Source organism: Primulina tabacum, chromosome 9 (assembly GCF_025594145.1).
Source record: "Primulina tabacum isolate GXHZ01 chromosome 9, ASM2559414v2, whole genome shotgun sequence".
Taxonomy (NCBI): Eukaryota; Viridiplantae; Streptophyta; class Magnoliopsida; order Lamiales; family Gesneriaceae; genus Primulina; species Primulina tabacum.
This window is the reverse complement of record NC_134558.1, coordinates 15,855,510-15,927,598: the sequence shown is the minus strand read 5'-3', so window position 1 is coordinate 15,927,598 and position 72,089 is coordinate 15,855,510. Positions and strand designations below refer to the sequence as shown.

General features: G+C 36.6%; 1 long non-coding RNA gene and 1 pseudogene across 1 annotated transcript; both read right to left on the bottom strand.

Annotated features, from left to right (window-relative positions):
• Positions 1-7,497: 7,497 nt before the first annotated feature.
• Positions 7,498-9,007, bottom strand: LOC142554925 (uncharacterized). The gene is made up of 3 exons (XR_012822278.1): positions 8,952-9,007; positions 8,617-8,870; positions 7,498-7,688 (listed from the first exon to the last, which is right to left on the bottom strand). It is a non-coding gene; the product is annotated as an uncharacterized LOC142554925 (long non-coding RNA).
• Positions 9,008-21,347: 12,340 nt separating this feature from the next.
• Positions 21,348-45,962, bottom strand: LOC142556944 (uncharacterized; annotated as a pseudogene).
• Between the last annotated feature and the right edge of the window lie 26,127 nt (positions 45,963-72,089).

Here is a 72,089-nt window from a genome sequence, read left to right as displayed (position 1 = left end):
AATGACGCCAAATCTTTAAGGCTAATACGATAGCCGCCAATTCAAGATTATGAATGGGGTATCGAATCTCGTGTAGCTTCAGCTGTGTAGAGGCATATGCGATCACATGACCCCGCTGCATAAGAACACATCCCAGCCCTCTGTGAGATGCATCACAATATACAACGAAATCGCCAGTACCGGAAGGAATCATCAAGACAGGTGCACTGGTCAGCCTCTTCTTCAACTCTAGGAAGCTAGACTCGCAATCCTCTGACCACACAAAGGGTGTATTCTTTTGCGTCAATTGGGTAATCGGCTTCGCAATACTGGAGAAATCTTTGATTAATCGTCTATAGTACCCTGCTAGACCCATGAAACTGCGTATCTCAGGCACCGAAGTCGGTCTCAGCCAACTGATCACAGCTTCCACTTTACTCGGATCCACGGAAAAACCATCTCCAGATATGATATGACCCAAGAAGACAACCTGTCTCAGCCAAAACTCACACTTTGACAGTTTCGCATATAATCTTTCATTTCTTAGTGTTTGCAACACAATTCTTAAATGATTGGCATGCTCATTCAGATTCTTAGAGTACACCAAAATATCATCAATAAAAACAATCACAAATTCATCTAAATACCTCTGAAAGACATGGTTCATTAGTCCCTTGAACACCGCTGGAGTATTCGTTAAACCAAAAGGCATGACAACAAATTCGTAATGTCCATACCTGGTTCGGAATGCTGTCTTTGGTATATCAATATCTCGTACTCGCATCTGGTGATATCCAGATCTCAGATCGATCTTGAAATAGATAGATGATCCCTGCAACTGATCAAATAAGTCGTCGATACGAGGCAAAGGATATTTGTTCTTTATCGTTGCCTTGTTCAGTTGCATGTAATCTATACACAATCTCATTGAACCGTCTTTTTTTTCGCACAAATAGCACTGGTGCGCCCCAAGGAGATACATTGGGTCTGATATATCCCTTGGCTAGAAGATCTTCTAGTTGTGCTTTCAATTCTTTCAATTCTATTGGCGCCATCCTATATGGGGCTCTCGAAATAGGAACGGTATCTGGAATAAGATCAATACTAAAATCTACCTCTCGAGCTGGAGGTAACCCTGGAATCTCGTCTGGATATACATCTGCAAATTCCCGTACTACTGGCAAATCTGCCAATGTCGGGCTCGATTTCAGTAAATCTACTAAATAAATAAGGAACCCTTCTGCTCCTTGTTGCAACAATCTACTCATAGTCAGAGCAGATACTAAGGGAATCCGAGATCTGGAACCCTTACCGTAGAATTTCCACTCCTCTGTCATTTCAGGTCTGAATCTGACAATCTTGTGAAAACAGTCTACGGTGGCTCTGTACTTAGTCAACATGTCAATCCCGACATTACAATCAAAATCAGATAAACCAAGTACAACACATTTTAAATCGATCTCATGCCCTTCAAACTGTAGTATACAATGTCTAACTGAAGTTACAGATATCAGACCACTTCCCAACGGAGAAGAAATAGACACTACAGTACACAATGACTCTACAGGCGATGCATGTGTCAATGCAAAACGTTCTGATATGAATATATGTGATGCACCTGTATCGATCAATACATATGCAGGATAACCGCAAAGAAAACAGTTACCTGCAATCACATCGTCTGGTGCATCTTGGGCTTGCTCTTCCGTCAATGCAAACACCTGAGCTTGTTGTCTAGGAGGTTGGCTCACTGTCTGGCCACCTCTGGCTCTAGGTTGGGACTGTGTAGGCGGCGGCTGGAAGGAATGAACAGAAGAAGCTTGCCTTTCGGGCTGAGTCACTGATGCTGATGACCCTGCACTCTGAAATCTCTGGGCACCTCTCTGGGGACAGACTCTGGCGAAATGTCCCTGTTGCTTATATATGTTACATCTGCCCATCACTCCCTGACATTGCTCTGTGGCATGTCAGCCTCCACAAGTAGTACAATATACACTTGTCACATCTGTACTCTGGCCAGGACCTCTCTGTCTTGACCCACTGGAGCTCGATCAACTGCTCCCTGCTCTATTGAACTGCTTACCCTTAGCTTTCAAAGAATCTTTCTTCCCACTACTACTGATTCCACTATCAAATCGAGGAGGAGGTGGTGGAACGGTGGCGGTCTCTGACCCTGAACACTATAGGAAGCTCCTCGCTGCCTAATCAAGCCAGCCTCTGCTCCCTTCGCTCGATTCAGCGCCTCAGAAAAAGTGTTGGGTCGCCCCGTGTTCACTAGGGTGAAGATATCCGGATTCAAACCATTTATGAACTGATCGGCAACTGCCTCATCATTCCCTGCTACATGAGGTGCAAATCGAAGCAAGGACGAGAATTTGGCAACATAGTCCTCTATGTTCCATTGCCCCTGTCTCAAGTTGGCGAACTCTGCCCCTTTATCTTTTCGGTAAGACACTGGAAAGAAACGTTGATAAAATTCATATTTAAAAAATTTCCAAGTAATATCAATACCTCGATGTTCTAAGGCTCGTTTCGCCGTTAGCCACCAACTCTTGGCCACTTCTTGCAATTGATGCCCAATCAGCTTCACCTTACGTTCATCTGTATAGTCAAGTGATTCAAATAACATCTCTATATCATCCAACCAGCTTTCGCAATCCGCTGTATTCTCAGTGCATTTCAAAGTCGGGGGTCGGAATGACTGAAACCGCTTCAACAGAGTCTCCATCGGGGTAGCGGTTACGTCCATCTGGGTACCTGACGTACTCCCCTGTTCTGGCACTTGACCTGCAGCTGGTTGTGGTATTCTTCTGGGTGGCATATCTGATTATCAAACAGATTAGGATACAATCTATACAATCTGTCTCAGCTCTCCTCTGATCATATACCTCTGATCCAGAATCGGTTCTGATTCAGTCTTTACAAGTATATGCTGTAAATCAACTCAGATACAATACAACATATAATAGGGAAAGCATTAAATCATGCTAGCACATCAAAAGCAAGGAAGAAGACTCAATCTACCCCGCTCATTCTATTCTATCTCAGTCTACAGAACCTACTGCTCTGATACCACCTGTTGTGGGGACCCGGGACTCTAACTCAATTCTTTTCGGGATTAATTGGATCTTTATTCAAAATGTGGGTCAAATTTTCGCTTTTTAACATTAATTCAAATGTAAATACTAAGCATAATATCTTTCTTTATTTAATTACAACACATATAATATACATGTCAAGTTCTACTACAAACACATCACTAGTGTTCAATCCAAACCATAAAATACAAGTAGTACAAATCTAGTACAACATCACTGCTGATCTTCTGCGCCCGTAGTCACCACGCTATCTTGATCTCATCTCTGACGTGACCCAGATCCTGCCCCACCTGTTGTTATGCACACGTACAGACATAACAACAGCCGGAAACTCTGGTGTGAACAAATCCCAGTATAAAACATGTATACATGCTGATACGAAATCATAAATCATGCATGAAAGCAATAACAATGGCTCTATAGTCTATGAAACCGATCTGTCTAAACATGAAATTCAAATCAAATCATGTCTCGACTCGAATCGACTCTACTCTAGGGATCCCGGTGTGAATAAGACGTCAATGGCTGTCACCTACTCTCCCAATCGGGGTGACTGTACGTCTTATTCCTAGACTTCGGTCATATCTGTATCGAATGTCTACAATCGGAGTGAATCTGATCCGAAGCGTCGATACCACCGAACATCTAGTTTGGCAAGTCTGCCAATGACTCTCTTATCTCAAAGTCTTGAATATAAATCTATAAACAAGACATCATCATATCAAGAGATTTTAATATAAATCTATAAACAAATCACAATCATATCAAAAGATAAACAATAATTCTAGTATGTGATTTTGTTGGGAAACTCAAACTGAATCTCATTTGAGTTGTGTCTTCCCCAAACAAAACATGCATTATACCTTTCGTCGCACAATGTCTGTCGATTTCGAAGTCTCGATGACGAATCTGTCACTATCAAATCTGAAATGGGAATGTTGATACATATTCTATCAATCTCTAATCTCAATCAACACATATCCAATTCAATACTTGACCTCGGTACCATTTGACGGCATAACAACGTAATTTCTCAATACCGATCAATTCAAATCTCAACACAAATCTATATCAATTCTCAACAATGAATAATCAACATCATATATACATCATACTCTCAAAATCTGCATATTCTCAATCAAGATATGCAAAAAATCATAACAAATGCATACGGTACTATTTCTTCGATCCGGTTGCGAATATACGACATCTTTAATCTCAAGAATCTCTAATAGCAACCATATCATAATTTCTCCAACCCATAAAATCTGAATCATGTTGTAATTGAACAATATTTACCTCTTCTTGAAGCCTTGGTTGAGAAGATCGCAAATCTGAACTCTAATTAAAATTCTGATGAAGATATCTTATACAATCAATTTCTAAAAGAAATAGAGCATGAAGGAATTATTGAAGTCTCTCTCTCGTTCCATCTGCTGAAAGTGAGGAAGAAATGAATGACAACACACTTATATGTGCATGGCCAAGACAAATGGCTTATTCTTTGGAGTACACATCTCGAGCGCGACATTACCCGCGCATATGCGCGAGACCTACTGGTCTCGGCCAAGGCAAATTCAACACCTCGCGCATATGCGCGCTTCATCTCGCGCATATGCGCCAAAGGTTCTGGAGGTGTCACGCATATGCGCGCCTTATCTCGCGCATGCGCGCCGATGCTTCTGTAATTTTCGCGCATGTGCGCCGGTCTAGTGGCGCATATTCGCCGAGTTCATCTCATATCTATAATTTGCATCTACTTTCTCGTCTCTTCCGGTCCGATACAAGGCATCTACAATTACCTTAATTATCAACAAAACAAATCTGATTATGATAATCAAATTCTCGGGTCTTACACTAGTGCCCGTCCCCATGCGCAATGGTGAGCTAAGACTTATTTTTCGACCATGAGGATAAAAGGTTAGTCACTTTCAAAGATCAAACTTGACCCAAAATGATAAATGATTGAAAGCTTTACGATTTATTTATGCTTACAAATTTATTTTGAATAAAATTATGATTTTAATGCATGTTCTTGTATATGTACTATTTGCTATCATGTTTAGAACGTGCTGAGTCATTAGACTAACAAGGTTTGAATGCTGCAGGTGATGATGTTATTGTGGGAGGCACTGACACTTGAATGGATGGAGTCCAATAGTACACTCCGAGGGCCTTTATTTTTCCGCATTAGCTTGATAGTTAAAAGATTTAAAAGTTTTTTTTTAATGATTTATTATAGATTTTTATGCTTTATTTTGAAGTATTATGATCATGTTAAAGGTTGGAGTTGAATTTTGATAATTGACGATTTAGGGATTTTTATGAACCTATAATTTTAAAGGTTAAATTATTTTGATTTATGAAAATGTTAAGTGATTTTAATTTTTAACTTTTGAAATAATTTTTATATAAAAAATTAGTAGAATTTTAAAGTTAAAAAGTGGAGGACTTTTCATCTTGTAATGGTCTTTGAGCTGTCAATTGCGCAATGAATGTTGTCTTTCTACTCAAAGCGTCTGCAACTACATTAGCTTTTCCCGGATAGTAGCTAATATCGCAATCGTAGTCCTTTACCAACTCTAGTTATCTTCGATGCCTCATTTTTAACTTATTTTGGGTGAAGAAGTACTTCAAGCTCTTATGATCAGTGAAAATCTTGCACTTCTCCCCATATAAGTAGTGTATGTAAATTTTCAATGCAAATACTACCGCTGCAAGCTCGAGATCATGAGTCGGGTAATTCTTCTCATGAACCTTCAACTTTCTAGACGCATACGCTACCACTTGGTCATTTTGCATAAAACCTGAGCCTAGAGCAAGCTTTGAAGAATCTGTATAAAAAACATACTCTCTTTGCCCCGATGACATCCACGAATTTGGCGCCCAAGTCAAGGCAGGCTTCAGCTTCTCAAAACTCTCTTGGCATTCGGATCCCAAATAAATTTTACATTCTTATTCGTCAAGGTGATCAGGGGTACCACAATATATGAGGACCCTTGAATGAACTTTCGATAGTAGCCAGCTAGACCCAGGAAGCTATGAATCTCGGTTACGCTCTTTGGTACTGGACATTCTTTAACTGCCTCGACTTTGCTTGGATCAACTTCAACTCCATCAATAGAAATGATGTGGCCTAAGAACGACACTCTCTCAAGCCAAAACTCGCAATTTTTGAACTTTGCGAAAAACTTTATATTTTGAAATATTTGTAGCGTCGTTCTCAAGTGCTGATTATACTCCTCTTGGCTCTTTGAATAAATTAGAATGTCATCAATGAAGACTATGATGAATTGATCCAGATACAGCTGAAATACACGATTCAAGATATCCATGAAGATTTTTGGTCCATTGGTCAACCCAAATGGCATGACCATGAACTCATAGTGCCCATAACGAGTCCTAAAAGCCGTCTTATGAACATCGGACTCCTTCACCTTTAGCTGATGGTATCCCGAACGAATATCAATCTTCGATAAAATCGATGCTCCTTGTAATTGATCAAATAAGTCTTCGATTCTAGGTAGAGGATACTTATTATTTATGGTGACTCTATTCAGCTCTCAATAATCAACGCAGAGTCACATACACTAGTAGAAAAATCGCTTTTTACTTCGCGTATTCAATGAAGTAATAAGGTAGTTAATTGCCGAAGTATATGGACGTGAAGTAATAGATGTACCTTTTACTTCGAATAATAACCAAAGTTGTATGATTGAAAATACTGAAGTCTTTGGCCGGTTTTCGGAGGAAAACCGGTCCAGAATTGGACCGGTGCCGAAGTAAGAAATGTGTTTTACTTCATCGATTATTGTAAATAATGAAGTAATATATTATATATAACTTCGTCTTAATTATTATTTAGCGAAGTAGTTTATAATATTTTACTTCATTATTTACAATAATCGACGAAGTAATTCATCTGAAAGACCTCGTAGTTATGTATTTTGATGAGGTAATAGACACAAACAACTTCACAATTTATCCTATTTGTGGAAGTAAATATAATCTATAACTTCAGCATTTATCCTATTTGTTGAAGTATATTTTATATTATGTTACTTCACAATTTACATTTAGTGACAAAGTAAGTGGTTCGAAAGACTTCAGTAATTTGTATTTTGATGAAGTAATTGCGCAAAACAACTTCGCTTTAACAAACAATGTTGAAGTAAATTAATTCTATCACTTCGTCTGATTTCTTATTGACGAAGTATTTAATATTATGCAACTTCACAATTTGCAAATAACAACGAATTAATTTACCTATTACACTTCATTTTTTTTATTTTGATGAAGTAATTGTTAAAAAAAAATTTGCAATATATGACTTAATACACTAATATAATTAAACTCATAAATTATCCATCTAAAAATTATTAATATCCACGAGTCCACAATTACATATTCATTAATCCACAAGTAACCCAAAAAATGTATCCACAAAACCAAAAGTATATCCAAAAATCCACAATGACAAACAAAATATTTGTCCCAACATACACCATCCATCTAAGCACCTACATAGGAGTAAACAAATTCACTCCATTCACTTCTAACCTCGTCATATTGACATTGGGTGTAATATTGGTTCTTGATGCATCCTGCAAACTGAAATTTGAAACATAAAAAACGTAAGGCTGGATTATTGAAACATAAAAAACATAAGGCTGGATGAGCCGCCAAGCTAGCTAGGAAAATTAAAACTTAATCTTGGAACAAAAATATAATTAACCCATGCTTAAAAACAATTATAAGAATTTCCCATATACAACATATTTTTTTTCGAAGAACAAGCTGTCACAAAAAGTAAAACCATATTAATTTGAGGATTAAAGTAAAAGAATTAATATATGAGACAATTTTGGTATGATTAACATGATGCATGTACCAATAAACGCAGACAACAAGAGTCTCGAGTTCAATCCGATATGAGGGAACCAATAAGGACAGATATAGACCAAAAAAACAGGAAAAGACAAAACCAGATCACCTTAAACTCCAACAAAATCTGAAGCCACCCAACTTCTTGTTTCAAGAAGCGAAATCAACTTAAAAGTAAGAACAGATTTAATTTGTGTCACTTGGAAATGATACAAGAATCTTAAAAAAAAGAAACACTTACAGTCCAGAATCATACTCCCGTATATGATTTCTGGGCTTCAAATTTCTTGATAAAACCAACAACCCACCAAATAAAACAAATGAAAAGAAAGTATTTTAACCAAAACATATATCAGCAATAAACAGAATAAACACAAAAGCTTAAGATTACCACACAGAAGATATGAAAATCAGGAACAAAATTTCCATTTTTTATCAATAATATAAAATATATCACAATGACAACAAATCATCTCAAGCAATAATCTCAACAATAAAATATATCCCAATGGCAACACATTATCTCAACAACAACACATTATCTCAACAATAAAATATATCCCAATGGCAACACATTATCTCAACAATAAAATATATCTTAATGACAACAATTCATCTCAATCAATCAACAAATTTATCCCAAGAAGAAACTCACCATCTTCTCCTACTGTGGATCATCGCAATCGACTATCTCTTTCATGTACCTCATCACACAATATCCACACTCAACCGAACCACTTTGTTTCAGATTACCTTATAATGGAATTGAAAAGTTAATGCAACAATCACAATCTAATTAATAACCACTACCAATTCATGTATTCATAAATAAGTACGATACATACCGTCAATATTTTAAAACCTGGCCCTTTAGAAATACCCTTGGAGGCATTGTACATCTTCACCCCACTATATTTTAAAAAGTAAAAAGTTATTTTTTTGCATATTTATAAGTTAATGTATTCAAAATCAACATAAGCTACTACTTACTTTGTCACAATAGTTTTCCATGTATCATCTCGGTTCCTGTTAGACATTGAATCCAATAAATATATCATATTCTTATCTTCGTTGATGATTGTTAAGATCCAATGGTACCTGAAAAAATGAAATTACAGCATTGACTACCATGAAGTAAAAATCTATAAATAACTAAATTCTTACCCAGTGTTGTATGGGATGAGGCAGATGCTATCTCTACACACTGCTTCCAACTGATCAGCAATATGTTGTGATAAGTCACGGCCATCTGTGCCAATCGGGCATGTAGGTATATTACCGGGATCCACAAACGAAAAATAATCTTCCTTGTCTTTTTTCTTCAAATCTTTGTAGAGGTGACTGCATGATATAGATGCACAAATATATCGTTTAGAAAATTTTCAAAATATGAAGAAGTACCACAAAAAATATTATATAAATGCACAAATATTGTAAGTTAGACATTATATATACCCCATGTAAACTAAAATTTGTCTGGCACTGATGAAACTTAAAATTAATAAATTATTATATGTTAAAACCTGTATTTTAAAATTTAAGTTTCATTAAAATTATAAAATTATGTTATTTTAGTAATTTTTATTTATATTTAATTGTCTTACTAAATATGTTTATTTTCAGGTTTTCTACGTGTTAGTAGAATAATGATAACTCAAGCTAGAAAATTCAAATGGATGTGACTCAAATATGTATGGAATCCTTGAGAAATTGTCTACAACTTTGCAGAAGACATGATTGCCTAAAAAGCTCCTTAAGATGATCAAATTGTGCAAATATCAAAAGGAGGACAAATTTACTTTTACTATGACAAGCATATAGTAAAAATATCATAACTATTTCAATATTTAACCAAATGAGGTGAACCAAGTGGCCAAATTCATCTACAGACAATTCCCCACATGTTTGCCATTTTGAGCAGAGTCAAATTCGGTGATTAAAGTCGTGGAACAAAGCATTGAAAGAAGGGACATGGAATTGAACTTGGAGGAGACAAAGAATACTATTGCAACTACATGGCATTAATAAAAATTTTGACCCTTTCTCTCATTTGGCCTATAAATAGAGGCCTTGTGCTAGCTTGAGAATCATTCTATCTCATTGTAAAATATAGTGTGATTGTGTATCAAAGTTCTAAGTTCCAATATATTTTCTTTTATTTTCTCAACTATGAGTGATATTTTAGTGTTGATCAAAAGTAAGCTTATGGCATGCTAATCTATTATGTCAAGGTGAAGAGGATGCATTCTTGGTGAAGTAAGATTGTTTATATTTTGTATATTCTTTCTTTATTTCTTTTCATTTAGCTAACTTATTTTTATTGTAGGTATAAAAATGAATTATTTGTTGTTATCAATTTACATCAAATGCTTGATACCATTAAAGTGGTTATCTTGATTTGTTGTTTATTTTTGATACTATAAATATTTCATCACTTATTATTATATATATATATATATTTTTATATATATTTATATAATAATATCATAATATTTCATTTAGACGATAGCGTGGCTCTGCCGGTTGTTCTAAATGAAATATTATGATTTAATACTAACATCTAACAATCTAACATTTACTTTATCGCAACTAACTTTTATTTTTCGCATCTAACTTTTACTTTCTCGCAACTAACATTTACTTTATCGCAACTAACATTTACTTTATCGCAACTAACTTTTACTTTACTGCAACTAACTTATTAAATCAATATATTTCATTTAAGCAATAGCGTGGCTCTGCCGGTTGTTCTAAATGAAATATAATGATTTAATTTAACATTTATTTTATGCAATTATTTATTTATATAGTAATAATTATAATCATAGGTACCATATATAAAATATCGGTTAATTCGGTATTTTCTATAGTGTGAACTATATTATATTATGTGTGTGTTTAATTTTTTGGAACCATTATTTATGGTGGTTTCTTTTGTTTTAATTTTAGTTAAACAATATTACATAAACCAAGAATAAATCCTCAAGCCTTGACAAAGTTTATAATTTGTAAACTTAATTCTTGCATTTAGTAATCTATAAATTAATAAATTTAAACTCAAAATAACCTCTCTGTGGATCGATCTCGTACTTACGAATTATATTACTTGCAGACAACCTACACTTGGGTGAATTATTATTTAAGTAGTAGCAGGCACCTATCTCCCTCATCTCCATAAAGCGTACGATATCTTGTCTTAGCAACCGTATGCTTTTAGGACGTCCAAACATAGCTTCCTCAAACTCAATGCATATGGTATTCGATTCATTCAGCAATCGAACAACATGAGAGTAGATATACTTGCACGACATGGGTAATGTTTTCTCAATTTCTTTGAAATTGTCGCGCTGACCAGGAACATCCGCAAGCACAAATGATTGAGGTTTCCCCTTCCTCTACAATTTAAAATATTATTCATACAAGTATTTTAAAATAAAACATTGTTTGAGCAACATATCTGACAGTTGCAAACACAAAGTCAAATGAAAACCGAAAGTACCTTTGTCGTTGGAAAAATAACCAACTCTTTAGGCCAACCAACAATGACTCCAACAGCATCATTGATGATTGGTGGTCCAAACTTAATTGGGAACGGAAGCTGTGCTTTTTCATCTAAGACAACATCAATAGATACCTTGAAGTTCTCTTCCCCAAGTGGAACATGGTGAATCATAACATTTGGACCTCCTTCTGATATTATTGTGCCATAAGCCACCACTGTTTTCGCGTTCTTTTACAGCCAGGTGACATTTTTTCCCTGGCGCGTACCTTCACGGCATCTCGCGCATATGCGCGCACCTCTTCCGCGCATATGCGCGAGGAATTGTTCATAACTCTCGGGTTGTCTCGCGCATATGCGCGAGGCTCTCTGGACATTTCGCGCATATGCGCCCGGCTGGTCGCGCATATGCGCGAGAGCTCCTCCTCGCACATACATCTTTTTTACACGTTATCTCAAATCGTGTCCCGATTAATCCTTTCATAATCATATCAAATTATAAATCAATAATTACAGATTACTAGGATTAAATTACAAATCGTGTCGCGAGGTAGGCAGAGGACCTCGCGCATATGCGCGCTCTATCGCGCGCATATGCGCGAGGAGGCCAGTTGCTACGATGATAGAACAGAGGCACTCGCGCATATGCGCTGAAGTGTGTGCGCATATGCGCGAAAAAAGCGTCGCTGATTAAATCAGCGACGGGTTTTTAACTACAAACTGTCGCTAAATGTTTAGTATAGTTTAGCTTTCTTTGTTAATCGGCGCGGTTCATCTTATTACTTTAGCATGAACTTATTTTTTTACTTCGTCAACATTGATATGCCGAAGTAAAATATAATAAAAAAATATAGTGAAGCCCGTGTTTTTAAACATCCGAAGTAAAATATATTTTTTTACTTCGCTTGTGTTATTACTGAAGTTATTGGTAATGTATTACTTCGTAATTTATTATTGCTTAAGTAAAGCCTGCCGAAGTAAAATCCGATTTTTCTACTAGTGATACTACAATCTTTTTCTTCACAAATAATAGCGGTGCGCCCCACGAAGAACAACTAGGGCGAATAAAACCTTTTTTCCAGCAATTTTTGAATTCGATCTTTTATCTCTTTCATTTCTTCAGGTGCTAGACGATAGGGTGCCTTAGAAATTGTACAGTTCCCAGCATCAACTCAATAGAAAATTTCACCTCTCGTTCTGGTGGAATGCTAGGAAATATCATATATATTTTTTTTCAAAATAAGAACTCAAGATCTAAACAATAGATAGCCACTCTGATGATCAATAAAGGCTCGCAAGCTGTTTTCTCAATCATATCCACTCGCTCACAAAATACGTGTGAGTTTAAAAATATTAGGACACTTTTATCAGATATATCTTTGGCCATATACTTTGATAACTGATTTTATCATAATGGTTAATCATTCAAAAAGATTTCATAAATCATATTTTTATGGTGATCAGAATATTAAAATTGACTTTTTTTCAAATAAAAATTTAAACATCAGTAGATAGATTAATAAATTTTCTAATTTAAACCTTTCAAACATGTAACATAATGATATTTTTTGCAAAAATTACTAAGATACAAAAAATAAACATGGTTTTATTTTAAAATAATATTTTTAAATTATTTTTTTTGGGTTGTTCTACTCCAGTTAGCTTCAATCTATCGGCTGGATAGTTTCCACAGCAGCAATTGGTTTGGTCTTTTGGGACCTTGGCTTCTTCATTATTTTTGGAGAAGGGGTTTTCTTTGATTCAGTCTCACTGACAATCAGTTTTCTCTTGATTGTCTTTTTCTTAGCCAAGTCATTGGTCTTCTTAACTGAGTTGGGAGCTGCCAGTGTCCCAATATCCTTTTGACTTTAATAAACTGCCTAGAAGATATGTCCGGCTTGGTCTTCGGTTGCTGAATATTCTTGTCAGTGAAGACCTTGAATTTGGATGACTTCTGAGTAGAGTCATCCACCAAACCTTTGCTCTTCAGAAGATATCTGAGTGGCACAACAAAACCTTTTGACTGCTTGGAGGACTGAAACATTTTCTTCAAGATATTGAAAATTATAGCTGACTAGTTCAGTCTCCGTCTAGTAATGATATGTGAGAACCCGGAATTTCCGAAGCAAATCATGTAAGAAATAAAAACTCGAAACTAAGCTTAAACTAAGCTCAAAACTTTCATTCTAACTATAAAACTCAAAAATGAACTTAAATTTTCAGCTAACTTGACTCGGGGAAATAACTCCAGAGCTCGGGGATTAGCTCCGAAGTGAAAAGCCATTTGTTTTCCTATAAATACTACACTACGGCTGAATGAAAAATACCCAAAAAGCACCTCAAAAATTTGGCCATCACCCTCCACAAATCCTCCAAAATTCGGCCAAGGCAAGGAAGAAAGTTTTGTTCAGTCGAGTGCTCAAGAAATACGTCGAAGTGCTGTCCAATTTTCGGGAGAAAATTCGTTCAAGAGTCACGTAAATTTTAGGACCACGTCTTCGAATTTCGGTAAGTGGGTTTTTGTTACATAATTGTTGCGACTTTGATTGTTGCACTCCCAAGAGCAGGTTGTCCACAGTTAGTATAATTCGATGAGTACGAATATCGTATCCACAGGGAAGATAAGGTAATTACAAGTCCACTACAATATCTTTTTGTTTTTTTTTCTTTTAATGGTTTGAATCTTTAATTGGTAATTTTTAATTGTTCAACTTTTAATTTAAGTATTTGAGATTAAAGGATCCACTCTTGATATTTTAATAAAGTTATCATTTATTAACATTATTGAAATCCACTTAATAAAATGGTTCCAATATATATTAAATAATCATATTTATATTATGTTATATATTATTATCTTATAAGTATATAATATATACCAAAACTTGTAAATGTTGTCAAGTATTTATTGTGCTATATATATATATTTGTAAACACTAAATCAAGGTTCCCACTTTAAATGGTTGGTAAAACCAAACAAACATTTAAATGGTACCAAGAAATTAATATTATGATATTAATATATAATAAATCAAGGCATCCACTTTAAATGGTTGGTAATACCAAACTAACATTTAAATGGATCCAAGAAAGTAATATTATGATATAATCATATATAATAAATCAAAGCATCCACTTTAAATGGTTGGTAATACCAAACTAACATTTAAATGGTTCCAAGAATTTAGTGTAACATATAGCAACAATAAATCAAAACTCCCACTTATAAGTAGGGTATAATAATACTTAAAGAAATAAAAATAACATAAACATTAAATAATATAAAACATAGATTCTTACCTTTTAATAACCTTATTATCATGCCAAGAGTTTCACATTTTCATCTCAACTTTGGGAAGTTAGCTACTCATTATTCAAAGTGTAAAACTTTGAATATGAATTTAACATGCTAATTATATTTAAATGAAGAAATAAAGGAAAAACAAAGAGAGAAATATTATGAACTCAAAGGTTTGTTCATAAAATGAGGGATATCTCAATACATTACAATGCACCCCTATTTATAGCCAAATTTATGGAGACAACCACAAATAAAATATTATTTTTTACACAAAAGTCTTCATTGGTATTCCAAGAAATTAATATTTAATACACATCACTTTTGAAAATCTTCTAATCCGAATTTTCTTCTCCACATAAAACAAATCATGTAGATATCTGAGTTGTTTAAATTGTGGTATTTTTTTAACTATTTGACGAAGTAATTTGAGAGATATGGTCAAAATGCTAGAGCATGGTAAAACTGCCACTTCTTTGGTAACTTTATTTGTTGCTTAATTTGATCCCACTTGTGAGAAGATTTTTATCTCATGTTAGCCACCAATATTGTAGATATTAACATTAACTTTCTACAGGTCCAAGAATCATCATAGTCCCATTTGCAACGCCAAGGTTATTCTTGTTTTATCGAACCTGTAAAAATTAGTAAAAACTTATAATTACACAGCAATTTATATTTTATACAATTTATTATAAAACATATAATATTTAAACATTTAATAAAACAAAAACTATATATTTATATTATAAAACATTTAATTAATATACATTTTTTATCTTTATCACACTCCCCAACCAGCTTATTGCTAGTCCCTAGCAATTTAATCGTTAATAGCAACACAAAACATATTGATTAATTTAAATAGAAATGTAATCAGAACTATCCAAGTGTTTAAATTAAATTTGAAAACTGTCAAAGTTATATCAAGATCATTATAATATAATTTATGAAATAATCTGAACTGATCAATTCAAAGCTTATTTTCAGGTAGTTAAATGTACATGGCCTTCAGAAATTCCTAGTAAGAGTCTCAACTCCATATCCTTACAGGTTAATAAGTGTTTCAATTTATGGGAATGATTTCTCTCATGGAGTTGGAATACAGATAAATGCTCAGGAAAATGGTTTACAGAATGCAGACAGACAAACGAGTCAAACTAATCAAAAGATTGGAAATCCATTGATTCAAAATCCTGTTGTTCTTATTATATATTTTTTTCCCGATCTTTTTTTTACATCATGGAATCAGACTAAGTTTATGCTTTTTGACCACATATTTATTTAATTTGTACAATGTATTTCTCTCTTTCTTTCTATTTTTTTTCTTTTTTTATTTGTATTTTTATGAGAGATAAATGGGTCGCAGCATATAACTTAAAAATTACATAGATCTTCAACATCTTTTTTTTTTCTTTTTTTAGGAAATATCAATTTTTTTTTTCAAAATAAGAACTCAAGATCTAAACAATAGATAGCCGCTCTGATGATCAACAAAGGCTCGCAAACTTTTTTCTCAATCCTCTCCACTCACTCACAAAATATGCGTGAGTTTAAAAATTTTAGGCACTCTTATCAGGTATATCTTGGGCCATATACTTTAATTATGATTTTAACACAATGGTTAATGATTCAAAAAGATTTCATAAATTATATTTTTATAGTGATCAAAATATTAAAATTGACTTTTTTTTTAAATTAAAAATTTAAACATCCTTAGATAGATGATTACAATTCTAATCTAAATCTTTCAAACATGTAATGTATGATATATTTGCAAAAATTACTAAGATACAAACAATAAACATGTTTTTATTTTAAAATAATTTTTTTAAAAAGAATTTTTTAAAAAAAAATTTCAGTTTGTTCTCCCCTAATCAGAATATGACATTGTCCTCAATGTCAAAATAACTATTAATAAAGAGTACATAATGAAAGAGATATCACCTGAAATTTTATTGAAGATAACAAACTCAAACAAACACAAACCAATCCACGATTTTTGAATCAATGATCCAAATTTCTTTTCTTACTGCTTGATTGCGACCAATTGATATTTGTTATCATCGGATCAGGCTTATGAACAAAAGCTTCCAAATCATCAATTAATTGGTCGGCAGTCGAGGCACAGATGAGCATCCGTCGTAAATTTTATGAAATGAAATTCTGTTCCACAGCTTTATCAAGAAATGTCAACAAACTGTAATAATAATTATTGATATTCAACAAGCCCACAGGTTTATTATGGATATTAAGTTGTGCCCAAGAAATAGTGTGAAAAATTTCTTCTAATGTACCAAAACCACCAGGTAGTGCTATAAAAGTATCAGAATTTTCAATCATTTTGGTGATTATTTCATACATAGAATAAACTTTTAATTCCTCCCCAATCGTAACACCTGTAATATTTCTTTCAGCTAAAGCTGTAGGAATAATACCCAAAACCTGACTACCTCCAAGCTGAGCAGATATTGAAACAGATCCCATTAACCCAATATTACATCCGCCATATACCAAGAGAATTTTTCTCTCAGTCAATATCTTTCCAAAATTATTCGCTGTTTCTACAAATACTTCATTTTTTCCAGGACTCGACCCACAAAATACATAAATATTTTTCAATGTTTGTGCAAATGATCCAACCATGTTTTTACTTTTTTTTTGGTCTGCGAAAATAGAGAGAAAGATGAGAGATTTTATCGGGGTAATATGTTATCATGACAAAACTATGGGTCATAGCTGTAAGCAGAATAAACAGTAAAAATAATAATGACACACATGCATATAAACAATAGTGTGATTGTGGCTCACAATTTTCCTCTGGTTTTATGTCAAAAAACGGCTTCAACGCCTTCTATGAGTCGAGGATATGCTTCCCCTCCAATTTTCTTATAAATTGGCAAACATGGTCTTTTTTAGTCGGATTCCCAAGAATATGACGCTCATCTTGAAATTGTTTCCATAAACGGAGAAGTTCAATATGCACATGTCCACTAGAATGCGTCTCAAAAGTTGATAAGATGTTATATAAAGACTCCTTACTCAGCCAATTCTTAATGAAACCAATTTTATCTTCTCTGTTATTGGAAACACATCCCAAAGATCTGCATCGTTTGTCACAAGTCCATCTTGCACACTTATGACAAACCCCTAACCTTTTGGCCCTTCGTTTTTTCGCATAAGTGCTTTTTCCTACCTAATCCAGGCAAATACCGAATGAGCAATGATTGTGGAACTTCTTCTCTTAATAGGACCTTAGCTTCTATTACAAGACGAATATCTTCTGGAATTCCTTTTTTATTAGCAATCTCAATCTTTCACACCTACCTGCATAAATTTTTCTTAGAAAATTTTCAGAAACAGAGAGAAAATATTTAAAAATTTTTGAGAGATTTTCATCCATTTTAAAAAGAAAAGAAATGATTTTTTTTATTTTTGTATCAACAATTGTGGGAAACTGATTTAACCGACTATGAGAGTCACGGAGTACCGTTATCCGTCATTTAACCGGGAAAATAAAAAGATTAATGAAACCTGAAATAAAAACAAACAAAATTAAATGCAACATAAAAATTTAGGGATTAGAAAGGGAAATAAACTCTTCTTGAAAGATTTCATTTTCTAAAAATTGTTTAAGCATTTGTCCATTTACTTTAGAAACATCACCATTTTTAGGATTTTTATTATCCACGGCTCCATAAAGATACACATGCTTTACAACATATGGGCCTATCCATCTTGATCGTAATTTTCCTGGGAATATGTGAAGTCATGAATTATAAAGCAAAACTTTTTTACCAATCTCAAAAGATTTTCTAAGAATTGTTTTATCATGAAATGATTTGATTTTTGCTTTATAAATCCTTGAATTCTCATACGCATCATTTCTGAGTTCATCAAGTTCATTAAGTTGCAATTTGCGCAAATTTTTGCAATCATCCATGCTTGAATTAAAAGTTTTGATCGCCCAATAAGCTTTATGTTCCAATTCCACAGGCAAATGGAAATGTTTTCCATAAACCAACCTATAGGGAGACATATTCAATTATGTTTTAAAAGTTGTTCGATATGCCCAAAGTGCATCATTAAGTCGCAGAGACCAATCTTTTCTATTTGAGTTAACAGTTTTTTCCAAAATTTTCTTTATCTCCCTATTAGCTAATTCAACTTGTCCATTTGTTTGAGGATGATAAGGAGTAGTTACTTTGTGACTAATACCATATTTTTCATTAATGAAGCAAATGATTTATTAACAAAGCGAGTTTCCCCATCACTTATCATGGCTCGAGGAATTCCAAATCTACTAAAAATATTTTCTTTCAAAAATTTGATGACGATTTTATGATCATTTGTTCGACATGAAATTGCCTCTATCCATTTGGAAACATAATCAACTGCAACTAAAATATACAAGTATCCAAACGATGGTGGAAAAGGTCCCATAAAATCAATTCCCCAACAGTCAAAGATTTCAATTTCAATGACAGGATTCAAAGGCATCATGTTTCTTTTTGAAATCGCACCCAATTTTTGACAATTTTCACAGATCTTGCAGATTTCGTGGGTGTCTTTAAACAAAGTGGGCCAATAAAATCCGCACTTCAAGATTTTTTCAGCCGTTTTCTTTGAAGAAAAATGTCTTCTGCATGCTTCTGAATGACAAAATTTAATGACACTACTTACCTCATTGTCGGGTATGCAACGTCGAAAAATTTGATCTGGACAATACTTGAACAGATACGGATCATCCCAATAAAAGTTTTTTACCTCATTCAAAAATTTTCTTTTATCTTGGTAACTCCATTGCGGTGGCAGTTTTCCTGTCACAAGAAAATTTACTATGTTAGCAAACCAAGGTGTAATAGTAACTGAAATGAGATTTTCATCAGGAAAATTATCGTTAATTGGTATCATTTCACAAGATTATCCTGTTACTAGTCTCGATAAATGATCGGCTACGACATTCTCGGTTCCTTTCTTATCTTTGACACAATGTCAAATTCTTGGAGCAACAAAATCCATCATATCAGTCGTGGCTTTGCATCCTGTTTGATCAACAAATATCTAATAACAAAATGATCTAATAAACACAATAGTCGTTGATCCAATCAAATAAGAACGAAATTTATCTAATGCAAATATTACAGCAAATAGTTCTTTTTCAGTTGTGGAGTAATTGATTGAGCATTTTTTAAAGTTCTACTTGCATAATATATCACGTAAGGCTTACCGTTTCTTCTTTGACCCAGTACTGCATCGACTGCATAATCACTCGCATCACACATGATTTCAAATGGTAAAGACCAATCAGGAGGTTGCATGATAGGAGCGGATGTTAAATGTCGAGTGATTTTATCAAAAGCATTTTGACATTCTTTAGTCCACTCAAATGCAGTGTCTTTTGTTAAGAGGTTACAAATAGATTTAGAGATTGAATTAAAGTCCTTTATAAACCTCCTATAAAATCCAGCATGTCCCAAAAATGATCGAATTTCTTTAATGGTTTTTGGAGAGGGTAAATTGGCAATGAAATCAACTTTGGCATTATCAACTTCAATTCCTTGAGATGACATGACATGTCCCAAATCAATCCCAGAAGTAATCATGTAATGACATTTTTTCCAATTTAAAATAAGACATTTTTCCTCGCATCTTTTTAAATTTTTTTCCAAATTTTCAAGACAATTATCAAATGTATTCCCAAAAACAGTTAAATCATCCATGAAAATCTCCAAACAATTTTCAACCATGTCGCTAAAAATGCTTAGCTTACATATTTGAAATGTTCCTGGGGCATTGCATAATCCAAATGGCATCCTTCTAAATGCAAATGTTTCAGAAGGACATGTGAATGTAGTATTATCTTGATCTTCGAGTGCAATGAGAATTTGATAATAACCTGAATATCCATCAAGAAAACAGTAGTATGGATGACCTGCTACTCTTTCTAAAATTTGATCCAAAAATGGTAATGGAAAATAATCTTTTCTAGTGGCGTCATTTAATTTTTTATAATCAATACACATCCGTCAACTAGATGGGACTTGACTTGTTAACAATTCACCTTTTTCATTTTTTATCATTGTGATGCCAGATTTTTTTTGGAACTACTTGTATTGGGCTTACCCACTTACTATCAGAAATAGAGTAGATAATCCCAACATCAAGTAGTTTGAGAACTTCAGTTTTCACAACATCTTTCATGTGGATTTAATTTCCTTTGTGGTTGTTGAAATGTTTTTGCATTTTCTTCTAATTGAATTTTGTGAGTGCAAATTAGTGGATTAAAGCCCTTGAGATCTTTTAGTGTCCAACCAATTGCATTTTTATGTCTTTAGCATATCAACTAATTTACCTTCTTGATCACTTGCTAGTTTGGAAGAAATTACCACCGGATATGTTTCATCTTCTCCAAGAAATGCATACTTCAATTCTTCTGGCAAGGGTTTTAACTCCAATATGGGTTGTTCGTCTTTGTTCTCATATTTTGCCTGAAATTCTTTCTTTGATCCTGGTAACGAGTGATACTTTATAAAATCATCAAGATCAATTTCAATATTTTTTTTAACAGTTTCAATTGAACAAATATCTAATTGATCACGAGTATTCCTTCTTGAATGTTTTCTTCCACAAGAGTTTCAATAAGATTTTCATCTTCAGTGTCATCTCCTTTGTCATGTGGTTGCTTACAAAGATTAAAAACATTAAGCTCCAAGGTCATGTTACCAAATGACAACTTTATTATTCCATTCCTGAAATTTATAAGAGCATTAGAAGTTTCTAAAAATGGACGACCCAGAATTACAGGAATTGCATTACAAGCTTCGATAGGTTGTGTATCTAAAACTATGAAATTGACAGGATATACAAAGTTATCAACTTGGACCAACACGTCTTCTACGATACCTCTTGGCACTTTAACAGATCTATCGGCAAGTAAAAGTGTTACCGAAATAGATTTTAACTCGCCTAGATTGAGTTCTTGATAAACTGAATATGGAAGTAAATTCACACTAGCTCCAAGATCAAGCAAGGCTTTCTTAATATTTCGTTCTCCAATAATACATGAAACAGTAGGACAACCAAGGTCTTTGTATTTCAAAGTATTATTATTTTGAATGATTGCACTTACTTGTTCGGCTAAAAATGCTTTCTTTTTCACATTCAATTTTCTTTTCACAGTGCACAAGTCTTTCAAAAATTTGGCATATGATGGTACCTGTTTTATTGCATCTATGAAAGGAATATTAACTTTTACTTGTTTAAAAATATCATATATATCAGAATTCAAATTTGATTTTTTTGTATTTTTCAATTGCATGAGGAAATGGTGGTGACACTGTCTGTTGAACCTTCTCTTCGCAAGTTATGGGTTCCACTTCCTTACTCTCTGGAGTTGATTTATCATCATCTTCACAAGGTTCAAGAATGGATTTTTCCCCAACTTCGAAGGGTAATAACAGATTTTACCTCATCCATCGATTGAGTTCCAGAAGTTCCAGTTTGTGAATGATGATCCTGGGGATTAGGCTGTGGGGACCCGGACACTAATTCATTTCTTAATCATATTGGGAATAATTAAATCAATTAAGATAAACAGGGTCTAATTTTTTTTTAAAATACAAGTGTGGAAATGTAATGTAATCAATCTAATATACATATCAAAAGTAAAGTACATGTCTTGTACTCAATACATTAAAATCAAACTAGGGTTCAACTACTATATATCAAGTGCTGAAGCTTATCTACTTCTGATCCGGATCTCCACGCTAACTTTTCCTCTCTAATCCTCTTCTTGACCCTGATCCTGTCTCATCTGTTGTCATGCACACATACAAACACGACAACAGCCAGATAACTCCGGTGAGAATATAATCCCAGTATAAATAATGTAAACATTTAATCATATAAAAACATATATAAAATCATATAACAGTTATCAATAACATGTATCAAATCCGAAAACAAGAATGATGTAAAACTGTAAATAAACTCATGACTCGACATCTCAGACTCGACTCATCTCTAATCTAGGGATCCCGATCTAACTCATACTTTGGTATTCTGTATCAAATCTCCGCAATAGAAGTCGATCTACTCCTACGCAACATCGATACACCAAAAGTCTAGTGTCTTTGCGGTTCTGCCGAAGACTTGGCGGCTCTGCCAATGACTAGGCGCATCCGCCTAAGACTCTAACTCATGCTTTGCTATAACTCAATAGACTAAGCATATCAATCTCATGAATTGAGAATACCAATGCAATAAAGTAAAGTATGTGGTTTTGGGAAACTCAAGTCAAATCAAACTCGAGTCGTATCTTCCCAGTTCAGCATTGATTTATACCTTTCTTCCTGTTGATCTGACGAAGTCGATATCTCGAATTCAAAGTCTGTCAATACTCAATATGGCAATGACAATATCGAGGAGTACAGTATCAATATATCACTCAAATCAATACTGGATATAATCAGAATTCAATCTAATTCTGTTTCAACGGCATAACTACACAATCTCAATATACCCAGCAATACAAATCAACATACACCAATATCAACTCATAATCGATAACAAACTCAATTCTGATATCAAATCTGTATAATCTCAATCAAATCAAATCTGAAAATTCATAACAATTTCATACGGTATCTGTTCTTCAATCCGGTTTCAATTATACAATGTCTACTATATCAAGAACACCATATATCAATCATATCCGATTCCTTCAATATCATATTTTCAAATTAGATCAAAACATACGAAAACTTACGTCTGTGTGAATCCTGTAATGAGAAGAGTACGGTACTGAACTCAGATCGAAATTTTGACGGACGGATCTTGCACAACCACAAATCTAAAATATGAAAAGACGTAAGGATTTTACACGGAATTTCTCTGATGCTATCCTCGATTTCTTTTTTGCTGTGTTGTTCTGAAGGAATAAAACTTCAATATATATGTTAATGCATGAGAGAGACCATGTGGATCAATGTTCTTGCTGCACGTCTCGCGCATATGCGCGACCTATCTCGGCGCATATGCGTGTGACATTATGTCTCGGCGCGTATCCTTCACAGTAACTCGCGCATATGCGCGCCCTCACTCGACGCATATGCGCGAGGTTCTTTGTAACTCTCTGCCATACTCACGCATATGCGCGGGTCCATGTCGCGCATATGCACGAGGTTCTCTGCCTACCTCGCGCATATGCGCCCGGCTGGGTCGCGCATATGCGCGAGGTGCTCAGTCCTCGCACATAACATTCTTCCTCCGGTCTTCCCCGGTCCGACCCATTCCGTCTATAATCATATCAATTTATCAACAAATCATTTCAGATTACAATAATCAAAATCTCGGGCATTACATAGGCTGTGGTTGTGAAGGAAATTTACCTTTTTCATGAACATTAAGTGCAGATGCAAATTTAGCAAGAGTATCTTTCAAATCTGTCATGGTTTGAGCAGTTTGAGTATTGATAGACTCTTGCTTTGCAATGAAAGAATTCAATATATCTTCCAAGTTCCTTTTAGGTGGAGGAACATAGTGTGCATAATTTTGAAAATTTTTTTGATTTTGGAAATGTGGTTGTGAAAATTGTGCAGCATTATCATTCCTCCAACTAAAATTTGGATGATTTCGCCAACTTTGATTTTAATTTTGAGAAAATGGTTCAAAATTTGGCCTTTCGAAATTATTCAAAACATTGGCTTTGTAATGCCCGAGAATTTAATCCTAGTAATCTGTAAATATTGATTTATAATTTGATATAATTATGAGAGGATTAATCGGGACACGATTTGATTCAGCATGAAAAGATGTAAGTGCGAGGACAGTGCCTTTCGCGCACATGCGCGACATGAGACGCGCACATGCGCGAAACGGGCAGAGGGTCTCGCGCATATGTGCGATGGGTGTGCACGCATATGCGCGAGCTGTGCGAGGGTTTAAAGTCAACTCCAGAGAAGTGGGCGCACATGCGCGAGAGGGAGCGCGCACATGCGCGAGATGTCCAGAGAACCTCGCGCACATGCGCGACGTGTATCCGCGCACATGCGCGAGGGTACCCGAGACTTGGGTAAAATGAACAAAGGCCTCGCGCATATGCGTCGAGTAAGGGCGCGCATATGCGCGAGGTGCTGTGCAGAGGACGCGTCGAGACATATTGTCTCGCGCATATGCGCCGATGAAGGTCGCGCATATCCGCGAGACGTGCCGTAGGCACACCGAGCCACTTGGCTTGTTGCATGTACGAGATGTATATATATATATATATATGTATATTGCCATTTCTTCAGCAACAAAAAGGAGAAATCGAAGGAAACTTTGCAAAAATTATTTGTGGATCATAGGGTCGCGATTGTGCAAGATCTAACCGTTTGATTTTCAATCCGACTTCAGTACTGTGTTCCTATCAACGCAAACTACAACTGGATGTAAGTTTTGTTATGTTTTGATATGTCTTGGAATTATGATATTTTCAGAATCGGATGTGGTTCATATATGATGTTCTTGACATGTTAGACATCGTAGAACCGAAGACAGATTGAAAAACAGACTGATTATAGAATTGTTATGAATTTCAGAGTTGATGGGGTTGAGATATGATATCAGATGTGTATCGTTATTGACCATGAGTTGCAGGAATTGATATGTATCGATTTGTATGGCTGGGTATATTAAGATTGTGCAGTTATGCTGTTGAAACAGAATTTGATTGAGTTCTGATTATATCCAGTATTGATTGAGGAAGGTATTGATATTGTATTCCTTCGATATTGTCATTACCTGATTGATATTTACAGGCTGTGAATCCGAGACTTCGACAGAGTCAGATAGAAAGAAAGAAAGGTATAAATAAATGTTGATTCGGGATTGCACAACTCGAGTTAGCTTTAACTTGAGTTTCCCAAAATCACATACTGAATGATTATTGCATTTGATATTTTCAATGCTTGATATTGATATGCTTATTCTATTGATTATAGCAAAGCATGAGTCAGAGTTGGACAGACCCGCCTAGTCTTTGGTAGAACCGCCATGGCAGAACCGCCAAGTCACTGGACTTTTGGATATATATCGATAGACTGAGGAGAAGACCGACTCCTATTGCAGATCTTTGATATAGACAGCCAAAGTCTGGGACTAAGAACGTACCACCATCTAGCTGTGGTAAAGTAGATGGGAGAACGTTGCGTTCTTATTCAGATCGGGATCCCTAGATTAGATTGAGTCGAGTAAGAGTCTAGGAGTCACAGAGTTTGATTCAGAGTTGGCATTGATACATGTTGTTCAGATTTGATACATGTTATTGATATGTGTTTCATGCTTTTATATATGCTTTTATATGACTGCATGTTTACATTGTTTATACTGGGATATTTATCTCACCGGAGTTATCCGGCTGTTGTCGTATTTGTATGTGTGCATGGCAACAGGTGGGACAGGTTCAGGGTCGAGAAGATGAAGGGAGATCGTGATTAGAGTGGAGACTACAGACTTGATTAAAGATAGGGTTTGGACACTTGAGATTTAGATGTTAAACCTTAGTTGAATAATTGTATGTAGTACAAGACTTGTACCTTTATACTGATATGTATATTAGATTGAATTCCATTACGTTCCGCATTTGATATTGTATTTAAAAAAAAAAATTTAGACCATGTTTATTATTAGTGATTAAATTGTCCCAAATGATGATTAAAGATTATGATTAGCGTCCGGGTCCCCACAGGCTTGTTCATGGAAACATTCTTTAAAAAGAGGGCAAAGTGGGACAATCTTTTGTAGAATGATCACTTGCTTGTATCGCAGATGTGACACGCAATTTCTTGAACAGATTTTAATTGACCATTATTTTTCAATTCAAGTGCCTCAACCTTTCTTGCGAAATAGGTAAATCTAGCTTGGAGATCATGTTCATCTTTGAGGGTGTACATACCTCCACCAGATGCGGGAGATTGAATCTTGTTTGATGGTTCGATTGTACTTATAGTGTCCTAATTTTGAGCATTTTCAGCTAATGAATCGAGATATTCAATTGCCTCATTTGGATCTTTATCTTCAAATGTTCCATTACACATAAATTCAACCATTTGCCTATCTTTAGGTGTTAAGCCTTCATAAAATTGAGAAACAACTCTCCATATTTCAAAACCATTATGTGGACAAAGATTAAGCAATTCTTTGTATCTATCCCAACACTGATAAAAAGTTTCTCCTTGTTTTTGAGTGAAAGTGATGATTTGCCTTTTGAAAGAATTTGTTCTATGAGATGGAAAAAACTTTTTCAAAAATTGTTGTTGCAATTAATCCCAAGTTCGAATGGATCCCGATCTAAGATTTTGTAGCCAAGTTTTAGCTTTATCTTTTAAAGAAAAAGGAAAAAGCTTAAGTCGAATGGTGTTCATGCTACAATTTAGATCATTATATGTGTTGCACACTTATTCAAACTCTCGTAAATGCATGTATGGATTTTCAGAATCTAAGCCATGAAAATTGGGTAAAAGTTGGATAATATCAGGCTTAAAATTGAAATGAGATGCATCAGGGGGAAAAACTAGACATGAAGGTGCACTAGTATGTGTAGGATTCATGTGATCTTTAAGTGTTCTTCACCTATCATGATCATGTTGAGATTGAATTTCATCTTCATTTTCTCGGATGGGTTCTTCCGCCAGGTTTTGTAAAAATAAAGGGTTATTTCGAATGAGTCGACCACTAAGTGTACGTGACCAAATGCTCATGCAAATGCAAATGCAAAAGAATAAAAACACACAAAATCAATAAAAATTCAAATAAAAAAATAAATTATAAACAAAATTAAATAGACTTGAAATTAAATTATACTTTCCCGGCAACGGCGCCAAAAACTTGTTGCGACTTTGATTGTTGCACTCCCAAGAGCAGGTTGTCCACAAGTAGTATAATTCGGTGAGTCCGAATATCGTATCCACAGGAAAGCTAAGGTAATTACAAGTCCACTACAATATCTTTTTGTTTTTTTTTCTTTTAATGGTTTGAATCTTCAATTGGTAATTTTTAATTGTTCAACTTTTAATTTAAGTAGTTGAGATTAAAGGATCCACTCTTGGTATTTTAATAAAGTTATCATTAATGAACATTAGTGAAATCCACTAAATAAAATGGTTCCAATATATATTAAATAATCATATTTATATTATGTTATATATTATTATCTTATAAGTATATAATATATACCAAAACTTGTAAATGTTGTCAAGTATTTATTGTGCTATATATATATTTGTAAACACTAAATCAAGGTTCCCACTTTAAATAGTTAGTAAAACCATACAAATATTTATATGGTACCAAGAAATTAATATTATGATATTAATGTATAATAAATCAAGGCATCCACTTTAAATGGTTGGTAATACCAAACTAACATTTAAATGGTACCAAGAAATTAATATTATAATATAATCATATAAAATAAATCAATGCATCCACTTTATATGGTTGGTAATACCAAACTAACATTTAAATGGTTCCAAGAATTTAGTGTAACATATAGAAACAATAAATCAAAACTCCCACTTATAAGTAGGGTATAATAATACTTAAAGAAATAAAAATAACATAAACAATAAATTATGATTAAATAATATAAAACATAGATTCTTACCTTTTAATAACCTTATTATCATGCCAAGAGTTTCACCTTTTCATCTCAACTTTGGGAAGTTAGCTACTCATTATTCAAAGTATAAAACTTTGAATATGAATTTAACATGCTAATTATATTTAAATGAAGAAATAAAGAAAAAATAAAGAGAGAAATATTATGAACTCTAAGGTTTGTTCATAAAATGAGGGATATCTCAATACATTACAATGCACCCCTATTTATAGCCAAATTTGGGGAGACAACCACAAATAAAATATTATTTGTTACACATAAGTTTTCATTGGTGTTCCAAGAAATTAATATTTTAATACACATCACTTTTGAAAATCTTCCCATCCTAATTTTCTTCTCCACATAAAACAAAACATGTAGATATCTGAGTTGTTTGAATTGTGGTATTTTTTTTAACCATTTGATCAAGTAATTTGAGAGATATGGTCAAAATGCTAGAGGAGGGTAAAACTGCCACTTCTTTGGTAACTTTATTTGTTGCTTAATTTGATTCCACTTGTGAGAAGATTTTTATATCATGCTTGCCACCAATATTGTAGATGTTAACATCAACTTTCTACAGGTCCAAGAATCATCTTAATCCCATTTTCAACGCTAATATTATTCTTGTTTTATCGAACCTTTAAAAATTAGTAAAAACTTATAATTACACAACAACTTATATTTTATACAATTTATTATAAAACATATAATATTTAAAATTTAATAAAACAAAAACTATATATTTATATTATAAAACATTTAATTAATATACAATTTTTCATCTTTATGATCATTTGTAATTTTAAACTTGGATATATATATATCATGACATGCATGTGTGTGTGTCCATTCCTTTCGAAAAATACAGTCTGTTCTTTTAAATTTTCGATTGATGATATATCTTTCTGGTTTTCGATATTCTTTGATTCCGCTGTGTTCATTTAAAAATTCTGATAAGTTCTGTCCGATAAGTTGAATTCTGTGTACAGTGATTCGAAATTGAAATGGGATGAGAATTGTAGTTCTGTCTGGCCCCATCGATGGGTATAAAACCGTGATCTGGCCTCACCCCTTAAAGGATTAATATATTGGGGAAAATTTGACCATCTAAATGAGATGAGTAACATTGTTGTGTTCTGATTTGCTTTTGAACTAACCTTTGGCTCATATTTGATTCGGTTCTGATAAGTTAAAAGAAATAAGTTTTGAAAGTTTTGTTAAAAATATGTTTTGAGAAAATTAAGTTCTATATGTATCTTTGGAAATCGATCGACCCCCACTTGCTGAGTGTTTTCCAAAACACTCACCCCTTACAAATTTTAGATAAAAATGAAGAAAAACTGAATGTGGAGGAGCAGGAAGCGTTCTGGGGATGGTGATCGAAAGACAAGTTCAAGAATTGATATTTTTATTGTTTTCTTCTGTTTCATTTCTACAAAACTCTGATGTAATTGTTGTTCTATTGTCATTGTAAAGAAAATGTTATATTTATGAAAAATACTGGTTTATTGACTTTTCGATACGAGGCTTATTGTTTTCAAATAATTGTTAAACAATGCCGGATGTCACCGATGCCTCGGTCTCGGGGCGTGACATGATAGCAGTTATATCTTGAAATTTTTCAAGGGTGAGGGCAGCATATGAGACTGCCTTGGCGAGTAAACCCTTGACCATAATGTCCGCCAGCAACTAAATTTCTGTCTTCAGCTCCTTATTTTGATCGAAAACCTTCATTTTTCGTCCATCAACAGATAATAGCGCCTTCATTTCCTCAAAATCACTGAATTTCACTTCAGAAAAGTGAGCTAATCCATCATAAGGTAGTTGGAAGATGGTGCTAAAGGAGTCTTCATCTAAGATCAGCTCGAAAAACTTTAGAAAGAGTAGTGGTATAGTACATAGGATAAGTCAGCATCACATATCGACAAATCGTCGGCCTCAAACCATCCAAGAAATGTCGTAGTTTTTCCAAAGCATTATTGGCAATTAAGGGCACAAAATGACAGCCCTAATCAAACTTCTGCACAAACTTAGCAATAGTAAAGTCCCTCTAGCGGAGAGTCATAAATTCTCTCTCCAACATCCAACGAACGTCGGCTGTGAAATATTTATCATAGAATATCCTCTTGAAATCCTCCCAAGTTAGTGTCTCAAGATTCACTCCTCGCTCCGCTCTTCCCACCATAAGCAAGTGTTTCCTTTCAGTAGATAGATGATATAACGAACTCGGTCAGCGTCAGCCAGATCCATAAAATCGAAAGATCACTTCTAAAGATCTAATCCATCCCTCAGTCACGAATAGATCAGTAGTGTCAAAAAATCCGCGGGATCCATCCTCCTAAATCGCTCATAGACAGCTTCCGGTCCGACCCTCGCAACATTTCCAACATGTTGTTCTAGTAAACGGGCCATATCGGCTAGTACATGGGCACTAGCATCCTGATTAGGTCGAGGCTGTAGAATCTCCAACTCCCACCTATCCTCATTATCATTACGAAGAACCCGTTTACGAGGCATCTCTGTACAAATCGCCCATACCACGTAACCAACATACATTTAACATTTTAATCGAAACATGCATCTAACCTCTATATCATGAAGCATAAAAGCATTTAAAGTTGAACATGTAAAATCTAAAGAAGTAAAAACTCACAGACTAGAGGCTTGACTTCTTGAGCTTCTCGGAGTGGCAGTGACACAACCCTTTCGGGATCCTTCACTTTAATACCAACTGAAACGTCCACTTTTTTTTAACTTTAAAATCCTACTAATATTTTTTTTTGAAGCATAAAATTTGAACTTCACATTTATATTGACTCAATATTTTCATAACCAAAAACTTAATTTAACATTTAAAATCTCAAATGCATAAAATCTCTAAATCATCAATTAACAAAAATCCAACTTCCACCTTTTAACATGATCAAAACTAACTTAAAAATAAAGCATAAAATCTCTAATAAATATTTATCAAAATCTTTATTTCAAAACTTCGATTATCAAGCTAATGCGGAAAATAAGTGTCCTTCGAGAGTGTACTGCCGGCCTCGATCCACTCAAGCGTCAGCGCCTCCTTCAACCTCATCCTCACATGCAATATTCAAACCTAGTGAGTCTAATTACTTATCACGTTCTAAACATGAGTAACAAATAATACATATACAAGCACATGCATTAAAATCATACTTTTATTCAAAATTAGCTAGCATAAATTTGTAAGCCTAATTAAATCATAAATCGTCAAATCGTAAAGCTTTCAATCATTTATCATTTTGAGTGAAATTTGATCATTGAAAGTGATTATATGTATCCTCTAGTCGACTGATTAGTCTTAGCTCACCATTGCGCATGGGCACGGGCACTAGACACCGACGTAAAATGGAAATACGATCGTGGGACTCCCTCTGGGCCTTCTCCCGTAAACGGGCTCCTTCTAAGACCTTTTCCCTCACAATATTCCCAAAAATCATATATCATTTCTTTTTTGTCACAGTCAATTCAGATCCTTCAAAATATTTTTCTTTCTTCTTAATCATAAAATATCGTGTTCTTTCCCCATTTTTAAAATGGAATTTTTAACAGTAAAAATTGCACAGCTTTACCATAAATCATAAAATATCATATTTTCATCATAAATGTTTTAAAATATCATTTAGCATGCGTTATGATTTTTAGGGACACTACCAGCCCTTTTTATACTACCTAGGAGTAAAATGACAGTTTTGCCCTTGGACTCTAAAATTCTCGATTTGGACTTTTTTCCTTACTTTTATTGACTCGATATTATCCAAAATATTTATTTAAGCTTAAATTTTACTTCTAAAATTTTTATTAAACATAAACTCGAGCTTTTTGATTTAATTTCTTAGTTTCTAAACCGTGAATCACTTAAATCCCGAATTAATCTCAACTTTAATATTTTCTTTTCAAACTTTAAATATCAAATTTTTATACCTAAACTAACCTCATGAACCATGAACCGACCCCCTGTGGACCATGGCTAGAACCACGCTGTAGAAGCCTAAAAATCCTTTCTTGGAAATTTGCGGAAAATTTAAAATTTTTCTTTTTAAATAATTAAAATTGCCTCATTCATCACTGAACTGATAAATAAAGTTTGATGTTCAAAGTGGCAGCGGAAGAAATTAACATTTTCAAAATAACAGTAAAAAAGTTTATCCAACGATAATTAAAATGTTCGAGCAATCAAATAATAATAAATGCTGAACTGAGGTCCTCGGGTCCTACTACTGCCGATTCGAGCTAGCTCACTGGTCCCCGCCCTCGGTCCCGACATCATCAGTACCTACAACAATCAAGTCTAGTGAGTCTAAAGACTCAACATGCATATATCGTAAATAACAAGTAAATAAATAGTAAAATTTCATGCAAGTGAAAATATCATGTCACGAGGCATAACGTAAAAATGTCGTGTCATGATTAATTATAATACGTGCATAACTAAACTGAAAATCATAGTGACAATGTTTGCTCCTTGGAGCCCTGTAGTGAAATAGCATGTAATAATTTTTCTGGTGAGATTATGGTCTACGCATGTGGTCCCTGCACTGTACTGAACTGACCGGTAACTGGCGACCGGACCGGTAACTGGGGACCGGATTTAATAATGTACGTCTGATCAGACTACTTCAACAGTATACTGGTGAGACAACTGAACTGACCGTTAACTGGCGACCAGGACCGGTAACTGGCGATCGGATTTAATAATGCTCCCATAACCAGTAACTGACGACCGGACCGGTAATTGGCAATCGGATTTAATTATGATAGTAAAGTGACCACAAGCAATATCGCATAAATCTCAAAATTTGTATTTTTCCACGTAATATAATTAAATAACTGAGTTAAATATCCTGTACTAATTTTACTGAATGGATTGGCTCGCTCCCAGGCTCGCTGCAACCTAAATATGCCATGAAAAATATGCAATAGATTTATGGGACCAAACTATGCAATAACATTCGAAAATGTGACAATTAAACCTAACGACTTCGTATTTAATCATGACTCCGAACCAACCCGAACCAACACTGAAACTTCATATAGTCATGATTAAAATACGCTTAAAATGATGAAGTAATACCCCTAAAATGGTGAGGGTCGAAATCTAGATGAATGGAGGCCAAAACATGAAACGCTCTTTCGAGAGTCAATTTGGCACATCGCACCGTAAATTCTCGTACGACCTCAAAAATGATCCGAATCACAAATGGTCAAAAACATGACCTTCCTAACTTGATGAGGCACTGTCCAGTCCAAGGACATAGGCTAAAAGCCAACCAAGAACTCGAGCGATGCCTATGAACAACAGCACACTTGCTGTCAAAATTACAGCAGCTGCACATTTGCTTTTCTTGTGTCGTTTTCGAGACTACCGGCCATTGTGGCTTGAACCAACGATCAGAGATTCTTACCAACATCCCAAGGAATGATTGGAACCATGGCTAAGGGCCCTAGGCCAGCCACAATTTGCATCACACCATAACTCAATCGAACATCACACCTGAGAGCACAAATTCTGCGCGTCGGGCATTGCTCTTGTTTTGCTGTCACGGATCGTTCCAGTGGCCATTTGATTGACCATGACACAATCTAGACATCTACGGGTATGGTATGAACCATGGATAAGGGCCATAGGCCAACCAAGATCCACACCATTCCACAAAATCGAACCATACGTGCTGTAAAAATGAGAGGGCCGAAAGTGGGGAGGGGCTGTTCTTGAGTTTTATTGTAAAATCCGATTCACCATGGACCAAGCCTCCAAGACGGCAACTTAGTCACGTATTATACATGCTAGGGAAGTGATCTAACCAGGGATATAGGCCTTGGGGCAGCCATGATCAGATTCATTTCTCCTTTGACAGCAAACTGAATTTCGAAAAGCTCAAATGGATAAAAGGTGAAGTTGTGTCATTTTCGGGTATTCCAGCATGCACGGGGTTAAATGAATGGACCAACATGGTCCTAATGCATCCTATTACATGTCTAGATGTCACCTTGGGAGCCTGGAATCAAACCAATACCTGAAACCCACAAAACAAATGAAACCGTGAAGCTTGAATTGGAAGGGCCGAAAACCTGCAGCATTTATTTTCAAAATTCTTGATGTGTTTCGGTTTTGTCATGGAAATAATGATCATGTAATGTAAAAATTTGATAATAGGACTTGATTGAAGAGTAAAGGAAGAATATATGCATGCCTGGTTTCGTTTTGAACGAAAAACGAAAGAATGAGACGATCCGGCGCGGAGGAGGTGGAGCGCTTTCTTATCTTGCTCTTCACTCGATTTTTCTCTCCTTACTCTCACTGAATTCTCACGGTTTTTCTACTCTGATAAGGCTCTGAATTCGGTGGAGAGGGGGGGGAGGAGAAATTGTGGCTAGGGGAGTGAGGGAGATGGGTGCAATATAGGTGGGATACATGCAAGACCAAGTCTCCACCTTTGAAATTTGAATTTTGGTTGATAACAAATAATTTGTTGGGGTGTTTTGTTGGAGGCTATGACCGATTCTCTACCTGCTAATCTAGGTTAGAATATTGCTTATTAATTAATTAAGGTTGATTAATAATTAAAGAGGTTTGCATGCTAAACTTAACAAAGAATGGGTCAAAGGGTGAGTTGGCAAATGAATTGTCTAGTCATTAAGGGTGACCGAATATTTCTAAATAAGTGGAGGGGAAATAATGTTTAGTTAGTATATTTCCAATCTTAAGAGCCTTACCTATCGTTTAAATAATTTAGTGAACTAACCTCTTAATTATGGAACTTAAGTGAATTTATTTTCTACTCACTTCAAGTTGCTTAAATAAATCCTCAAACCTCCTTTTAACTTAAATTAACTTATTAATTAGCTAAAATAAATTCTGGAAATGTTTTCTGAATCTTAAATTTTATCTCTAAACTCCCACTCCAGTCTGGCCTCACTGAATTTAACTGAAATGATAAAAAATTTAAACCACTACGGAAAATAATTAAATTAAGGAAAAGCATTTAAATACTCATGCAATAAAATCATTTTAATTTAAATACTATAATTATGCATGGCTTATACGTAGACTAATTTACGGGTTCTACAATCCTTCCCCCCTTACAAGAAATTTCGTCCTCGAAATTTAAAACTCACCGAATAACTCGGGGTAACGATCTCTCATCTCCGGCTCAGACTCCCATGTAGCTTCCTCCTCTGAATGGTTAAACCATTTGACTTTAACTCGCTTAACCACCTTGTTCCGAAGCTTCTTCTCCTGTCTGTATAAGATCTGCACTGGTCTTTCCTCATAAGATAGGTTCGGAGTAAGCCGCAACGGCTCAAAATTCAGCACATGCGAAGGATTCGCCATGTACTTCCTCAGCATGGAGACGTGGAACACATTGTGTACTCCGGCCAGATTCGGCGGAAGAGCCACACGATAAGCTAGCGTCCCAACTCTGTCGAGGATCTCAAACGGTCCAATGAATCTCGGACTGAGCTTCCCTTTCTTCCCAAATCTCATGACACCCTTCATAGGTGCTACCTTCACAAAGACATGGTCGCCGACAGCAAACTCTAGGTCTCTCCTCCTCTGATCTGCATAACTCTTTTGTCGACTCTGAGCAGTCCTCATCCGATCACGGATCTTGACCACTACATCGGCAGCGTGCTGAATAATCTCTGGACCCAACTCTGCTCTCTCTCCTACTTCGTCCCAATGAACAGGAGATCTGCACTTACGGCCATATAGTGCTTCATACGGAGCCATTCCAATAGAAGACTGGAAGCTGTTGTTGTAGGTGAACTCTACTAATGGCAAGTTCGACTCCCAACTCCCTGAGAAGTCAATCACACAAGCACGGAGAAGATCCTCCAAGATCTGAATAACTCGCTCCGACTGCCCTATCTTTCTGCGGATGGAAAGCTGAGCTAAACAGCAACTTCGTCCCCATAGTCGAAGGCAAACTCTTCCAAAATGAGGAAGTAAACCTGGGATCTCTGTCAGATACGATAGAAACTGGAATACCATGGAGTCAGACTATCTCTCGGAGGTACAACTCTGCATACTGAACCATGGTGAAAGTCGTCTTAATAGGCAAGAAGTGCGCTGATTTGGTAAGACAATCTACAATCACCCAAACAGCATTCGATCCTCTGGCTGATTTCGGAAAACCGGTCACAAAGTCCATGGTAACGTTCTCCCACTTCCACTCAGGAATAGGAAGAGGCTTGAGCAAACCTGCTGGTCTCTGATACTCGGCCTTCACTAACTGACAAGTCAGACACTCGGATACAAATCGTCTGATGTCTTTCTTCATACCAGGCCACCAATACAATAGCTGCATATCTTTGTACATCTTCGTATTCCCAGGGTGAATGGAGTACGGTGACATATGGGCTTCTGATAAGATATCTGCTCGGATAGAATCACTGCTAGGGACCCATATCCTGTCCCGGTATCTCACAATACCATCGCTGACTGAATACAAGACACTGCCCTTGGCCTCATCTCTCTGCTTCCACTTGGCCAACTGCTCATCTGCTGACTGACCACTGCGAATACGGTCCAGAAGGGAAGACTGAATGGTCAAGGTAGATAGTCGGGGAACTCTACCTCGAGGATAAGTCTCAAGATCAAACCTCTGCATCTCAAACTGAAGAGGTTTTGAAACTGTCAAATGGGCCATCGCTGCAACTTTCCTGCTCAATGCATCCGCAACTACATTAGCTTTACCCGGGAGGTAGCTAATGTCACAATCATAGTCCTTCACAAGCTCCAACCAACGCCTCTGACGCATATTCAGCTCCTTCTGCGTAAAGAAATACTTGAGGCTCTTGTGGTCGGTAAAGATCTGGCACTTCTCTCCACACAGATAGTGCCTCCAAATCTTCAAGGCAAAAACAACTGCGGCCAACTCTAGATCATGGGTAGGATAGTTCTTCTCATGAGTCTTCAACTGTCTAGAAGCATATGCTATCACCTTCCCATGCTGCATCAATACGACGCCAAGACCGAGCTTCGAAGCATCGGTATACAGAACAAACTCACCAGACCATGACGGCACAGCCAAAACTGGTGCAAAGATAAGAGCTTGCTTCAAAGTATCGAAGCTCTTCTGACACTCTTCGCTCCAAACAAATTTCACATTCTTCTTTGTTAGTGCTGTGAGTGGAACTGCAATCGAGGAGAATCCCTTAATGAATTTTCGATAATATCCTGCTAAGCCAAGAAAACTGCGGATCTCTGATGCATTCTGCGGCACAACCCAATCTCTGACTGCTGCAACTTTTGCTGGGTCTACCTCAATGCCACTGCTGGAAACAATGTGGCCTAAGAACGCCACCTTCTCTAACCAGAATTCGCATTTACTGAACTTTGCGAATAATTTGTGCTTCTGCAATGTCTGCAACACTGTGGTCAGATGCCTGCTGTGATCCTCCCGATTCTTGGAGTAGACGAGAATTTCATCTATGAACACTATCACAAACTGATCGAGGTACGGCTGAAATACGCGATTCATGAGATCCATGAAGATCGCTGGCGCATTCGTCAAACCGAACGGCATCATAAGGAACTCGTAGTGACCATAAAGAGTCCTTAAAGCTGTCTTCGAAACATTGGCGTCTCTCACCCTCAACTGGTGATAACCTGAACGCAGATCTATCTTAGAGAAAATTGAAGCTCCCTGCAACTGGTCAAACAGATCCTGAATCCTCGGAAGTGGGTATTTATTCTTCACTGTAACCCTGTTCAACTCCTGATAGTCAATACAAAGCCTCATCGTGCCATCTTTCTTCTTAACAAACAAGACTGGCGCGCCCCAAGGTGAGAAACTAGGGCGAATGAACTCCTTGTCAAGAAGTTCCTGAATCTGCTTCTTAAGCTCTGCCATCTCTGTCAGTGCAAGTCGGTACGGTGCTTTTGAGATCGGAGCCGTACCTGGCATAAGCTCGATGGAAAACTCCACCTCTATCTCAGGTGGCATACCAAAGACATCCTCAGGAAAAACGTCTAAGAAGTCTCTGACAATCCGAACATCTGAGGCTAACTGACTGGGTTCCTCGGGGCCAGATATAAAAGTCGCTAAAAATGCCCGACACCCTCTATGCATGAGCTTCCGAGCCTGAACATATGGAATAATGCGCGGTAAGGGAAAGTACCTGTCTGGCTCAAATAAGAACTGCGTCATTCCAGGCGGTCGGACTAGAACAGATCTCTGCTGGAATTCAATCAAAACTCTGTTCCGCAATAGCCAATCCATCCCTAGAATAATGTCAAACTCTGGCATCGGCAACATGATCAGATCCGCATAAACGAGGTTGCCATGGAGCTCAAGATCTATGTCTCGGATCACATTGGTAGCTGCCATCTCCTCACCGGAAGGCAATACTACTGAATAGGCTATATCTAGCCCGATGGTCTTGACTTTCAGGAAATTGGCAAAAACCTCAGAAATAAATGAGTGAGTGGCCCCTGAATCTATCAAGGCCTTCGTAACGGAACCAGATATAAAAATTCTCCCTGAAAGGTTGGAACACTTAAACTGAACCCGATAATCACAAGAACTAACTTATAGACATGCAAAGGTCAACGTTCTTCTAGCTAAAGTTCCCAAGTAATACTAAGTAGAGCATGCAATCCTATCGCAATTCTATGTTCGAAATCTCAGTCCCGATTCCCAAAACATTAAATCTCAAATGTAAGCTTAAAGCTTAAAGGTACCTGTCATCAGCATAGTATCGGGGTTCGTCTCCGTCGCATGGAGAGCAAACACTCTGCCCTGGGTAGGCAGGTTCTTCTGAGGGCAATACGGCAGCGTGTGGTCTGGGCTACCACACTTTTAACACTTCCCTGAGCCAAACATACACGCTCCAGCATGGCGGCGTGTGCACCTAGGACAAATTGGATGCTTCCAAGTCCTCGGGGTTGGGCGTCCCTGTTGCTGCTGCTGCTGCTGAGGTCCTCCTCTGTTCCTGGGTGGCCCGTGGAAAGGCCTCTTGTTCAGCTGCTAATGCTACTGAGGAGGAGGGCGGTGTGGTACTTGGACTGGGCGCTTGTCCTGGCGATCCCTCCCAATGTCACGTTGGTCCTGTTCTTCAGCTAGCGCTCTGGAGACGGTGACCTCATAAGTAGTAGGATCAGACACCCTAACATCACGGCGCAAGATCGGCCGTAGACCCACCAAGAAATGCATCAACTAAGCTCTGGCATCATTCGATATCAGGGGTACAAAATGACAACCCCTCTCAAACTTACGGATGAACTCCGTAACGGCCAGATCTCCTTGTCTCAGGCTCATGAACTCATTAGTCAACCTGGTGCGCACTTCCTCAGTGAAATATTTGGAGTAGAATACCTCCGTGAAGCGTGCCCAAGTCAGGGTAGCCAAGTTAAGGGTTACTGAAGCTCCTTCCCACCATAAGCGGGCATCTCCTCCGAACAGATAAGAGGCACAACGAACTCGATCTGAATCTCCAAGCTCCATAAACTCAAAGATAACCTCGAGGGACTTGAACCAGCCCTCGGCAAACATGGGGTCCGACGTCCCTGAAAACTCTTTCGGACGCATCTTCATAAATCTCTCATATACAGCCTCGGGCCCTGTCGGCCTGGTCGTCACGGCCTGGTTCCCCGCAAACTGTGCGAAGAACTGCGTCATCCCAGCTAGCATCTGGGCACTCATGTCAGGTGGAGGGGGTGGTGGAGGTGGTAGGTCTCTCTCCTGCCTCCGTTCCTCCCTGTCCTCTTGGCGAGGCTTCTCATCTCTATTGCGCTCGAGGATGCGACTAGGGGGCATACTGTTCCATACATAACCCAAACGTAACTAACATGCATAATTCCATCATTAATTTAAATTTAAATACTGAGCAATAAAAATCTGGGCGTAAAATATCTCATGAAATCATGTTGTTGAAAAAAATTCATGCTTTAAATGAAATACGTAAATGTAAAACTTACAGACCTAAGACGTGACTTCGTGAGCTTTTCGAGATCAGTAATAGTAAAACCCTATACAGAACCATTGCTCTGATACCAGCTGTAGAAGCCTAAAAATCCTTACTTGGAAATTTGCGAAAAATTTAAAATTTTTCTTTTTAAATAATTAAAATTGCCTCATTCATAACTGAACTGATAAATAAAGTTTGATGTTCAAAGTGGCAGCGGAAGAAATTAACATTTTCAAAATAACAGTAAAAAAGTTTATCCAACGATAATTAAAATGTTTGAGCAATCAAATAATAATAAATGCTGAACTGAGGTCCTCGGGTCCTACTACTGCCGACTCGAGCTAGCTCACTGGTCCCCGCCCTCGGTCCCGACATCATCAGTACCTACAACAATCAAGTCTAGTGAATCTAAAGACTCAACATGCATATATCGTAAATAACAAGTAAATAAATAGTAAAATTTCATGCAAGTGAAAATATCATGTCATGAGGCATAACGTAAAAATGTCGTGTCATGATTAATTATAATACGTGCATAACTAAACTGAAAATCATAGTGAAAATGTTTGCTCCTTGGAGCCCTGTACTGAAATAGCATGCAATAATTTTTTGGTGAGATTATGGTCTACGCATGTGGTCCCTGCACTGTACTGAACTGACCGGTAACTAGCGACCAGACCGGTAACTGGCGACCGGATTTAATAATGTAAGTCTGATCAGACTACTGTCATAGTATATTGGGTGAAACAACTGAACTGACCGGTAACTGGCGACCGGATCGGTAACTGACGACCGGATTTAATAATGCTCCCATAACCGGTAACTGACGACCGGACCGTTAACTGGCGACCGGATTTAATCATGATAGTAAAGTGACCACAAGCAATATCGCATAAATCTCAAAATTTGTATTTTTGCACGTAATATAATTAAATAACTGAGTTAAATATCCTGAACTAATTTTACTGAATGGATTGGATCGCTCCCAGGCTTGCTGCAACCTAAATATGCCATGAAAAATATGCAATAGATTTATGGGACCAAACTATGCAATAACATTCAAAAATGTGACAATTACACCTAACGACTTCGTATTTAATCATGACTCCGAACCAACCCGAACCAACACTGAAACTTCATATAGTCATGATTAAAATACGCTTAAAATGATGAAGTAATACCCCTAAAATGTTGAGGGTCGAAATCTAGTGAATGGAGGCCAAAACATGAAACGCTCTTTCGAGAGTCAATTTGGCACATCGTACCGTAAATTCTCGTACGACCTCAAAAAAATGATCCGAATCACAAATGGTCAAAAACATGACCTTTCTAACTCGATAAGGCACTGTCCAGTCCAATTCCATAGGCTAAAATCCAACCAAGAACTCGAACGTCGCCTGAGAACAACAGCACACTTGCTGTCAAAATTACAGCAGCTGCACATTTGTTTTTCTTGTGTCGTTTTCGAGACTACCGGCCATTGGGGCTTGAACCACCGATCAGAGACTCTTAACAACATCCCAAGGAATGATTTGAACCATGGCTAAGGGCCATAGGCCAGCCACAATTCGCATCTCACCATAACTCAACCGAACGTCACACCCGAGAGCACAAATTCTGCGCGTCGGGCATTGCTCTTCTTTTGCTGTCACGGATTGTTCCAGTGGCCATTTGACTGACCATGACACGATCTAGACATCTAGAGGTATAGTATGAACTGTGGCTAACGGCCATAGGCCAACCAATATCCACACCATTCCACAAAATCGAACCATACGTGCTGTAAAAATGACAGGGCCGAAAGTGGGGAGGGTCTGTTCTTGAGTTTTATTGTAAAAACCGATTCACCATGGACCAAGCCTTCAAAAGGGCGACTTAGTCACGTCTTAGACATGCAAGGAAAGTGATCTAACCATGGCTATAGGCCTTGGGATAGCCATGATCAGATTCATTTCTCCTTTGACAGCAAACTGAATTTCGAAAAGCTCAAATGGATAAAAGGTGAAGTTGTGTCATTTTCGGGTTTTCCAGCGTGCATGGGGTTAAATGAATGGACCAACATGGTCCTAATGCATCCTATTACATGTCTAGATGTCACCATGGGAGCCTGGAATCGAACCAATACCTGAAACCCACAAAACAAATGAAACCGTGAAGCTTGAATTGGAAAGGCCGAAAACCTGCAGCATTTATTTTCAAAATTCTTGATGTGTTTCGGTTTTGTCATGGAAATAATGATCATATAATGTAAAAATTTTATAATAGGACTTGATTGAAGAGTCAAGGAAGAATATATGCATGCCTGGTTTCGTTTTGAACGAAAAACGAAAGCATGAGACGATCCGGCGCGGAGGAGGTGGAGCGCTTTCTTATCTTGCTCTTCACTCGATTTTTCTCTCCTTACTCTCACTGAATTCTCACGGTTTTTCTACTATGATAAGGCTCTGAATTCAGTGGAGAGGGGGGGGAGGAGAAATTGTGGCTAGGGGAGTGAGGGAGATGGGTGCAATATAGGTGGGATACATGCAAGACCAAGTCTCCACCTTTGAAATTTGAATTTTGGTGATAACAAATAATTTGTTGGGGTGTTTTGTTGGAGGCTATGACCGATTCTCTACCTGCTAATCTAGGTTAGAATATTGCTTATTAATTAATTAAGGTTGATTAATAATTAAAGAGGTTTGCATGCTAAACTTAACAAAGAATGGGTCAAAGGGTGAGTTGGCAAATGAATTGTCTAGTCATTAAGGGTGACCGAATATTTCTAAATAAGTGGAGGGGAAATAATGTTTAGTTAGTAAATTTCCAACCTTAAGAGCCTTACCTATCGTTTAAATAATTTAGTGAACTAACCCCTTAATTATGGAACTTAAGTGAATTTATTTTCTACTCACCTCAAGTTGCTTAAATAAATCCTCAAACCTCCTTTTAACTTAAATTAACTTATTAATTAGCTAAAATAAATTCTGGAAATGTTTTCTGAATCTTAAATTTTATAAACTCCCACTCCAGTCCGGCCTCACTGAATTTAACTGAAATGATAAAAATTTTAAAATTCTACGGAAAATAATTAAATTAAGGAAAAGCATTTAAATACTCATGCAATAAAATCATTTTAATTTAAATACTAGAATTATGCATGGCTTATACGTAGACTGATTTACGGGTTCTACACACGTTTTCCATCCTAGCCTAAAATCGAACCCCAATACTCTCTAGCACACTCGGCCTCACCCAAACCACGAGCCACCGTCGAGACACCCATTATCAGACCTAGCCCTGGCCCTTCTAGGACCCTAGTCGAAACCTCTTGGACCAGCCCACGCAAAAGCCCATGCGCGATCAACTCCCTAGCCGCGAGAGTTCTCTCTTACTAGAATCGAACCATCATGGACCAAGCCGCCCCAGCCCGAGCTTGACCCTAGGACATCCTCCCTAGACCCTACTGGACCAGCCTAGACCACCCCAACCAATCCAAGAACCGTTCTCTCTGAATTGCACCTACGCGAGCATTGGAAGAGTCCTTGCTGTGAAGGACTCTTCCCTACTGACTGCTCTTGAGTCCTAGCCATGCTATGACTCTTCCCAATTCTGAACCACGTCTAGCATAGGCCTTTGCCCAAGCCCCGGCCTAGCCGCACGCAGCCATGCTCCAAGCTGTAGCCTTCCTCACTCAAGAAGCCCTAGAAAACACTAGGTTTGTTGTCTCCCTTGCCAAGCTCCGTTCCAGCATGTATTTTGTCCCGTAACGTCTCTTTTATCGCTTGTTAAACACCTCCTATTGGCAGCGTGTCCTTATGAATCATAACATTTTTCCAATAATAGTAAAATCATCAAAACTTTGAAAATATTTGTTCTATCGTTAAACGAATCTTGCACAAATATTTTTCATGCAAAAATAAATAAAACAAACATAATATGATTTGAATTATTGGTCAAATAAATTTAGAAACGTGCCTTTGCGTTTAAAACGCTCGAATATTCGATCATTGTTGTGAGTTGCGAAGAAGGACGAACGGGGCGACGGAGAATCCTTGTTTTTGCTCTTGATATTTTCAAAAATATGTGTGTGTAGTGTGTGTGTGTGTTTTGGCTGCGAAGGTGTAACGTCTACTAGTTTTAAAAGCGCGGAATTTTTTTTAAAAAAAAATAAGCTCGCAACTACAAAATAACATTTAAAATAATCATATTTTTTTGCCAATAAAAGTAGCGCAGTTTAAAAATAACTAATGTCATCCTAAATCAACTTAAACATAAACGTGTAAAAATCGCAATATCCTCAACGTATAAAAAATGTTTAACTCCTCTCAAAACTCATAACTCAACATGCAAAAAAAAAACGTGTGGTCCTTGGGTTTTTTCACCGCACCAGGGCTGCCTACTCAGAGTTCAGCACCTCCTATCTCCTGCTCAAAATGCTTACCTACATCACAAACGCCTAACGAGTCTAAAGACTCAACACCTGTACCAGTAATAACAAGTACATATACGTAGCACACATCTGTGAAAAATAGCATACACAACATAACTTTCATGAACTTAAAAACATGAACATAAACGTGTGGTGTAAAATCACAACGTGTCAAATCATGTCACCTCATGTCATCATAAACGTATACATTTTCTTTTAATTGAATTCATTTCATTACCCGTCCACTGAGCTCGGGCCTCAGCTCATCATATCTCATATCATCGTATACATATACATCGTCAGTCACAACCAAATCTCATCCTTTAAAAATAACATCATAATCACCACTTAATAAAAACATGCATAAACGTAACTTTTTCGTTAAAACCAAGCCTGCACGTATTTATCATAATTGCGCAAAAAAATCGTAAACATTATGCATAAAGATTTAAAATATCATAAATTTGAGCTCAGAGAGATTCTAGGACCAATATCTCACCTCGGGGGCAAAATGACCATTTTGCCTCTGAAAACCCAAAAATTCGCGTTTTACCCCTGGACCTCTAAAATTGACCCGAAACTTACCAAAGTCCTTAAAATGTCCCAAAAAATTTTTTAAAGTCCTTAAAATTTCCCAAAACATTTTTTAAAAGTATACCTAGACGTAAACTCGAGCCCAATTACAATTTAACCGATTCGTTTTAAAAAACATGGACCGGGGTCCCGGTTTTAACCCGAATCGAACCGATACTCAACCAAAACTTTCCCAACTTTTTATCATACCTAAAAACACTATAATGCTCCTTAAACAATTTCATCAGGCCCCCTAAACCCACGGATGAAAATTCCAGAACATAACAAAATGTTTCGTCCCTTCTCGTTTGCACTCTATTTCCTCATTTTCCCAAAAACTCACGTCTCTAGCCTACCCCGACTGCACCAGCCATGAACCAGCGTATCATGGACCTAGACCAGACCCTTAGGAACCTATTAGAATCAATCCACCAGCCCCATTGACAAGAGGAACCGCGCTCCCAAGATATCACCGCAAGGATGCCAACTTGCGGCCCTCCTCTTTCACTCGATCGATCTGTACCAGGGGTGGTGCCAGCAGCCCTCAGGCCTTTTCTCAGCCATGGCTTAGATCCCATATGGTCTTTTTCAGGCCTCGGATCGTCCCTCAAGCCATTGGCTCCATTCATGTCTCCACGTCTGCACCAACCGAGCCCTTCCTTGCCACAACTCACGATCTACAACCCAAACTCTTTAATTGTCGAATCCAGCACCACAACCCCTATCTCATGACAAGTCTCGGTCCCCGAACAATGAAACTACCGCAGCCCCTTGCAACAAATCTGAAAAACATGAGTGGTGATAGTTGAAAATGCATAAACAAAGCAAAACCAATAAATCCTTGTGTGCAGTTGTTGGATCGAAACTTTTTACATGATATAACAAACATTTTACATACATATGGCATGAATGATACAAAAAGGAGAATACATACGTGCCTTAAGATGCTTGGATAGCAAAAACAATGTGAGGGAACCCGGATGAATTTTTCTATGCAAAAACAAGTGACCATCGAAGCTTTCCTCGAAGAATTGCTCTGAAAACGAGAGAACAATGCATTTGGGGGAGGTTTCGACCGTGTAGATTATTTAGGTTTAGGTTAAGGATTGGGTTAGTATTAATTAAATAATAATCATATGTTTAATGGGCCCTTATTTGTTTATTAAAGGTTTAAAAAGATATTTAAGCCCAATAAGTTTAAAAGTAGGCCCATTAAATCCAAACACACTCTCGGAAAATATTTCGTGTTGGAAATATTTTGAAAATATTAGCCGAACCCTTAAAAAGTCGCCCGATTCGATAAAATATGCGTAACGTTAAAAATAAAATCATGCGGGCAAAATACCAAGTAATATCCCATTTTCGAAAAATACGCTTAAAAACACCTTATATTAATTAATAAAAATAAAACATTTAATAAAATAATTTTCCTAAAAATTCTCAGGTCTCCGTTCCTCGTTCGAGCGTGAAATGCTTCTAAAAACCCTAATGTATGAATTATGCATAAATGCATAAAAATAATTAAACAGATAACTAAAAATAAAAATCCTAACTTGCATTCATTAAGGTTACATGAATTAAATTCTTGGACCTTATATAAGGGGTGCCAAAAGGACATAGGTTTCTATTTTATAGGTTTTAGTTTGCATGTTAATGAGCTTAGATTTTGAGCCTTTAAATTTATGAGCAATTGGGCCTAATAATCTTAGGTAAATTAGGCTCAATGACACCTATTTAATTGAAAAAATAAAAGTTTATAAAAATTATTTTTCACAAATATTAATTTTGATCTTTTAAAAGTCTCTCGTTTTTCCAAAACCGGCTTCCCGATTAAAATCGAGCTTGTCTCGTAAAATAATTTATACCTTACCATTTTTAATAAAATTAATCATATTTAATCATATTAATAAGCCTTGAAAATATTTATTTTATCTTGGTCATCCCCGTTCTCTTTTCTGCAGCCTATTGTCGAATATTCGGGTAAAATCTATAGTTTTCATAAAATCATGCAATTACACCCTTAATCATATGGTATGCATCCTGTAAGAATTTACAATCAATTAAATAAAGAAAATAAGCAATTTAAATCGTTTGCATTCATGTGGTTTACGTGAGTTTAATTTTGGACGTTACACATAAACATACTAATCTCTCAGAATCTCTCAAAAACATAAAAATCACAAGATCTTTAAATCATAATTAAATAATTTAAAATAATTTCACCAACCAGAAATATAAATATATATATATATACACATTGATATTATTTTATATAAATTCACCAACTAATTATTTGAAATCCAAAAGAAAGTAATTCAAAGCATAAAATCGTAAATGTCAACCAAACCTAAACTAACATTTTTTAAAATAAAGCATAAACATCCTAATCTCTCAAAATCCCTCCATAACATGAAAATCACAAGATCTTTAACATGAACTTAAATCATTAACATAATTTTTGCGGAAAACTAGCAACAGTACTCGGGTTGTGTGCATCCACAGTCTAGCTAGTTCAACCATCAATTCCTCCATCAATATCAACATCATGGTCACCTATCAATTGATTCAACAACCTTAATCATGATAGAAAGTAATACACATACATTCTACTTTTAAGAAAATATATTTTGATAAACATGCATAAACTTAAACGTTTTTCCTTTCATCATATAATTTTTTTTATCATATACGTATAAGTTTTCCTTTTTAATGAATTTAGATCATCAATTGTGACTTCCGTATTAGCTGTAGGTCGATGGATCCATCAACGAATTAGCACGGTCTCGGGTGGCGGGGACATCAGCGACACTCTCACCGGTCAACTGTGCCTTGGCCTTACATATCATCGTATCTTTGTATCATCGTATTAGTCACAATCAATTCACATCCTTCAACCTTTCGTATTTCCATCACTTATAAAAATTCATGAACATATAAATCATTTTTTTAAACCAAGCATGTAACATATCTTTCAGCATTAACATTTCATCATAAAATTTCATAAAATTTGAAATAAGCATTTTAACATTTATTACAGCATTCAGGGCACTTCAAGGATGTCTAACATTTTTCAGGTGTAAAATGACCGTTTTGCCCCGGAAACCCTAACTTTCTCAATTTATCCTTAGACCTTATAACTATGACCCAAATCCATCCAAACTTAACATAACACCTTAAAATAAACCCATAAATATTTCTTAGACCTAAACATAAGCTCCTCGACTTACTTCTCGATTCATATTTAAAGCTTAGACTTACATCCCGATTTTACCCCGAATTAACTCGAAACTTAACCAAACTTGAATCAAAGCTTATTAAAACCTAATCATACCATATAAAACCCAAATACAACTCTTTGAGACCTTGGATCAATCCTAGGACACCTACTGAATTTTAGCTCCTATTTTTTTGAAAACCCTAGTTTACATGCCATGCACCCCTTCGGACCTAGCCCTCCAAAAAAAGACCAGCCCCATGAACCATTCCTAGGACCATGAATCAACCCTAGGGAACTTACTCGATGGAACTAAACACGTCTAGAAACTGCAGCCCTCAAAGCCAATCGCCCCTAGCCATGCGCCCAAGCCTTACGTCCCGATCCCCGTCTTCAAACCAGCCAACGTGCATCCACCCTAGGACCATCGTACCGCCCACTTAAGTCTGCTGGTCATGCCTTAACAATAGCTAAGGTCGTGCCCCTCTATGGAAACCCTAGCCGAACCCATAACTCACATAAAACCGATTTTTCATTTAAACCTCCGTCTCTACTGGTGCAGCCCTTATCTAAGAATCTATGGACCCTTAAAATTTTGGAAAAACATCCCTTCAAGCAACTCTACCATGGCAGCCCCTTTGTGCATCATTAGCAAGAGTTCTAAAAAAACACTAGTTTTATGCATGTATTGCCATAAAAACGAAAATACAAGTAGTACATCATATTTTTCATGCAAGGATAATTAAATACACATAATATGGTGGGAAAGTTGTTTGAAGGAAGATTAAGGCGTGCCTTTTCTATATTAAGCAAGAAAATCCACTAGCGATGCAAAGAATGTTGGTTGAGAGACGGGGGATGAAAGCTTGCTGTTTTTTTATTCAAAACTTGTGTGACGTTTCTTCAAAAACTTGTGTGCGTGTGTCTTGGCTGATGGAGAGTCCTTGTTTAGCTTGGATGGTTTGGGTGTGTATTTGATGTGTTTATGTTAGTGTTTTAGGGCCTTATTTATTAAATAAAATACATGGTGCAATCTTAGGCCCATTAACCTAGTATAATAGGCTCATTAGGCCCATTAGATTATATTTAAAATATTTCGTTTAGGTTGCTTTTCGAAAATATTAATCGAGCCACCAAAAGGTCCCTATTTTTGTCAAAAAATAATTACCGATTTTAAAATACGACTCGACGTGTAAAAATACCTTAAAATACCTCATTTTTGAAAATTCAAAAAATATATTATATATTAAACAATTAAAAATTTTTATTTAATAAAAATATTTTCTCTCATATAGTCCCCCGGTCTCCGTTCCTCGATTGCATCTCAAATAACCTTTAAAAAATAGTTTTTATGAATTCATGTAGAAGAATAAATTTTAAACATGTAAACATAGACACCATATTTAACTTATGCGATTAAAAGCATTTATTTGGTCATTTTCATATTTTTCCTAGATTTGCATGCAATTAGATTACATTATCGTATGTTGGTCCTTACACTTTTTGTCTGTGCAAATATTGCAACTGATCTTGGATGAGTAATTGGATCTTTCAATTGTTCTTTCTTTTAAAAATTCTCAATCAGTCTTCTTACTGAGCTCCTTAGCTATTTATAGGCTTTGATCCAACGGTAACATTGAAATCATTAATTAATACATATATGTTGATTCGTCCTTTCTGAGTGTGTCAACATTCTTCTGAAAATAGTACGATGTTACAATCTGTTGTGCGCTCTTTCTGTCCTTATTAAGAAGTTGCAGTTTGCTTAGTATGATTTGTCGGTTTAAACGTGTCAAACTGATCAGGAGTTAGACTATTCGACTGATCAGTTGAACTGACTTAATGTGTCATGTTCAGTTCCAACTGATAATTCATTCAGTTGACTTACTAATTTAGTTATCTTACTTCGGTTCCATTATATCCGATGACTTATCTCATTAATATTCAATTCAAATAACTTCAGTTGTATGGTTTAAGTTTAGCTTGATCAGTTCTACAAACTACGATACTTTATTTGTCAAACTCCGAAACCTTTAATTCTAACAATTTTCATCTTTTCGCGTTTGAAAAACTTAGACTTCGAGAACTGATGTAGCGGAAAGTAGATAAAATAAGCTTTCTGAAATGTACAGATTCGTACAAAATAAAAACTGAGAAAAATTAAACTTCTAAACTCAAGTCTTCACTTATATAGGACTGCACTTCACTTTTTTGGCTTTCTTATTAGCTGGTTCTTGATCAGTTTAGTGTTCAGTTATTTTGTTCGATGATTCACCTTGACCCTGTTGTTTTTCCTCTTCCTCTTTTTTGTCAACACCTGCTCTTCGAGAGAAAAGACAGAATTCTGAACTGAGTTGGGAGACTGCATCAACGATCAGTTCTTGCATTAAGTCAATTCTCTTGGTCAGACTTGTGTGCACAAATTCAATTCGGTTGATGATCATATCTTGGGTTTGGAACAAAGCCACTACCGCGACTCTATCTTTCTTCAATTTTTCAATGGCAGTAAATAATGCGGCTATGTCTTGTGACCCTCTTGAAGTCCTTAATCATGTGGTCTTTAATGGAATCAAATCCCAGAGCGTGCATCAGTCGAGTGGATTTGAATTCCGAGATGGTAGACATTAGACTGTGCAAACTAGACTGAATTTCTTTGATCATAATCTCAGTTGGAAGTGGTATTTCAGGAGATAATGCTTCAGTTATTGTTGGTGCTTTGCCTTTGCCCTTCTCGCTAAAAGTTACCATTGCTAAGGCTTTGGATCCAGTCTCAGTTTTTTCTTCCAATTCAGTCATAACTTCTTCAACTCCATCATGTTGTTGATTAGAAACTGAAGAATGATGCAGAGGAGCAGTTGAAGTAGACGGTGCTTCAGTTGCAGTTTCTTCAGTGATTACTGCTTCTTGGTGCAACTGAGCCGCTTCATATCGATGTTCAGTTATAAAAACTGGCTGAACTTCTTATTCAATGCTTTTCATCAAAGAATCCAAGGCTATTTGTTCTGAGGAGCTTGGTACTGCATCCTACTCAACTAATTGGACAAGTTCGAAATTCAGCTGAATATCAGTGGCAACAGATCTGCTCACTTCGTCAACGTTGGCTAGTTATTACTCAAAATTTGTGTAAATAGTTTGTCCAGCTAGTGAAGATCTTGGAGGTGCAGAAGTAGTGGAATGGCTGAATGTCCTCAGGGACAGGATCAGTCACTTGCTTGTGACCCTATTCCAGAAATGTCTCCTTGACTTGTTCAGATTGAGCTTCTACTTGCTGATTCGGCTCAGCTGATTTTGGACTGTTGCTGGTCTTAGTTTGAAGGGAGATAAGATCTGAATCCAGTTGCAGAAAAACTTCTATGTCGGCATATTCAGTTGGACCAGTTGGATCGTAGTTAAGTTTTATCTCGACATTCACTTCAGTTAGCTTCTTCATCCTTATGATGTCAAAGAAATAAGCTCTTCTCTCTAGAGCTTGAGCGATTGTGATGGCTTTCACTGCTTTCAAAACTGCAGACTCCAAAGCAATATATTTCTGTAGAACTGATTCCTCTTTAGGAGTTTCACAAAGACTACAGTTCTGAATCGAACCAATTCCTCAAAATGCTCTAACTCTATTTCAGCAAACTAGTTACTGTCACTCCAATTGAGATCAATTTAAATCTGAACTAAATTGGTTGGTCTGGGCTCTTCAATCAGCTTGTCTTTCTTTGGGATCAATAAGAGCATGAGAAATAGTTAGCCCCAAAGCAGTTGTATCCACTCTTTCGCGAATTACTACACCCTTGGGTCGATTGATTGGACGGATAGTAGAATGGATCACTGTAGTGGGAGGTGTGGAGACCAACTAGCTTTAAAACTTCACCAGAGTCGGTGATGATCTTCAAAGGATGATCAGCTGGATTTTTCGGTTGAGGCTCTTCAAATGATTGCGTGACTGGAACTGACTGGATTGAAATGGCAACAATGGGTGTCTCAGCTCCAGTAGAAACCTGTATGATCTTTGGAATGGCTCCTGAAATAATAGCTAGTTTCGTCTTCTGAGACCTTGGTTTCTTCAAAAAATTTGGAGAAGGTGTTTTCTCCGAATCACTGTCATTGACAACCAGTTTCCTTTTGGTTGTCAGCTGGCGAGCCATAGCTTTGGGTTTAGCAGTCTTCACAGATTTTGGAGCTGCTATCATCCTGATCTCCTTCTTGATTTTCACAAATTTGGCTGGAGATTTGTCCAGTTTTGTTCTTGTTGGCTGAACATTCTTGGCATTGAACACCTTGAATATGGAAATTTTCTCAGCTGAATCACTGAGAATGCCTAAGCTCTCCATCAAATAGCTTAGCTGCAGAGCGAATCCATTTGACTGCTTTGACGATTGAACCATATTCTTCAATATATTTAAGATTATTGATGACCAGTTCATACTTGTGCCCTTCATAATTGCAGTCATTACTTGAAATTTCTCTAGTGTAAGAGTAGAAAGCGAACCTACCTTGGCTAGAATGCCTTTAGCAACAATGTTAGTTAGCAACTGAATATCTTGTTTCAGTTCCTTCTTGGGGTCGGAGAATTTGATTTTCTTGTCATCAGCTGAAAGCATAGTCTGCATTTATTCGATATCAGCTATAGTGACTTCAGAGAAGTGGGACATGCCCTCAGTTGGTTGTTGGAAAAGATTACTGAAGAACTCTTCATCTATAATCAGCGTTTGGTTGTTAACGGTTATAGTAATTTTCTCGTCATTAGATATTGTGCTGCTTACATAGATTGCTTGAATATCTATTGGATAAATAACTTGAGTTGCCATTCCCAAGAATTTCTTCAGAGTTGTAGCTTTTATCTTCGAAAGTACGCTTGAACAGATTCATCCGCAATAGATAGAACAGACTCGAAATCAATTGCCATAGCATTAATAAGAAGAGGATTATGTGTAATCGCAATTGTGCTAGTGTTGTCACAAAATATTGGTGAATCCCTAGCAATGAAACCATAGTCTCTTAGTTGTTGCTAAATCCAGAGCAGTTGAGTACAACATCTTCCAGCAGCTAGATATTCTGCTTCAGTGGAAGTTGCGAAGGATGTATGCTTCTTTCTGAACCAGGAAATCAGTCTATCTTCTAGAAACTGAGATGATCCACTAGTACTTTTTCAATCAAGTTTAAATCCTGCATAATCTGCATCTGAATATCCAACTAAATTGAAAGATGAGTCTTTAACATATCATAAGCCCACATTTTGTGTGCCTTTAAGATATTTCAATATTCGTTTGGCAGCTGAACAATGTGACTGTTTAGGATTTTCTTGAAATCTAGAACACATACAGGCAACAAACATAATATCATGACGGCTAGCAGTTAGGTATAGTAAAGAACCTATTAAACCTTTGTAGAGTGTCATCTCAACTGATATTCCCCCTTCATCTTTATCTAATTTAATTTATGAAATCATATGAGTATTTGCAGTTGAACATGTTTCAATAACAAACTTCTTAAGCAGTTCTTTCATATATTTAGTTTGATTGATAAATGTACCAGTTTTCATGTGCTTCACTTGCAGACCAAAAAAACATCATTTCACCCATCATACTCTTCTCAAATTTATCCTGCATTAAGTTAGCAAATTTCTCACATAATATAGGGTTACCTGACCGAAGAATAATATCATCAACATAAATTTGTACAAGTAAAATATGATCTTTCTTTGTAAATTTGAACAGAGTTTTGTCAACTGTTCCAATAGTGAAAGCATGATTAGTTAAAAATTTGATAATGTCTCATACCAGGCTCGGGGAGCCTTTTTGAGACCATATAATGCTTTGTTGAAATGATAAATGTAATCAGGAAATAAATTATTTACAAAACCTGGTGGTTGTTCAACGTAAACTTCTTCTTGTAACTGGCTATTGAGGAATGCGCTTTTGACATCCATCTGATATACTTTGAAGTTCTTGAAAGAGGCTTAGGCTTGGAATATTATTATTTCTTCTAGTAGAGCAACTGTTGCACAAGTTTTGTCATAATCGATTCCTTTCTCTTGTCTGTACCCTTGGGCAACCAACCTGGCCTTTTTACGCATAACTGAACCATCTTCGTTCATTTTGTTTCTTTATACCTATTTTGTACCTATAATAGACTTTGAAAGTGGTCTTGGAACTAAAGTCCAGAGATTGTTATGGGTAAACTAATTCAGCTCTTCTTGCATGGCATTTATATAGCTCGGATAAGTTAGAGCTTCATCAGTTGTCTTAGGTTCAAATTGAGAAATAAATGCAGAGTGTACAAATAATTTAAACATTTGATTTCTAGTTTTTACCGGATCATATGGATTACCTATCACCAAGTCTTGTGGATGTGATTTGCTCCATCTGTAGTTGTAACTTATTGGATCATTTTACATAACTGTTTCATGTTGTAAACGAACATTTCCTTCAGCATCAGTTGCAACAGTTTCAGTTTGTATTTGAATATCATCGTATTGTTCCACAAAATGATTGTTCGGAATACTTTCATGTTCAATTTTTTGATCCACCACTTCTGGTTCAGGTGTTTGAAGGATGTTTCGATTGATGTGAACTTCTTCTTCACTATCATCCTCATAGAAAATTTCTGTTAAGCGATCAGTCAGCTCAATTTGATCATTTGTCTTATCACTTAGAGCAGATTCATCAACTACAACATGAATTGATTCTTCTACATTAAAAGTATGATTATTAAAAACTCTGTAAGCTTTGCTAACTGAAGAATAACCAATAACAATTCCTTCATCAGAAACTGATTTTTGCCATTGTTATGAATAAAACATTTACAACCAAATATTTTGAAGTAAGACACTACGCTTTTTTTCCATGCCAGATCTCATATGGAGTTTTCAAATGATTTTATTAATCATTTATCTGTTTTGAGAATAACATGCAGCGTTTACTGCTTCTGGCCAAAATCTCTGAGAGATACTGGAATTAGCAAGCATTATTCTAGCTGCTTCTTTAAGAGTTCGATATCTTCGTTCACCTACACCATTTTGTGGAGGTGTTCTTGCGGCTGAGAACTCATGCTCGATTCTAGAATTTTAAAAAATAGATAAAGGTTTTGATTTACAAATTTAGTCCCTCGATCAGACCTTATTCTATCAATCCCAACTGATTTTTCATTTAAAAGTCTTTTGAAAAGTTTAATCAGTTGTACAGCATTTTGGTCTTTTGATTTGAGAAAAATAACACAGATAAATCTTGAAAAATTATCGATGATTACTAGGGTGTATTTCATTTTCCCTAAACTCATGACTGATATAGGATCAAATAGATCCATATGCAAAAGTTCTAAGCTTTTGGAGGAAGATTTACTCCCTTTGTTTTCAAAAGAATATCTTAATTATTTACCAAACTGACATGCTGAACATATTTTATCTTTTGAAAATTCGATCTTAGGCAGACCAGTTACAAGATCATGACTACTCAGATGAGCGATGGATTTGAAATTCAAGTGGTTCAACCTTTTATGTCATAATCAGTTCTTGGATAGATTAGAATCGACAAGACTAACTGGTTCAATAGGTTGATTAGTTCAACTTACTTTATAAGTGTCACCACACCGATTTCCTATCATGATGTTGTTACCAATTGAGTTCTTAACTGTGCAGGTGTGCTTGTTGGACTCAACTGAGAAATTATTATATAACTGATTTATGCTAATCAAATTATATTTTAAATTATCAACGAGTAGCACATCGTTAATAATAATATTATCATGGATAAACTTACCATTACCCATGGTCCTACCTTGTGAGGCATCTTTAAAACTGATTTTTTGACCAGATTATTTATCATTTGGGATAGCAAATCAGCATCCACTGTCATATGTCTTGAGCATCCGCTGTCCAGGTACCATATTGAATTTGTAGTTGATGTACATGTCACTTGCAATCACACACAATAAATAACTTTGTTACACACATCTATTTGTGTCCTACACTGATTAGTCGTTTATGAACCCAGACTTGGATCAGTCTAATCGAATTTCCTAGTTGTTGTGTTCCAGATAGTTTTTCTCGGTTTGTGTTGCTTAATGTGTTGTGTGAAAATGAGACAATATGTGTTTTAGCATTGTTAATCTGGTTGTTCATCCGATATCTTTTCTGAACAAGCTTATGATTATGATAATTGAAATAGGCATTCCTAGAATTCTGGTTTTCATAGCTGAACAGTTTAGACGACCAGCTTCATGAAGCATGTGAACTCGTATGGCTATATCTGATTCCATACCTATTAACCTTGTTCTTATTGTCAATCGTTTGTTCAATTGGTTTACTCAGCTCTGATTGTTCAAGTACCATAACTGATTCTACAATGTGAATGTACTTCTCTTTGCACATGTTCAGTTTTGGTTTGGTACCACTGGTTGAAAATTCATCTTGGCTATTAAAGCCTAAACCAGCTTTTTCAGTAACTAATTTTTTTAAATCTGCATTTCAGTCAATGCGACTTCAGTCAATACGACTGATGACCTATAGCTTGAATCAGATCAATTTGTCTTGAATTCTCAAGCTTCAGCTGCTGAATCATTGATTGGTTCTCGTTCATTTTATCTTTTAGCTCAGCAATCTCCTTTTTTAGACTCAACAGTTCAACTGATTCATAATGATCAGTTTCAGTTTTATTGTCTTGAGGATCAGTTTGCTTTGCTTTTGTCTTCTCAAACGAGAGAGAAAGTTTGTGATACTCATTAACCATGTCGTGTAATATGGAAATAAGTTCTTCCCGTGTAAAATCAGTTTAGCTGAAATCAAATACATGCTCGCTGCTTGATTCCAGTTCTGTATCATTAGCCATTAAGCATTTTACTTTTTATTCATCGCTGGAGTTGCTTCATTTCTCAGATTTTGATTCTTCACTGTCAGTTTCAGCCCATTTCGATTTTCTTTATTTTGCTAATAGAGCTTCATGTTTCTTTTTGAATGATCTCTTGTCATCCTTATCTCTTCTTCTCCGCTCAATGATTTCTTTTCTTTTTCGTCTGAACGTCGACTATCCTTCTTTGGCTTAGGACACTCAGCAATGTATTGTCTAGTTTTGCCACAGTTGTAACAAGCATTTGGTTCCTCCTTGGAAATATTATTGTGAGAATGTCTTTGAAAGGATCCCTGGTTCTTTCTCATAAACCTTCCAAATTTCTTGATGAACAATGCACGGCATCATTGCTCAACTGTTCTACAGATTTTTCAGTTGAACCAGTTGGTTCAAGTTTTAAGGCGCTGAGAGCAGTTGTAACTGGTGGATTCGATGGTTTTCCCTCTCTCATATGTAGTTCAAATTCGTATGTCTCGAGATCTGCAATTAGATCGTGTAATTCCACTTTGTTTAGATCATTGGATTCTCTCATTTCCATTTTTTTCATATCTCATTCTTTGGGAAGACCACGAACAACCTTCAATGCAATTTCTTTATTTGAATTCACTTTCCCAAGTGCATTCAGTTCATTTACAATGACGTTAACTCGTTCATCAAACTAATTCATTTATTCTCTGGTCTTCATTTTGATGTTATCAAACATTTGTACTGCGACTGAGAGTTTATTTTCCTTCGCACAAATGAATCAGTTTTTCCCAAATTTCTTTAACAAGTTTGCACATCTTGATTTTGCTGAAAGTATTTTTGTCCAAGGTTTTATACAAGATATCCATGGAAACATTGTCCAAGTTTGCTTTCCTTTTGTCTTCAGCTGTCCACTCTTCTCGTGGTTTTTCAATTCGGTGAGGTGATCCATCAGTTAGAGCAACAACTGTGCTAGCTTTCATAATCATTATAGGTCCGTCAGTTATGACGTATCACATATAATCGTCTTGTGAAGCTAAATGAGCCTGCATTCTAATTTTTCAATCATCGAAATCTTCTCTTGAGAACACAGGGATTTTTTGAATGAAGACATGGTGATCAGGCGCATAAATAGAAAGTATTGAGAAACAAGATTGAAACCTTTCCGATACCACTTGTTAGGATATGTTAGGAGAGTCAAAGTGTTTAGAAGGTGGGTTGAATAAACACTTGGAGATTTTCTTCTCTTTTCAAAATATGAGTCAATTTGGTGATAAACTGAACTTAAGAATCTTGTTATCAATATCAATCGGTTAACAAATTTAAAGTGCAGAAATAAAACAACTGATAGATTGAATACCAAAGAGTAAATAAGGTATTGAACACGATGATTTTTATGGATGTTCGGAGACTTCAAACGCTCCTACATCACCCTTTCTATCATAAGGATAGGTTTTCACTAAAAGACTTTGATAGATTACAACAACTGTAATAGCCCGCTTCAATTTGGACTTAAACACTGTCAAACTGAAACTCTTAGTCTCTACTAACTTATCAGTACTTCAAACTGATTTTCTTACTCAATGACATAGCACAACTGATCTAAAAAGATCAAATATATCAATGTAATGTGCTAGTGTTTATACTCAAATAATAGCCTGAATGCTATGAATATGACTATGAAGTGTGAGGTTTTTTTCTATGAAAATGTTGCAACTGATCTTGGATGAGTAACTGGATCTTTCAATTGTTCTCTCTTTCGAAAATTCTCAATCAGCCTTCTTACTGAGCTCCTCAGCTATTTATAGGCTTTGATCCAATGGTAACATTGAATGCATTAATCAATACATATTTGTTGATTCGTCTTATCTGAGTGTGTCAACATTCTTCTAACAATAGTATGATGTTACATTCTGTTGTGCGCTCTTTCTTTCACTAGTACAATGTTGAAGTCTGCTTAGTATGATTTCTTGGTTTAAACGTGTCAAATTGATCAGGAGTTAGACTATTTGACTGATCATTTGAACTAACTTAAAGCGTCATGTTCAGTTCTAACTAATAATCCATTCAGTTGACTTACTAATTCAGTTATCTTTGTTCAGTTCAATTATATCCGATGACTTATCTCATTAATCTTTAGTTCGAATAATCTTCAGTTCGTATATCTTCAGTTCAAATAACTTCAGTGTTATGTTTTAGTTTAGCTGATCAATTCTGCAAACTATGATACTTTATTTTTCAAACTCTGATACCTTTAATTGTAACATGGTATGTTCTGCCATAGTTAAAAATTGGTTTGATCAGATGAGGTTGATTCCTTTTTGAAATGTTTTTCTTATTGAAGCTCCGAAAATTATTATGATTCTTCCGCATGAATTTCTCAAACTTCTTGACAAACAGGGACATGACATCATTGCTCAATAGTTATGCATATTTTTATTGAGACTCTTCGGTTACAAAAAGAGCTTTTATTGCTTGTGGAACATATGGATCTTTCTCATTCCTTGTTCTCAGCTCGAACTCATAAGATTTCAGTTCAGCAAACAAATCTTGCAACTTGAGCTTATACAAATTGTAACGTCTACTGCTTTATTACTACTGAATTTTTTTAAAATAATAATGGCCAAAACCATAACCACATAAAACCAAGGAAAAAATTTGAAACCTACACTGAATAAAAACCATTTAACAACTAAACAAAATAACTGAAGTTGATAATTCTTAAAAGTGTAGTCAACTCACAGTCTACTGTTTCAAAAGAAAACACAAACATGTTGCCAAAAAAACAGTCAAATCAACACCGTATTAAAATTCATAAACATTTAATATTATTGTCTAAACTCATGACTCAACAATCATAATGTGCGCAAGAAATGTAAGGTCTTCGGGTTTTCACGTGCACCCCCAGCTCAGCCTACTCAGTCTTCATTGCCTCCAGTCTCCTCATCCACATGATCACCTGCATCAATCACACCTAGTGAGTCTAAAGTCTCAACACATCTGAACCGTTATAACAAATACGTATACATATCATGCAACAGTGAAAAGTATCGTAAAGAAAATAACTTTTAGGATCTTCAAAAGCATGAACATAAACATAACATATTCATATCAAATCATGTCATATCGTATCATCATATACGTATCAATTTTTCCTTCCTTGATGTCAGAAATTTAGTTGTGACTTCCGTATCAGTTCTAGTTCGATGGATCCATCTACGTATAACAATGACACCCGGCTGCGGGGACATCAGCAACAATCTCTCTCGTCAACTGAGTCTTGGTCTTACATGTTTGTGTTCGTGTTCGAATTAGTCACAAACAACTCACCTCCTTTAAAAACATGTCATTGTATTCATCACTTGTAAAATTCATGCATATACATACATTTTCTTAAAATCAAGCATGCATATTATTTTTCAACATTATCATAAAAACTCATATTCATCAATTCACATAAACATTTTAAAATATTCATTTTCAGTTATCAAGGTACTTCTAGGAATGATAACATGATTCGGGTGCAAAATGACGATTTTGCTCCTGAAATCCTAATTTGACCATTTTACCACTGGACCTTAAAATTTTCGACCCGAATCCATCCAAACTTATCAAAACGCCTTAAAAAGTATTCTTAATCAATTTTTAGACGTAAAATCGAGTCCATGTAATAAAGTCTATAATTCATTTTTAAACTTGAACTTAAGTCTCGGTTTAACCTGAATCAATCTGAAATTTAACCAAAATGAAACTCTTAAGATCGAATAGACGGCTGCAAGTGTTTAGAAGTTGTAGTTGAATAAACACTTTAAGATTTTCAAATCTTTTTCGATGGGATGAATTAGTTTAGTGATAAACTAAATTCAAGAATCTTGTTGTCGATGTCAATTATTTAACTAATATAATGCGAAAATAAACCAACTGACAGATTGAATACTCAAAGAATAATTTAAATAATGAACACGGAATTTTATGGATGTTCGGAGAGTTTAAATACTCCTATGTCACCCCTTCTATCACAAAGATAGAATTTCACTAAAAGATTTTGATTAATTATAGAAACTGTAATAACTCACTTCATTTTGGTCTTAAACAATGCCAAATCGAAAATCTTAGTATCTTTACAACTTTATCAATATTCAACTGATATTCTTTTCTAAGAACAACTGATCTTAAAAGATAGAATACAACAAGAGATTTGCTAGTTCTTTTGCTCGAAAGATAGCCTAAAATCTATTAATATGTCTGTTAAGTGTGAGCTTTTTCGTAACTGATCTATTAAGCTTGAATTCAAAAATTCACTCAGAATGAATGTTCGCAAATTTCTTTTCTTAGCTGAACTCCACGACTATTTATAGGCTTTACTTCCAACGGTAAAATTGAATGCATTCAAATGACTTATATCCGTTGATTTGTCCTTTTTGAACGTGTCAACATTATTCTGACAATAGTACATTATAGTGTTCTGATATGCGACGCTCCCACTACAAGTTACAGTCTGCTTTGTATATATGGTCAGTTTTTGGCTACGCTTAAGCTGATGATGTGTCCAACTGACTATAAGTTGAGTATATAGCCGATTAGTTGAGCTGACTGTATAATTGAGCTCTTTTGAGTGATAGTTCAGTTATCTTCAAAGATTCTGTAGCTTCGATAAGTTTGATTGCCTTCGATTATTTAGCACATTAATTTTAAGTTCGGGCAACTTCAGTTTAAGTGAGTTTAGTTCGAATAAGTTCAGTTGAGCCGATTAGTTCTGCTATCTTCAATCTCTTAATTTGTCAAACTCCGAAATTCTGATTCCAACAATTTTCCCTTTTTTGGTGTTAGACAAAACATAGAATTCAGAAACCGATATGAACTGAACTTTTGTAGATAAAATAATCTTTCATGGTAAATATTCGTACAAAGAATGAAAGAATTCTATTAACTAATCTTTGCGAAAAATAATCTTCCACTGTACAGATTCGTACAAATAAAGAATGAAAAAATAAAGATTGTCTTCTAACTGATCTTTACTGCTCTTTATTTCTCTGCTCTTTTGTCAGCAGGTTCTTAATCAGTTGGTTGACTTTGTCTTTTCTTAGATTGCTGCAGTTGCTGTTCCACTTCCCCTTTTTTGTCAACACCAACACGGGTTGATAGAAGGCGAACTTCAGAGCTGACTTATGATAGGCATTCAATATTTGTTCCTGCATCAAATCCATGCCCTTTGTTATACTTGTTTGCACGAAGTCAATTCGTTTAACAGGCATGTCTTGAGTTTGGAGGAGAGCTAGAACTGTCACTATGTACTGTCACTATGTCCTTCTTCAGTTGGTCTACTAGGATAAATAGTGAAGTAATGTCCTTTGTAACCTGCTGGTGTTTCTTTATTGTATTCACCTTTATAGAATCAGTCTTGAGTGTATGCAACCAGTTGGGTTGATTTCATGTCGAGACAGTTGAGATACGATTGTGCAAACTGAACTGAATTTCTTCAATCATGATGTCAGTAGCCATCGGTATTTCAGGAGACAAGATTTCAGATGTAGCTTATGCTTTGCCCTTCTCTTCTTCACTGAAAATGATTATGTCTAAATGTGGGGATTCAATCTCAATTTGGTCTAGTTCTTTGACAATTTCTTCAACTGATTCTTGTTGAGGATCTTGAACTGAGGTAGAAGGTTGAGCAACAGTTGAGCTGGATGGCACTTGTACATCAACCATTTGTTCAGGGTGCAACTGGGCCGTTTCTTAGCTGGTTGAGCATATTTAATATTCAGCTGGATGTCAGTGGCAACTAATTGGATAACTTTGTCGATATTGGCCAGTGACAACTCGATGTCTGTGTACAGTTGAAGAGTGACTAGGGGAGATTTTGGAGGAGCAAAATTTGAAGATGTTTGATCATCCTGATAAGTAGGAACAATCAGTTGCTCAGAGCTATGTTCAGCACTTGCTTCCTTGGATGGCTCTAACTGAGCTCAAGATGGCTGAGCCTGCTTCACAGATGTTGGGCTTTCGGAATCAACTGGTACATACAATTTTTGATCCATTTCCCATGCTTTGATCTTTATTTGCAAGGATAAGATATCTGAGTCCAGCTGCTGAAAGACGGCTCTGTCATTGTAAGATGTTGAACTGATCGGATCATAGTTCATTTTCAGCTGAGCTGTTACTCCAGCCAGCTTCTTCACGCGCATAAGATCAAAGAAATAAGATCTCCTCTCTAGTGCATGAGCGATGGTGACAGCCTTTACTGTCTTCAGGACCGACGCTTCCAGAGCGATGAATTCATTTAAGACGGATTTCTTCTTTAATCGCATGGCAAACACTTCAGTGAAAAATCTGACCCATTCATCAAATTTTTCCAACTTCGATTTAGTGAACTCATTTATTTCATTCCAAATGAGATCAATATGAGTCTGAATCGGGTTGGTTGGCCTGGGCTCTTCAATCATCTTGCCCTTGCCTTTCGGATCAGGTAAGGCGTGAGAGATACTCAACCCAGAAGTAGTTGCATCCACCTTATCAAGTATCACCACGCCTTTAGGTCGAGCGATTGGTAGTACAGTTGGTCTAGTGACAGTGATAGGTGGTGCTCTGACTCCAACAAGTTTCAACTTTTCACCAGATTTGGTGATTCTTTCCATTGGAGGTTTAGTTGGCTTATCAATTAGTGCAGATTCATCAAATACAACATGAATTGATTATTCTAGATTTAATGTACGCTTATTAAACATCTATAAGCCTTGCTAACTGATGAATAACCCAAAAATATTCCTTCGGCGGATTTAGCATCAAATTTTTTCAAATGATTTTTGCGATTATTATTAATAAAACATCTGCAGCTAAATATTCTGAAGTAGGACACCACGTTTTTCTGTCCATACCAGATCTCATACGGTGTTTTCAAATGAATTTTATTAATCAATGATATGTTCTGAGTATAACACGCAGTGTTTACTTCTTCTGCTCAAAATCATTGAGATATACCGGAATCAACAAGCATCGTTGTAGAACCCGTAAATCAGTAGACGTATAAGCCATGCATAATTCTAGATTTTTAAATTTAATTGACTTCATTGCATAATTATTTTAAATGCATTTGTTTGAAGTTAATTATTTATTATTTCAGTTCAGCAGTTTGATTTTTTAGCATTTCAGTATTTTCAGTGAGGCCGGACCGGAGTTGGAGTTTTGAGATAGAATTTAAGATTCGAGAAATATTTCCAGAAGTTAATTTAGCTAGCAAGTAAGTTCATTTAAGTTAAAAAGAAGTTTAAGGAATTATTTAAGTTAGTTGAGGATTTTAATTTAGTTATTGGAGGTGATTAAGAAATGAGCTCATTTAAGTTACTTAATTAAGGGCTTAGTTCACTAAATTAATTAAAGGATTAGTAAGGCTTTCAAGGATTATTAGTTGACTAGATAATCAACATTTCCCTTTATTTTATCATGCATTTTTCGGCCACCCTTAGTGCTAGAAGATTCATTTTCCAACTCACCAACTTTGACCAATTCTTTGCATGTAATTAGTAGGATAATTCTAGGATTTTTGGGAGCACAATTTAATTAAATAAATGGACATATCCTAGTCTAGAATCAAGCTAAATTTCGGCCACCACCTCCTAGAAGCATCCACCAACTCATTTGATATCAATTCAAAATTCAAATTCAAAAGGGGAGTGGACTTGGTCTTGATATGATCCTATTTTTGTGCACCCTTCTCCTCACCTTCATAACCATCACTCCCCCCTCCACCTCCACCGAAAATAAGACCCCTTTTCAGTAGAAAAAACGTGGATAGCAGCTAGGGAGAAAGGGAGAAAAATCGAGAGCCAAGAAAGGTAGAGAAGCAAGCCACTCCGTCTCCTCCGCGCCGTCTCGTCTCTTCTTTTCGTTTTCTTTCGAAACGAAACCAGGCATGTCTAGATTTCTTTCAAACCTCAATCAAGTCATATTATCATTTATTTTTCAGTACATGATCATGTTTTAGCAAGGAAAAACCGAGATACATGTCAAAATATTTTGGGAACACACATGCAGAATTTCGGCTCTTCATGGCAAGCTTCACGATTTCTTTTGGTTTGTGAGTTTCAGGTATTGGATCGACTCCAGGCTCCCAAGGCGGCTTGTATATATGTAGTAGGATGCATTAGGACCATGTTGGTCCATTCAAACCGGCCCCATGCTTGCTGGAAATTCAGAATGACAGCAAGTTCCCCATAGGTGCAGAAATGTGATTCGAAAATTCAGTTTGGATGTCAAGGAGGAAGGATCTGATCTTGGCTGCCCCAAGGGCCTATAGCCATGGTTGGATCACTTCCCTAGCATGTCTAAGACGTGACTAAGTTGCCCTTTTGGTGGCTTGGTCCATGGCTCATCGGTTTTTAAATAATCAACAAGAACAGCCCCTTTCCCCATTCGGCCCTTCCATTTTTCAGCATATGGTTCGTTTCTTTTGTGGCTTGGTGTGGATCTTGGTTGGCCTATGGCCCTTAGCCACGGTTCATATCATGCTCCTAGATGTCTAGATCGTGCCATGGTCAATCAAATGGCCACTGGAACGACGCAAGACATCGATCATAGCATAAACACTACACACGCATACACGTTGCTCTCGGTTGGACCCTTCGGTTAAGATTTGGTGTGATGCGGATTGTGGCTGGCCTAGGGCCCTTAGCCATGGTTCAAATCATTCCTTGGGATGTTGGTAAGAGTCTCTGGTTGGTGGTTCACGCCCCTAATGGCCGATAGTCTCGAAACCAATGCAAGTCTTGTAGTGCGCAGCTGCTGTATTTTTTTGACAGCAAGTATGCTGCTGTTCAGAAGCGTCGTTTGAGTTCTTGGTTGGCTTTTAGCCCATGGCCTTGGACTGGACAGTGCCTTATTGAGTTAGGAAGGTCATGTTTTCGACCGTTTGTCATTTGGATCATTTTTGAGGTCGTACGAGAATTTACGGTGCAATGTGCCAAATTGACTCTCGAAAGAGCGTTTCGTGTTTTGGCCTCCATTCCACCTAGATTTCGACCCTACCATTTTAGGAACATTATTTTATGATTTTTCAGCGTATTTTAATCATGACTATACGTCGGTTCAGTATCGGTTCAGGTTGGCTCGGAGTCATGATTAAATGCGAAGTCATTAGGCGTCATAGTCGCATCTTTTGAACGTAAATTGCATAGTTGGTCATGTTTAAGCTATTGCATATTTTTCATGGCACAGTTAGGTTGCAGCGAGCCTGGGAACGATCCAATCCAATCCAGTTGGTAAAATTACAGGAATTTTCATTACGCCAGTTAATTATTTTACGTGCATTAAATAGAAAATGATTATTTTTTTGAGATTTATGCGATATGGCTTGTGGTTCATTCACTATGTGGGAGTGTTATTTTTATACGGTCGCCAGTGACCGATCAGTTCAGTATGGTACCACCCGGTCGCCAGTGACCGGCCAGCTCAGTTCAGTTTCAGCCTCCCCGGTAGCCAGTTACCGATCAGTTCAGCTTAGTGCAGTGGCCACAGGCGTAAAACATAATCTCAACAGAAAATTTTATCAGTTATTTCAGTACAGGCTCCAAGGAGCAAATATTTTTACAGTGACTTCCAGTTCAGTTATGCACGTATTATAATTGCTCAGTACAGATTATTTTCAGTATGCCTCAGGACAGGATATTTTATCACATGCATATTTTAAATTCAGATTTTTACTCGTTACCTGTGATTTATGCATGCTGAGTCTTTAGGCTCACTAGACTTGATTGTTGTAGGTACTGATGAGGCCAGGGCCGAGGGTGGGGACCAGTGAGCCAGCTTGGGTCGGCAGTAGTGGCACCCGAGGACCTCAGTGCAGCAGTTGTTATGTTTTTCCGCAAACAATTTTATCAGTTGTTGGATATTTTTAAATTGTGATTTTTGGCAAACTTTATTTTCTTCCGCTGCAATTATTTTGAAATATTGAACTTGATCCACTAGTGATTTTATGAATGAGGCCATTTAAGTTCTTTTAAAAAGAAAATTTTTAATTTTCCGCAAATTTTCAAGCAAGTAGTTCGAGGGCCTTCACAATCGTTCTAGCTGCTTCTTTAATAGTTCGATTTCTTCTTACAGCTACACTGTTTTGCTGCGGTATTTTAGCTGTTGAGAACTCATGCTTAATTCCAGTTCTAAGGTCCAAGAATTTAATTCACGTAACCTGAATGCATGCAATCTAGCGTTTCATTTTAAATTATTTGTTTAATTATTTTTATGTATTTTATGCATAATTCACGCATGATAGAATTTAATTCATGAAATTTTATAAGTTCATGCATTAGGATTTCTAGATGCATTTCACGCTCGAACGAGGAACGAAGAGCGGAGGAATTTCAGGAAAATTATTTTTACTACAAGATCAATTTTATTAATTATTATAAGATGTTTTAAAGGAATTTTTTTTTTCAGAAATGGGCTTTGTTGAGTATTTTTACCCGCCAGAGCATAATTTTTAACGGTAAGTAAATTTTATTGAATCGGAGGATTTTTGAGGGCTCGACTAATATTCAAAAACTTCCCAATACGAAATATTTTTCGAGAGTGTGTTTATATTTAATGGGCTTACTTTTAAGCTTATTGGGCTTAAATATCTTTTTAAACCTTAATAAACAAAGTTAGAGCCCATTAACATTTTAATTAACTATTCTATATAACCCTAATCACCCCCTAACCTACTGATAATCTTCATCACCCGACCACAGTCATCCTCCTTCAGCTTTTCGTGGGTTTCAACACCTCCCCTAACTGCTAAGCCTCGGCCACCCCATTTCTTCAAGAGAAAAATCATACCGGTGTCTCCCTCTTCTCTTTTTTGTTCATAAAACAATCAAGGCACGCATTGTATTATTATTTACGCATCAAACACGTTGTATAATCCGCTGAATATGTTCTTGCTCTAAAATTTTCGATCCAGCCTTCTACCGAAGCATTTTTGTTTCTTTGTTTATGTTCTTGCATTCCATAATTGTTTCTCACGTTTTTTTTATATTGAGGTGCAAAGGGCTGCGGCTTAGGGATGTTCAGAGGCTGATAGTGGTCTCACAATGGATTCTTGGGGTGATAACTGATTGGCGTTGCTGTAGAAGGAGAGATCGACCGGTTGTTCTTGATTTTTTTCTCGGTTGGGACTGTGGATCTGGTTTGGAGTGGAATGGGTGGTGCGAGGGCTTGACCAAGGCTTGTACCAAACCATGGTGGGTTTGAGTCACGGCCCTAGAAGAGCCAACCGCCGCTGGGACCAAAGAAGGACAGGCTGCACGCCTTGAAGAGTGGGGTTCGGGTGGTGTGGTGTTGTGGTTATAGCGACCATGGCTCGTGGAGGCTGCATGGGGATGTGACCATGGATCATGTAGGTCCAGTAGGTGCTGGTCCATGTCAAAGGTAATTGGGTTCATGGCTGGTACTGTCTGGGTAAGCTAGGGGCGTGAGTTTTGGGAAGATGAGTGTAATGGGGTGCAAATTAGTAAGGGCCGAGATTTGTGCCATTTTCTGGAATATCATCCAAAGGGTTTTGGGCCTGATGTTACAGTTTTATGAGCCTTATAGTGTTTTTAAGGTGTGATAAAAAGTTGAGAAAATTTTGGTTGTGTTAAGAGTCGATTTGGTTTAAAACCAGAACCCCGGTCTATGTTTTAGAACGAATCAGTTAAGTTATGAAATGGACTCGATTTTATGTCTAGGAATGTTTCTAAATATGTTTTGGGACATTTTAAGGAGTTTAGTAAGCTTCAGGTAAATTTTAGAGGTCCAGGGGTAAAACAGTCATTTTGGGTTTCCAGGGGCAAAATGGTCATTTTGCACCCAGGATGATATTTTGGTCCTGGAAGCGCCCTGAGCACATCTCATCATGTTTTAAATGTTTACGCATCACGTTTATGATTTTATGAAATTATAATAAATACGGTGCATGCTTGGTTTTAGGGTAAAAGTTACATATATGCATTTTTTTATTAAGTGGTGAATATGATGATGTTTTTGAAGGATGAAAATTGGTTATTGACGATGTATATATATACGATGACATGAGACATGATGAGCTGGGGCCAAGGCTCAGTGGATGGGTAATTCTGTCGTTGATGTCCCCGCCGTCCGGTACCGTGGTTATACGTAGATGGATCCATCGATAGAGCTGATATTATAGAGTTGATACGAAAATCACAAATAATGAACTGAATTAAATTAAAAAAGAAAATGTATACATAGATGATGGCATGAGATGTCATACTTCGACACGATATGATTTTACACGACACGTTTATGTTATGCTTTTAAGTTCATGAAAGATATGTAGAGTATGATATTTTTCATTGCTGTGTGCATGTATATGTACTCTTTATTCCTGGTACAGGTGTGTTGAGTCTTTAGACTCATTAGGTGTGTGTGATGTAGGTGAGCTTGATACTGAGAAGACTGGAGGTGCCGAACTATGAGTAGGCAGCCTGGTGCGGTGACACGACCCGAGGACCACATGTTTTTCCTTATTTGATTTATGTTTTTTTGGAGAGGAGTTAAACATTTTTATACGTTTATGATATTACGATTTTTACTCTTTTATGTTAACGTCGGATTTTGGATGATGTAGGTTATTTTAAAATGCGCTATTTTTACTTTCAAATCAATATGATTATTTAAATGTTATTTTGTAAATGCGAGCTTTAAAAAAATATTTCTGCACTTTTAAAATGAGTAGACATTTCAGTTGGTATCAGAGCAAGAGTCCTGTATAGGGTTGTGCCATCGCCAAGTTCTGCCACTCAGTTTTCAAGCCTCAAGTCTGTAAGATTTTATGTTTTAATGATTTACTGTTATCACATGCATGTTACATGATTTATACTTTACGATGATTTATTGTTCATGTTTGACTTCTTTTACGATTTAAGAATTTACGGTTTTTCAAACTAGATTAATTGCATGAGGGGTTACGTTTTAAATTGGACTATATTCAGATATGCCTCCCAGACGTGCTCCTAGTAACGATAGGCAGGATGAGATTCCTGGAAGGGGTAGAGGACCTCTACCACCACCGCCAGGAGACCTAGCTACCCGAGTTCTAGAGGGGATATCTAGACTGATGGAGCAGGCCCAGCTAGGCCAGCAGGTACTCCGACAGCATACAGATGTTTTCGAGCAGTTCCGTAGGCTGAACCCAAAGGAGTTTGGTGGTACCACCGATCCATTCGTTGTAGACGGATGGATTAGATCTCTGGAGCTACATTTTGAGTATCTGCAGATGAGGGATGGCGATTGGGCTAGGTGCGCCATTTATATGCTGAGGGATGATGCGTCCATGTGGTGGGAGGGAGCTGCACATGCAGTGGATGTGGCTACTCTCACGTGGGCCAGATTTAGAGAAATGTTCTTCGGGAAGTATCTCCCAGCTGATGTTAGGGGCCGACTGACGAGGGAATTCATGAGTCTCCGGTAGGGGGACCTATTTGTGGCAGAGTTTATCCGCAAGTTTGACAGGGCTGCCATTTTTTGCCCATGATAGCCGAAGATGCCGCCCAGAAGCGGAGACATTTCCTAGATGGATTGAGACCAACCCTTCTCCATGACGTCATGCTGATGAGGCCGGAAGGATATGATGAGGCCACCGTCTGCGCTTTTCAGGAGGAGAGGCTCTGAGGGATATAGACCATGAGATGCACAGGAAGTGACATCTGGCTCAGTCTAATTCCCAGCCGCAGAAGAAACAGTTTACTGGGCCACCGAGGCAGCAAGGGCAGCAAAGACCCCTGGGATAGGATTGGAGACCACAGCAACAAAGACCTCATCAGGCGGCAGGGGCGCCTTAGCAATATGACAGGCAGCCATGCCCTCAGTGTAGTATGTCCATTTCGGCGAGTGCAGGTGGGGAAACTTCAAATGCTTCGTGTGCGGACAGGAGGGCTATAAAGCAGTAGATTTCCCTAGGAAAAAGGGCCCCACTACTAGCCGGGCTTATGTGATGCACGCCGAGGAGGCTGAGGCAGCACCAGATTCGACACTGATTACCGGTAAACCTTTGGTTTAAGATTTTAATTTACTGTACAATTGCTTGGGTTTTATGCTTGTATGAGGATTTAAGTATTGGAATTGATGACTTAGAAGAAATTAGGATGCATGCTCTATCTAGTTGAGACTAAGAATGTAATTATTTGATTGAGAACAAATTTATCAACCAATGATTTTATGGGGTCAAGTTGTAATTTTCGAAAATTAGGAAGACCCAAAGTGAAATTTTCAAACTTTAAAGGGCTAAATTGCAATTTTTGATTGAGCGACAATTTCGATTTCTTTGGGTATTGATGTTTAGGTTATTTGCTGATAAAGAATTCCTTAAGTTCAACACTATTAGATTTGATGGTATGTTTTGTCGCAGGGAGGATATATATTGCAGGTGTAGTCACACATGCATTGCTAGATTCAGAGGCTACGCATTCGTTTATATTTGAATCCTTCGTCGAGCTTCGGTTACAGAAGTATACGGTGCATGCAGATTTGATAGTGCTACCACTACTGGAGTTTGACATTATTTTGGTTATGGACTGGCTATCTTCTCATGGAGAAGTCATAGATTTCCGGCAGAGGTCAGTATCTGTCAGACCGCCCAGTGGGAAACCTTTTGTTTTTTAGGCAGCTAGACATCGGCAGTTGCGGCACGTCATTTCCTGCTTGTGTACAAAGAAGCTTATGAAGAGAGGCTGCCAGGCGTTCTTAGCCAGTATAGTATAGGTCAAAGAGCCAGT